At 38.9% G+C, this 63,586-nt stretch overlaps 3 protein-coding genes across 8 annotated transcripts; all 3 read left to right on the plus strand.

Moving 5' to 3' along the window:
• The first annotated feature begins 22,682 nt into the window (after window positions 1-22,682).
• LOC114143018 (deleted in malignant brain tumors 1 protein-like) lies at window positions 22,683-33,126 on the plus strand. 4 transcript variants are annotated; one of them, XM_028014713.1, is made up of 12 exons: window positions 22,684-22,821; window positions 22,948-22,983; window positions 23,075-23,386; window positions 24,353-24,661; window positions 24,935-25,246; window positions 25,405-25,713; window positions 25,961-26,239; window positions 27,915-28,202; window positions 28,367-28,648; window positions 30,610-30,933; window positions 31,768-31,902; window positions 31,999-33,126. In XM_028014713.1, the coding sequence occupies exons 1-12, from the start codon at window positions 22,770-22,772 to the stop codon at window positions 32,061-32,063; spliced, it is 2,703 nt and encodes a 900-aa protein (XP_027870514.1). In that variant the 5' UTR covers window positions 22,684-22,769; the 3' UTR covers window positions 32,064-33,126. The 4 variants fall into 4 exon arrangements, with proteins under 4 accessions (XP_027870539.1, XP_027870514.1, XP_027870521.1 ...); XM_028014738.1 differs by lacking the exons at window positions 24,935-25,246; window positions 25,405-25,713 and having other exon boundaries at window positions 22,683-22,821; XM_028014720.1 differs by lacking the exons at window positions 24,353-24,661; window positions 24,935-25,246.
• Window positions 33,127-34,806: 1,680 nt separating this feature from the next.
• LOC114143038 (deleted in malignant brain tumors 1 protein-like) lies at window positions 34,807-40,833 on the plus strand. The gene is made up of 7 exons (XM_028014751.1): window positions 34,807-35,035; window positions 35,162-35,197; window positions 35,289-35,603; window positions 37,375-37,659; window positions 37,798-38,121; window positions 40,186-40,320; window positions 40,406-40,833. The coding sequence occupies exons 1-7, from the start codon at window positions 34,984-34,986 to the stop codon at window positions 40,705-40,707; spliced, it is 1,449 nt and encodes a 482-aa protein (XP_027870552.1). The 5' UTR covers window positions 34,807-34,983; the 3' UTR covers window positions 40,708-40,833.
• Window positions 40,834-49,115: 8,282 nt separating this feature from the next.
• LOC114143044 (serine/threonine-protein kinase SBK1) lies at window positions 49,116-60,293 on the plus strand. 3 transcript variants are annotated; one of them, XM_028014770.1, is made up of 5 exons: window positions 49,945-50,027; window positions 50,695-50,732; window positions 52,669-52,834; window positions 56,128-56,330; window positions 57,904-60,293. In XM_028014770.1, the coding sequence occupies exons 3-5, from the start codon at window positions 52,672-52,674 to the stop codon at window positions 58,495-58,497; spliced, it is 960 nt and encodes a 319-aa protein (XP_027870571.1). In that variant the 5' UTR covers window positions 49,945-50,027; window positions 50,695-50,732; window positions 52,669-52,671; the 3' UTR covers window positions 58,498-60,293. The 3 variants fall into 3 exon arrangements, with proteins under 3 accessions (XP_027870582.1, XP_027870571.1, XP_027870564.1); XM_028014781.1 differs by lacking the exons at window positions 49,945-50,027; window positions 50,695-50,732 and adding an exon at window positions 49,116-49,249; XM_028014763.1 differs by lacking the exon at window positions 49,945-50,027 and having other exon boundaries at window positions 50,427-50,732.
• Window positions 60,294-63,586: the final 3,293 nt, after the last annotated feature.

Raw genomic sequence — 63,586 nt, forward strand, 5'->3', positions numbered from 1 at the left:
GCCATTTCTCCCACTGGCGCTAGACTTTCAGGTTAGTTTTGGTAGTATTTACCCAGAAGGCCCTGCGTAGAGGTCCGCTTCCTGCTTTTGGGGTCTCTGGTCTGCTTGGCGTTCAAAAATTCACTCAAACTGCACCAGAGTTCACTTCAACCAAACAGAAAGTGAGGTTTTTATACAGACCACAGTTTGCTTTTTTGGTCAGATCTTGATTGCACATTGACACTTTCCTAAGGGAATCAGACTTTCTAGGGAAAGAAACTACAGTTTGATTAAAGTTGACTAAACAAGGCTGGTGTGAAGACACCCTTAGATTTAGTGTATATTTATATATATATATCCCTTCTCACCCACCGCGGGTGGTTCTTATCCTCTGAGCTCGGGTCCTCTACCAGAGGCCTGGGAGCTTGAGGGTTCTGCGCAGTATCTTGGCTGTGCCAAGGACTGCACATTTCTGGACTGAGATGTCTGATGTTGTTCCTGGGATCTGTTGTAGCCATTGGTCCAGTTTGGGGGTGACTGCCCCGAGGGCCCCGATGACCACAGGCACCACTGTGGTCTTCACCTTCCAGGCCCTCTCCAGTTCCTCCCTGAGGCCCTGGTATTTCTCTAGTTTCTCGTGCTCCTTTTTCCTATATATATATATATATATATATATATATATATATATATATATATATACTGCCTCCATGTGCTAGGGCAGATTTGTCTAAAACAGTAAGTCTAAAGTTGATTGACTTTATTAAATCAAGACAGTATCAAAGTAGGGAGATCACACTGATGCAATAATAACCTGTGCTTGTGTGGCCTTTATCCAGTTGGATTATATGCATGCGTGTGTGGGGGTGTGTGTGTGGAAGCTATGTATTTATTAATATGTGATAATTCCTTGCTGTTCTTTGCAGTTATTCAACATGTAACAATCATGTTTAGACCAGTTTCATGCACAGTGAAAGAAGACACAGGGTGACAGATGCTGTAGTATTATCCTTTGGGTAAAAACCTGTGGAATAAGTTTGTTCACACGATGAAACATTAAAAATCATGATCCTCCAACTACCTGCTGACATCTCTGTCTTTTTCACCAGTAGGAACATCCGCCTGCTGACCACATGACTAGTGTGAAGGAAAAAACAGAGTTTCCATTTTTTATCAAAAACTTTGGGTTTTATCAAAATTGGCATGTTTCCATTGAGCAAATTTATTGTCATAATTCCAATTTGCATACTTTTTTAGCAAATGGAAACACAGCTGCTGTTTATATGATGATAGGTTGAGAAAGAAAAAAGCAATAATACTCAGCTAAAGGCATATTGATAGGAAGAATTTAAAGCTTGCAGTTTGTATGAAGCCAAGCAGTGGTTCTAAGTGTCCCCTGACCTCCACAACCCCCTGTTAAACTTGTCGTCCTGCATGCCTGGCCTAAGCTATGACCAAACAGCCTTGGTCTGAGTCTTGACAAGCATTCAAGCACTGGAGCCTTTGAAGTATTGAAAAGAAAGCAGCATTAGGCAGAAAGGGGCTGGAAAAAGAGAACCATCCACCTCACTTTCCCTCCTTTTTCCAGCCTCTTTGTCATCGGGCTGTCTTAGGACGGGACATAAAGGCTCCTGAGGAGAAAGGGCCCAGAACAGCAGCGACCGCCACACACAGATCTTTTCACCAGAGTCGGTTGCAGGAGCCTCAGACCCCGCCCCCTGCGCTCTGATGTGTGTGTGTGGTGTGTCTGCACCCCCCTGCCCCTGATCCCCTCCTTCTTGTGCACCCATTGCTTTGTCCTCCCACATTAAATGGAAAAAAAAAGGAGTATGACGACCAAACGAAGCAGAAACTGATTGATCTGGAACCCAATACAAATGCCATCATATCTGAAGGAAAGCAATTACCATTAGGCTTAATTACCCTCAAATTACCATTAATTTAGCATGTGTAACATGGCCAATTTAAGGTTAAACACAAAGCCCATTAGGCAAATTGATGTTTAACGGTTAATGTTGTGCAAGTAAAATAAGAACTAAAATAGGATTTTAGGAAAGTACACTGTGAGAAAGTTTAGCATTTGTGGAAAAAAAAGTATATTTTGGAATCTCAAAAAAAAAAAATTGCAACAATATTTAATTTGAGCTAAGAAAAAGAAAACATGAAAAAACGTGATTTTTGACTTTGCGATTGAAGAAAAGAAAAATGTTATTACAGTATAACTTTAATTTATTCCTGGTATTAAATGTGACTCTAACCTAAATCTATAGGTTATAGATAGTTACCAGAACTATAGTTACCAGTAGTAACAAAAACAGTCACTTATTAAATAATACCATAAAATCAAGATCATTTTGACCAAAACACGGTTTTACAAAACTTCTACAACATGTAATTGTCAAAGAGAAAACTTTTTAAATAAACTTTTTAAGCAGAGAAGAAGAGCTTTGACCTGAATGAATTCCTGCACAGCATTTAGGTTGCAATGTGGAAGATGTAAAACTCTTGTTAAACTTCCGAGTTCACTTCCTTGGCTGTGACCCCGGCTGATCGGCTCCCCCCTACAATGACCCAGCATGGGAATGTGATAGGAGGGGCAGGCGGGACGGGGGCCGGGGGCTGACAGCAGCATTCCACGCCTCGGACTCCAGCAGATCTGAGAAACAAAAGTGCTGCAAAGACAAGAGGAGGTTAGAGGTAGAAAGGAACGAGCTGGAGGGGGTTGGGGGAACTTTGGAATTGTGTTCACCTAATCTAAATGGGTTAAGGCAAGAGAATTACTTCAAAATATGCATGAAGATAAGGTGGAGAGGATGAGGTATGCAGGGGTGTGTGGGTGTATGCGTGTGTGTGTGTGAGGAGGGGGGGGAGGCGGGAGCAGTCTGGTGGGCTTGTAAGCTGGACGTCGCTCCTTTTCCCATGGTGTGTGCAAACACTGGACCACACCAGGCCCCGTTCTCCCACAGCACCGCTCTCAAACATCCGTCACAACCCATTACTGCTGACGCACGGCTCCCAAAGAGAGCTGGAAGGGCATGATGGAATTGAGGTCAAAGTGAATTTGAAGGCATGTGATGAGGGCCATTAAGTTATTGGATGTCTTGTGGGGAGCAGACTTTTGTCTCTCCATCTGAGTGGCATCTCAAATCCAAGCCTATAGAGAAGGGAAGCCATCGAAAGCTTCCCAAGACATTGCTTTAATCTTGTCCACCCATATGCACTGGAAAATGTATATAATGTAGGAAATGGTGTGAAATAATGCTGCTCTGTGATAGATGAGAGTTCTTACACAAAACTGTCTTGAGCAGATTCAGGTGTTCAAAGTGTTCAGACACTTAAAGTTGTGTAAACTTAAGTTCACACAGATTGGAAGCTGACTGAACTTCATAAAGCAGGACAAGGATGCAAAAGACATTCAATAAATTGAAAATGTCAATCAGCAACGTTCAAACTTCCTGTTCACACCAACAGAAATCTCAACCACATCTGCCAAGAAAATAGATTAGAATGCATGAAAATACCATGAAAAACTTTGTCAGATATAAAGGGATGTAGGAAAAGCAGTGCAGTGGAGTAAAGGCTAACATTTTCTTTGGGGTTTCACTAGAGGGACACTGTAGTGTCACGTTAGTGTTCCTCTAGTGTGTGAATGGTTCTAGACCTCATTTACACTGTGTTGTGCCCTGTTCAGTTTAACTCAACTTCTGATAAGGAATATACAGTATGTGTTCCATCGTCTGAGTCTGGGTTACAAATGAGGTGGAAGCTAAGGGTCAAAAGTGGATGCGCGTTTCGACGCCATGCTAAGGCCACAGCGCTATCTCTTGGACAACTATGTTGGATTCAAGGCATCTTTGCGGTGTCATCTAAACTTTGAACTTTTTCCCCAATCAGCATCTGAAAATACTAACAGTTTTCAGAAGGCGATATCATTTAAACGTAGCATGACACATTAGCTTTTAACATGCCTGATTAAAATAGATTTCATAACAGCCTGGGATAAACCTTTTGTATTTAGCTTAAATACAAGGCATATTAGGGAAAAGGATGCTAGCTTTCAACTAGTTTATGAAACCTAGCCTACTTAGAAAGACATTTAACTAGGTGATGGTAAGATATAAGCAGGAGACAAATCTTATTTTCCTAATGCTGTGGTGGGAATACTGCTGCAATAAAAATATCAAGTCAAGACAGGAATGTGTTCCCTTACTTATTGAACCAGACTCAGACGGTTCCCATCAGAACTTTCTCTTCACCAATCATGCTAAGCAATCCATGTAGAAAACTCCTATTGATCTTTAAAGGCTTTTCCACACTGAGGTGAAATTTTGGCTGTTGGTATATTTATGTGAGATGTGTAACGAACTTAAAAAAGTGACTAGGGCGTGCTGTGGTGGCGTAGTGGTTAGTGCGACCCATATTTGGAGGCCTTGAGTCCTCGATGTGGCTGTCGCGAGTTCGACTCCCGGACCCAACGATATTTGCTGCATGTCTTCCCCCCTCTCCTTCCCAGTTTCCTGTCAGCCCACTGTCATATTAGGGACACTAGAGCCCACAAAAGACCCCCTGGAGGGGTAAAAAAAAAAAAGAAGTAACTAACCCACATAACCCATTGGATTTATTTCTTGCCCTACCAATCAGAAAATACAAAAAAATATGTAAGATTTGGAAAAACAAAAACCCATAAATGTCACATTGTTTATGATGAAGTTATAGACAACATGAATGCCACAACAGCTACTGAATTAAATGAGTTATTTACAACTTTGACGAGGCTTAAGTGAAATAACTAACTAGCATTCTTTAGTTTCTGGTTTACAAACATATTAGCAACTGAGACAGAAATATTAAGCAATGCTAATTTACAGTTATTTACAAATTTACCAACGTTATAGTGATTTAGGTAACATAGACTAACTTAAAACAAAAAATGTAGGCGGCCTTGTCTAGGTTTAGTCTTCAGACTGACATATGAAGAATTGTTTCATATTCATATGCTCCTATACATGGTTAAGGCAACCCTTCTGATTATTCTGTCCTTTTAAGATTTTATCAGAAAATATGAAATGAAGATGTTTGCATAAAGATGCAACTTTTTATGTGTTATGTGAAGACCACGGTTCCTCTTTAGTTGGTACTCTGTGGTTAGCCGTCTCACTTGCTTCCCCTCTTTTTAAAGGTCATTTGTGACTGCGCCTGACCAATAGTGAAACATTTTAACACAAACATGCGTTTGCCAACACCATGACAGAGGAAATTCTCAAATGTGGAAAAGATTTAGCTCAGTCACTGTGTGGAGTCCTAGCACTGAGCCGGAGCATTTTCTCAAATTACTTAGTGATTTTATTTAAAAAAAAACATTTTTAACTTTATGTGAGAACTCTTGGTGTTTCATTCTCAGATCATGGTTACAGTCATGGCCAGCTCTTGGAACGGGACATTTAGGCAGCTATTGCTGCTGCAACAACTCCAAAGAAAAAAAAAAAATCAACTGCAATGAATTGAATAATAGCAACAATGTCCAGTCCTGACCGGTGACCTTTATCAGGCGCTGGAAAGGAAGATTGAACCTCCTGACATTGGCGCCAACATCATTCGAGCCAGAGTAAGTTGGTGAAGAAATGTCTACATTCATTTATTTCAGCTCATACTTGATAAGTCATGTATGTCATAAAATGACAGTATGTAGCTGGAAAACACATGGTACTGCTCCTTTAAATGCAGCTTTGCTTTTTACCTCCTCTACCATTTGCCGCTCAGAACATATGGACATCTGCAAGCTTTTCTTGCAGATGGAAGTGTTGTCATGGTGCCGTAACTATGACACACCCAGAGACCCACAAACACATAAATCCTCACTTATTTTACACGATTCACCAGGATGAAAAGCGCAGATGAGGTTAGACTGACTGAATGGCAGAGACAGATGAAGAGCCAGGATGCACACACTCTCCTGATGTCTGTCTCTAGACGGCACTTTATATATTTGCGTGTAAGTGTGTGTGTGTGTGTGTGTGGTATGCGTGCGTTTTGCATGCTGCAGTTGTGATTTCACAGCCGTATGTGGTCACGCCCTTGTAGTAAATGATAACTGCAGTTGAGTGGGTACTGAAGCGATCGCTGTGACAGAAATTGTGTGTATATTTAGGCTGGCTTTGATGCAGTGGGACTCCACAATGCAGGGTCTGGCTGGCAGCCAAACTCCTCTGTTACCAAGGAAACAAGCTGCAGCCGCGCATCCAAAGGGGGAGCAGCCCAAAATGTAACCATTTTTTGGCCTTTCTCTTGTCACATAGGGCAAGCTCTCTGTGACACAACTGCAGACACAAGGCATAAAGGAGCCACAAATACACAACCAAACATGTATTATACAATATATGACAGGAGCTTCACTTTTGCCAAGGAGCAAATTGCTTGTCAAACCCGCGATACTTGATTTGATCATAAAAGCCATCATCAAATGCAGTTATAGTCAAAGTGTTACATAAGATAAAAACTCAGGTGTTCCTTCCATATTCCAGTTGCAGTTGTTTGCTGCATGCAGGTTTTGCACTGTATTGTAAAACTTTACACTACAATAGAAGTCGTGCAACAGAACCAATTTTTTTTTTCCAAAGATAAACCAACAACTTTTCCTCATTATTACAGAAAACATGGCTCTGTGGAAATCTGTAGGACTCAAAGTGAAACATGTTTCATTACTTCTACCCTTCAAATTGTGTGTTATGGAAGCAGTTCTCTGCAGAACCCATACACGCTGACTTTCTGCTCTGTGCTTCAGGAAACGTGACGACTGTTGGAACTCTGAGAATTTACCCCGCTAAGCTCGCCACATGTCAAACGGAAGCCGTGGCGAGACGACTTCAAACGCACTTTTTCAAAACCCCCAAAAACGAACACATTCACAGGCGCCCAAATAAGGAAGGAGAATCACGTGACCAAAATGAACCCTCTGACTCTCCCGCAATCGCGAGAAACAAAAGCACACAAAAAATGAGTTATTGCTTCAAATCCCGATTTCGAACCATAAGTTTGTTTTTTTCAACTTTATTTTATTGGGGGGGAAAAAAAGAAGATTAAAAACTTCAGAAATTTGTTTTACATGTGAGTAGCCGTTTTTTGTTTTTCTCACTGTGATCTTTGGTTGAAGAAGAGCCTGTACAGGTGCAGCTGGGAGCTTCTGCAGAGGAAACCAGAGCCTCATGCATTTCTTTTTTCAAACTGAACATGATTTATGTGAAGCTGGCCGTACTTTGACCGCTCTGGAAACCGCCAAAAGCTACTGGGTAGTGTCCTGTTGAGCTATACGACAGCGCCCTCTGCTGGTGGGATTATCGCTGGGCTGAAGCTGTTCACCTTTGACTCTTATTTTCAGAGCTTTGGTTTTATACAGAAAAAAAAACGGGTTGCCACAATAGATAATGTAAGGTCACACTCCTTCTCTGCCACACACTCTCTCTGCCTTTTTTTGGACCACAACCTTCTCTATTTCTCCTTCCTCTCAGCAACCTATGTTCATTCAAAAGATCCCATAGATCTAAATCCAGCTTGTGCTCCTGGACTGTCTTGAATCTACTGAGTTTTGTTGCTCTTCTCACCAGGGAATAGCTCCTCCCCCAAATACTTCCGTTCCACCTTCCCTCTACTCTCTATAGAGAAAATGTAATCTGCCTGGATTATAACCTCCTCTGTCAACCTGTCAGTTATCTGGAAGAACAAGAGCTGAAGTTTGTCCACCCTAACCTTCAACCTGTGTGTGGTTCCTGCACCTCACACTAGCTGCGTCTCCATTAGAAATGTGCGCAAAACTTTATCGACATTCCCGCTAATGTTGAAAAAAAAACACAAGTCTCACAACTGCAGTGTTTCTATTAAATAAGAAACACAATTAAAATCACACGTGAATCATTCAAGTCTTTATCCTTCAACGTGACTCTCCGACTTCTTCCTGTCTTCTTCTTCTTTGTGGTTTGTGGCAGCGGCAACATCTGGTTGTTGATCGTGTTTGATTCGACAAGTGCTTCCTTTGCAGTTTCGCAAAAATAAACCAACTTTATACGGACACAAAAAAAAAAAAGCCTGATTTCAGTGCCAAAACTTTTCATCAAACGTTTTTCTTTTTCATTATTCTTTTCAAATGGGCATGTTTTTGTTAAGCTAATTTATTTTCTAGATGTCAAATTGCGCAGTCATATGTTCAATGAAAACGCAGTTACAGTCACCGTACCACAGTTCCTCCTTTGGCACCCAATCATCAAGAAGGACATCTGTCCATCATCCTATCATCTATATCCACTTGTTCTCTTTGTCCGTTCAGGGTTACAGGGTCTGGTTCATATCTTCAGCAGTGAGAGGCAGAGCACAACCTGCGGTCAATTGTGCTATTAGGAAAATTCACTCTTGCACACTGTAGACTATATTTGTGACCTGAATGTATAGTATTTCAGGCAGAGGTCGCGTTAACGGAATATTTTCTGTATTTGAAGGGTTATTTTTTTAACAGAGAAAATGTTAAGCCCGTCGGTCATTTGACAGGTTATAATTAACGCCTTTGACTGGTGCACATGCGCAGACATTACAGAATTTATGCAAAGAGTTAATCGCAGAGGCAACTAAGATCAATCAATAAAAAAATCCTTTCTGAATATCATCTCACGGACACTGAACTAAATGAGTCTTTCTGACCGGAAGCTGACAGCGTGCTGAAGAGTTATGGACCGGACGCTTTGGAGCGTCTGGTTCGGAAGCGCATTCCAAACCTTTGGTAGAAATGGCGCGTTTAATTCAAGTCTCCATTACATACAGAAGAGAGAAAATTAAAGAGTTTTCAATGTTGTGTTAATCTATTTAAAGTCTAAACAGAGGAGCCGGCAGTTTATCTTGAGGAAATAAATAAAAGCACAGAAGTTAATTAAGACATGTGCGCTGCGCAGTGCGCTGCGGTTGCACAACCAATGCGGACGCGGCTCCGCCGCTGCGAAGATTTAAACTTAACTCACTCTGCGTTTTAACAAATGGAGCTGGAGGACATTAACCAGACGTAACATCTATCCGGAGAAGCGAAACCACGCAAAAAAAAAAAAAAAAAAAAAAAAAAAAAAAACTGGTAAAAGCGCAGGCCCCGGACCACACAGAGTAAAAAACTTACAGAGTTCAATTGATCGGTCTGGATCCGACAGATTCAACTGACCGATGAACCAGCGCAGATTTCTCTGCCGATGCGACCAGGAGGAATTTGTGAAGCTGTGCGTTCAGACCGCAGCGGGTGAAGTGACCGTAATTAATTTAATTTATTGTAAGTTATTGGAGCCACAGTCAGTGGTTTTTTGTCACAGAGAAAAAGTTAGATGTATTCATCTGCTTCCTGTGTGATGGGATCTGGATTCACGGTTCAACGAGGTGAATATGAACTAAACCGCATAAAAACGCGGCTAAATAACTGATGTTAATATGATTATAATTTGGTAAAAATAGTACATGACCGATTTTTTTTTATGGTGTCGGTCAAAATGATGGGGAACAAAAAGGTTTTGCGCGACCTCTGATTTCAGGGTATCATAGTAAAGGAGTTTGATCCCAAATGCAAGACAAACGTTTCCAATCCAAGTTTTTGAAAACGTTGGTTAATTTTCCTTTCACTTCACAATTATGTGTTACTTTGGGTTAGTTAGTGTATGACGAGAGGAGACACTGTGTTGGTTTTATATAGATTCTCAAGCATCTCCAGTTCAGTGACTGGCTCTGGGGAAGTTTTTTTTTCCATTGACTGAAAATGTCCAAAGACAGAGTGGCCAATCAGTGCTTTAATCAATGAACTTGGCTGACTGATTTATTAATAATTCACTGACCTTTTTCCATTTCCATTTTCAGTGGAGTTGTGAAACCAGCCAACGCATGTGCTTTTAGGTTTCTGCTTCCGACCAGATATAGACGTTTCTTTCACTTTTAGGGACAAATCTCTTTCCACTGGCCTGGCGAAGATATTTACGAGCCGCATTGACTCGCCATCCAAGACTCCCTCACCAAAGCATGCTCACTTGTTTGCCCTCGCCGAGTGAAACAAGAGTAAGGAGAGAAATGTGCCTCTAAATGTGAAAAAGCGGGGTTTTTTTCAAATGATGCAGCTGTTATTCCCGCTAAAGATGTTTTCTCTAAAGTATTGCCTCATGAGGGCTGAATATATATGCATGGCACAGTTTTCAGATATTTATTTTAAACCATACATGTTCTTTCCAACTCACGTTTTAGTAGATAAAGTGTGAAAACCCTTCAGTTCACATTACTTTTCAGAATCAAGCTGCTGGTCCTGCTGTATTCTCTAACTGTACCAGGCTTGCAAATTGTAGACTGTAGCAATAGGAAATAGCAGGGCTTTTTAAAGAGCACAAACACTGTCTGGAGTTTATATATAACCAGTTTTCACTTTGAGTAACTGTGCATAAAACAAGCTACTTTGCAAAACTGACATATCTTTTACATGAAAAGTGAAGTGGACATCTTCAAAACAACCCAGCGAGGCCGATAGTGACTGCTGATACCAGACTGAAAAGGGGAAGATGTGTGAGAAAGGGGCGAAGCCTTTCCAGTAACCCCAAATGGTTCCTCTTTCTTTTTATGTCAAACTTGTTATGTTTTACTTTCAGACACTGCTCTTCCTGTTTTTTTTGTTGTTTTTTGTATTCCACTCTACAGGCCAGTTCAACATTTCCTGTACATGCAAACCAACAGGAACAAGCAGCACTGCAACATCAACCCCTGTGACAGAAGTGACTGACGCTGACCTCTGCTCGCGCTCCGCTGACACATCCAGCTTCGGTGGAGCTGGAAGCTGCGACATGTGCTGGGTGTGACAGCGCTGCCTGTGCTCTGTTTCTGCACAGCTGTCACTCAGACCTTCACCTTCCTCTGCACCTTTTGAAAAAGCTGACACTCGTGCGCTCTATTGCCTCTCCAGCAACGTGCCAACGTCAAGAAATCTTTCCATTAACCTCCGGGAAGAGATTTCTCTGACATTTTATAGAGCTGAGCTATAGATTGTATTATCTGCTAAGAGTAAAGGGGAGAAATGGAGCTGTTGTGAGTCCTGGATTCCCACGTCTTGTTTTTCTGAGCTTTGTTGCTTCTGCAAATATTTGTTTGGCTGCTGCTGATTTCATCCGCAGCAGCAGCATCACTGAGCTGGCTGGTTCAGTTCTCAAACTGAAACGACACACCAGTGACGTGCGGTCAGGGGAGGCAGGTGAGGCAGTGCCTCACCTGCCATCATGGAAAGAAAGAAAATATATAATCATAAAGTAATTTAAATTGTTATATTCATCCGGTGGTTTGTACTAAAAAATATTTATTTTTCATGTAGCTTCACCAATTTCGATTTTTATTTGTTCAAAATCGCTGAATTTTCTTATTTTCCCATTCAAATGCTTGGAAGCGATGCCGGTGAGGCAGCAGCGAGCTCTGCCTCACCTTGGATTGCGCAACCCCTGGCTCTGCGCTGGCTGCTAAGCGGAGAGAGCATGTTGCTGTACGGCGTCAATAAAATGGTTTAAACAAATTTAATATGTGAACTTATTTCCAATAATTTAGCTTATGTATATAATGTACAGTGCTTTTTGTCACCAACTGTGTTTGTGTAACGTGTTTCGTGTAATGAGCGATTATAAACGGCAGAGAACAGGTTCGAGGTGAGGCAGGCAGTTCTCTTGCCTCATGGCAGGGGGCGCTCAAGATCCCAGACGTTCGTCTTGTTCACTCCTCAACTGCCGAGTAAGTGACAGCGAGCTAGGCTAAACGATTCGGGAAGCAAGTCAAGTGCAGCGATAGATTATAATAGAGATAGTGATTTTTTTCCTCTCGCTTATCCCGACTTTCGACATGGATGACTACATTACAACACTAAAAAAGTTTTCTCAAGTGGACTTTCAATCGAAGCAGGTAAGACAGTAATGTTATTAATGTTAATGTTATTACTGTCTTACCTTAGGTAAGACAGTAATAACATTTATTTTGTTTTGTTTTTTAAGGAAATGTGTGTTTTGTGAGCTACAGTTTGTATGTGTAAGGATGCAGAAGTGAAACATAACCTGTAAACTGCTGTCAATCTATGCATCTATTTGCAAATCTGATTCTGATGACGTCAGTGCCTCACCAGCTATGAACCTCACCGCACGTCACTGCGACACACAGATCGCATAATAACAGTAAACCAATCCATTTGAAACCGGATAGTTACGTACACAGAATAATAAGAAGACATGAACACATTTTTTTCCCCCTCACTGTCTGGAGTTAAATCAGACCAAACTTTTCTAGATTTAGCTTAGCTGAAATTGACAAAATTACTTCTATTTGTTAAATGCCAGAAAAACTGGCGAGGATATTTTTTTTTTTACAAATGATTTTTTAACTCTGTGCCAGTCAGTTTGACACAACAGAACTGCATAACAGCAGTTTGGTTTGATTTGATTATTAATTTCTGACTGTGTTTTTCTTTTCAATATGCAGATATTAGTTTACTTCTTTAGACTGTATTACCTAATGTTCCTGTCCACAATAGAGAGCAACATGGAGACACTACTGGGCCAGAACCGATCCAGACATTAACCAGCTAGACTGAAGTTTCACAATAAAGAAGCAGCTGATGTCAAGCCCCAGCTAGCATCTGAGATAACATTCTAAGATTTTTTACCATTTCTCCAAGCGTAATATTTTGGGCCTCAAGGTGAATTTGCAGGAAGATTTGTGACTATTTTAAATGTCTTCCACTTAAAATTGTTCAGAAACCCATTGACTATGGGAAATAATAGCTGTTTTTCTAAGGTATTTGCTGTTGTCTTGTCTTGTGTCCTTGGTATTGTGATAAAGCACAAATGGATTTTTTTAAGGTATTTAATTTTCATGTTGGCTTCAATTTTATTTATGAAATAATGTGAAATCTGTTTATTTTGGGATTAAATTTAAATAATTCTAAAGAGCTTGATTTTGTTCTATTAAGTAAAACCACTGAATTGAATTACAATGTATGAAGAAAGGCTTGGTATCATAAAAAAAACAATGCTACGAGCGCCCTCTGGTGGTCACTTAAGGGTATGTTCTTAAATAGTGAAAACCTACAAAATCCACATTAAATATTCTGTGTATTATTCTGTTTTTATGAATTAAGACTGTTTAATGTAGCTCATTGTAAAGTTTTCTAATAGGTTCAGTTTAACATTCTATATATTTAAATTGTAATGGGGAGCCTGTGTCTGTTTTCATGAGTGGTACGATGTAATATAGGAAGAAATGAACTGATCAGATTAAACAGAGATAACATGCTTTATTAGTTCCACACTAATAAAGAACAAGCAGAACATGCATGTTCTGTTTGTTCTTTATTTCATTACCGCAGACAAGATGCCAATCTGTAAATGTGTCACGTGGCTTTTGATCCCTGGTGATCAAAATACCAAAATAATTGAAATCTGCTCAACCAAACCCAAACTGACAGTGTTTCTGGAGATTTTGTTTTTAATATTTTCCCCACCATTTGTTCCATGAATCAATAAATATCCGTAAATAAAAAAACACGATTAAATGCCGTTACTGTGGGCAGCTTAGTGATATAAGTGACCCTTCTGGTGTCCAGAAGCAGCTTATTTGAAGTTTGTCCAATTACGTTTGCAGTCAGACATACAGTAACTACAAGGGCAGTTCATAGGGCAGAGACTGTAAGATACCATGGAGGAAAATTTTATTTTCTGTTCTGGCTTCAAATTTTTTGGAATACACAACCATTACAACTAATAAACATTACACCATTGAACTGTTTCAGAAAATCACTCAGTCAGTGGATCCCAGATGATCAAAACGGTTACTCATGTTTTGAATCATTTATAAATGAACTGTTTTTACATGTTCTTTTCAAATGGATGTGATATTTATAAAACATTTTTAAATGTTTTATAAATATTTTATAACATTTATAAAACATTTTTTGTTTTATAAATGTTTACTACCTTTAGCTAAACTTTGAAATTTGTCATATATCATAGGTCATGTATGTTGTTATGCACATTAATTGAAATTCTGTTTAAATCCCTTCCATCAAACTACTAGGGGGCTTTTTTGACTAAATCTGGCATATGGACAGTCATGTTGATTAATATGCATTTTACCCTTTATAAAATAAATAAATTCAAATTGGACACCAGTGACTTGTGAGTTTTACAGTTCTGTAAATATTACACCATTGAACAGTTTCAGTTGAATGGTGTACTGAAACACCATTTCAGTACATTTTAATCCTCTTACTATTTTAATCCTCCTACCACCAGAGCTGAAGTTTACATTTAGAACCACTAGATGACACTCTTTCATTTTCTTTGTTGCACCACCTTACCCACGCTTGGACTAAAAAGGCAGTTGGAGCAAAATAACACCGTGTTTGACGTTGTCGGATCAACAGTCAACAACATATTTGACCAGTTGTAGCCGAGCGCTTGTCGGATCACAGATGACTCACAGATGCTCGATCACGGATGACTGAGAGTTTCCATCATTGTGTTCCAGAGGTGAACAGGTCACCCAGGCTTTGACAAAGAGAAGATGCCCAGATGAATCACGTCTGAATGAAAGACGGTTCATTCCAGAGCTTCCAGCATGACATAACATGGGTCAGTGGTCTTTACACTTCATTATCAGAGCTCGTAAACCAGACACCCTTTACTATAAATATTCAGGGCAGCTATACTCTCACCTTCTCTGAGGATGAGAATAACGTGCAACATAGGACTGCAGCCCTAAGAGTGAGAAGAAATATTTTCACAATATATTGAGAATGTTATTATTTAAATAAAAAGAATTGAAAAAAGAAAAAAAACAAACTTTATTTAGTTATTCATTTTTGTTTAGGACATGTCATGTCAATTCCATCTTAAACAACTTCCCCTTTTTTCATCTGTGAAATATGTAGAAATATTCTGTCCAGGAATGATGCTGAAAAACTAGCATGCATTTGTTACTTCCAGGCTGGTCTACTGTTGTTCCTTATCATCAGAAAGTCCACAAAACGCAGTCAAAAGCCTTCAGCTGATCCATAATGCTGCAGCAAGAGTTCAGATGAAAATGAAAAAGGTGGATCATATTTCTCCTATTTCAGCTTCCCTTCATTATCCCCCTCTTAAATCCACAGAGGAATTTAAAGTGGCAGTATTATGTAAAACTGACTTTTTGGAGCTTTACATACTGTAATGTTATCTTACTCCCCAATGTTCATCTTTTGTTACAAAGGGTTAGAACACTATCGCATCTGATTTGACAATTTCAGCACTTCCCTGTGCTGACCAATAAAATAGTTTTTTTATTATTGGTCTGGTGTAATATTCTAATCTGAATTGTCATGTTTGTATGTAGCAGATAGCAGAAAATCTTCCTGAGAGGAATAAAGGAGTTAAAACATCAATCTTGGTCCAATGAATCGATGTGTCTCACTTGGTGACAGAGTTACTGAAATAAAGGAACTTTTCAATAATAGTTTTCATTTACCGAATGTGTCTGTATGCTGTTAGATGTGCTGGAACAGGAAGGGGAGCCCAAATCAGTTTCTGCTGGAAGCCCCATACAGCGTTGGGTCCAGTCCTGCTTGTGCCAGGCTATAAATAGTAAAATGACCAAAAGATATGGCATCCTGCACGATAAACACAGAGAACACTGCCTCAATCAGCAGTATCAGAAAACATCAGAAAACCTTTTGCTGCTTTTCATGATCCTCTTAAGATCAAAAACTCACAAAGACCTCTGCTTACATCGCCGCCTCCCTCCGAGTATTTCCACACCTCTGTGAGCCAGCCTCACATAGCATCAGCTACTAGCGAGCTATTCTTAGAGATCCAGCACACCGGGAAAGGCGGCGCTCTAATCTTACAGTAGTTGTTGACAAAGCAAAACACACCGTAACCAGCAACACGGAAGTCCTTCGGGGATCTGTGGCATCCGCTGTGAGCAGGGATACATTTCCGAACCTCTGCTGCCTGTAAAGTCTCCATGGAATCTCTGAGCCGCCCTGTTACACCCAGAACAGGAACAAGTGGACATGAGGCTCATACCGCACAATTATTTCAATTACCACAAACTGCAAGGCATGCTTGTAAGCATAAGAACATCATTGTGTGGGTGTTGAGTTTGGACTCAAGAAATGACAAATAGCCAAATGCTGGAGAGAGAAAAGTCCCTCCTCTTTGCTTTTCAATTCAATTTTAATATTTATTGCGCAGCAATAGAAATACAGTATATGGCATAGAAATATCAATAGGAATATCAAGAAAACACATCATTTCTAACTCAGTGCCACTTGGCATAATGTCAGCCTCTGTCAGTTCTGATTATTATTATTATTATTATTATTATTATTATTATTATTATTTTCTTTTGCCGCCAAATTAAGTCGGTCATCTGTCGTGTATGAAATGTGCATTTTAAGGGTTCTGCAAAACAGAGACAACTCAACAGCAGATTTCAAAAGCCCATGAAGACCTTACCTCATCATACAGCTATGAAATTTGGGACCGTTGTACAACTTCCCAAGGCCTACAGAAATACAGAAAGTTGGCTATCTTGGCTTCCTACGTTGACCTCATTTTTAGCTGTTTACAGCCTCTGCATTTGATCAAACTCCTACAAGAGACTTCCATCAATCGGCCTGACATTTGGTTAGTTGACTCCGAGATCACGGCACAACACTGTTGCGGAAAACATTGAATTGCCGAGCAGTGTTGGATGAAGTCACTCAATCGAGTTTATTTATCTTTTACACAGAAAGATGCAGACGGAGGTTGCAAGATCTGTCTATGTTTAACCCAGACAGGTTGATCTGATGAGAGTTCATGAGCTCTTAGAATAAAGACAACATAACACAGCTTATGAAAGTTATAAAGTCTTACCATATATGAAAATTACCTACCAGTGTTTTCCTTTGATGACTTTGTTAATGTGGTTAAGTGTTCTGTTTGTAATTAGTTTATTTCCGGTAAAGTGTTAGAAAAGCAGTATATGAATAAAATGTATTATTATTATTATTATTATTATTATTATTATTAACTTTACCCTGTAAAATAACAGTTTCTAAGCTTGACAGCAATGGCTGAACTAAATTTTAAAAATCAATTTTTCTCATACTTTTAGGCAGTTTTTCTGGACCCCCATTACTATTTATGTGGCCTTTTATAGGTCCCCATAAATAGAACTTTAGGATAGCAGTTTTTTTTTTTTTTAAGTTATCTCAAAAATCGAATATAATTAGTTTTTATTTGCCAAAATACATCAATGTGACAAGATGTGACAAGAGCAGACCTTGAGCAAGGTCCTCTGGTTTCCAACGCCTTCATCAAATCTCTGTTTCTCCAGAGACGTCAAACACTAATCTAAATCCAAACAGAGCGTTCAAACGTCAAGGCAAAATCACACACAGGACAACAAAAAGATAAATCAGGATTAAAAACTTGTGTGAGCATAACATTTCAGTCACCAATGTAGTGATTGCTGAACTTTCAAATATTAATAAAGTTTTATTTACTCCTGTGTGTCATTTAACTCTGTAGTGTAGAAGACACCAAGAGCAACATGTTTTTCACTGACTCTTTTTCATACTATACTGTTGTGACATAATTATAGTTCCTCCTGCAGCAACACCTACCACCACCATCCTTCACTGTTGGTGTTTCCAGGCTGATAAGCATCTGTACTCTGTTTTTTTTTTTGGAGTAATTTTTCCTTTTCCTTTAAGAAAGTAATCATTCTCTATGTAAACTGCTGATTTTGAAGATAATAAATAAATCCCTGACCTATCTTCTCTCCTAATATTGTGCAGTTTAGCAAGTAGAATTGTTTTTGGTAATTCTAACTGCCCTAAAAAGAGAGACGTTTGGCTTGATTTGCCTCTAGACAGTTAAAAAAGGCATATGTGTCTTACCATGTTGTGTATGTAAACTTGTGGTTTCAACTGTATGTCTCAGCTTTAAAAATCTATTGTTAGCTCCATGCAGTCTGTTGAAAACTCGTTGTTTCAGGCTGCTGTACCTTGGGTTGTGGAATTCTCTTCCATTGTTTTTTTACGTTGACAATCCCATTGATTATTTGAAAATGCAGCTAAAATCCTATTTCTACCGACAGGCTTTTAGTTAATGTGATGCTTATCTTTGATGGGCTTTTCTTGTGTGTTTTACGAAGCACTTTGTGATTTTTGTCTGTGAAAGGCTCTGCACAAGATTTCAGTTACTTACCAAAACACAGCACACACACTAGATTCAAGAGAAGGCATTAGAGCAGTTTTCTCTGTTTTATTCATGACCTCCTATCAGAAAAATCTTGGATCTAAAAAGCACAACTCTGTGCTGTGTTCACGGCATGTACAGATACATTCTGACCAGAGAACATCAGATTAACACTGTGGTATTTCTTTATTTCACCACCTGGTGACGAGCTGTGGTAGACTGAAAACGTTGTTTGCTACATTGAAGCACCAATGACAGCAACTGACGTTATGCATAATTCTACAGTATGTTTATTTCTAGATGCATATTTATTTACTCACCTGGTCCGGTTTACGTGTGTCTTATCTGGCTAATTGTAGAGCAGATTTGTAAATCTTGCAGCTTAACACGCTCCTGGGCCTTCACATTGAAGTTTCTTAAACTCCAGCAAATTTTCTTTTTATCAAAAGCTAGCAGCTTGAGTGAGCTGGGTGAAACTTAGACGCATGTTTGAGGAATGATCCCAAACAGAAATCTTATTTTGCATCAAGCTTTGTGAATGATCTCCACACACAACAAGACCCTTCATAGAGGGGTGGTGAGGTGTCATATGAAATTTACTTCTTCAAGCTTTAGTTCATTTTGTAATATTATTATCTCATCAAAAATGGCAACATGCGCATGAAAGATACATAATACCACGCCTTTAAAAAAGTTGTTTTAAAGAGAGTCAGTGCTCAGCAACCAATCAGTTCAAATTAATTCCGGTAGAATTATACCAGAAACCTGTTATGATAAATGTATAACTTGTTAGGGGACATTTTCTAAATATCAAAGGGGAGTGACTGTGCCTGTATGTTTCATTTTGAGCCCTTGTAAATAAAATCACATGATATTTATGTCCAGCTGTGAGTCTAACCTCTAAGCAAAGCTGTAAATAAATAATCATCTCTTTATCTGCAGGGTTATTGGCAAATAGTGATAAACCTTCTTTGTTTTTCATTATGTATTTTGTGTTTTTCTTTTGTATTTTTCTTAGTACTTGAGCAATTGTAAAAATGTCAGCTGACTGGCGCTGTCTTGCTTACAAAGCATCTATACTTTGCAGAAGTGGTTTTGAGGATTCTTCTCCTCTTGTGAGGCTGAGTGAAATTCTCAGAAGTTGCACTCACATTTTACACAGTGATTGTGAGAAGAACGTTTTAGACATATTTCGTAATCCAACATCAGTTGTGACCAAAACACTTTGCCCCACAGGTCAAAATTGGCAAGTTAAAAGTACTCAGAAGTATTTTTTTCCCTCCAAAATTAAAGCACATAATGTGAATTCTTCTAGTTTCATAACAATAACTTAAACGTGTCACATTTTAGTGAAAGGAAGGTTTAAAAAAATGTACATCTGAACGACAAGCCGCAGATGTCTGAATTAATAATTAAAAGTGTATAATTTAATTTCTTTTTTGATCAATTATTGCCTATTTTGTTGGCCTATATATATATTTTTATTATTCTGGATGATTAAATGCATATAGGCTCATTGGGTGAACTCCCATACCTAACGAGTCTACTTACAGTTGGCTCAACACAGAGCTTTTGCTTTTTTGTAATAGTTTCTCCACTAGTTAAATCTTAACTGGTGGGAAGTTTGCTGAACACATCTGAGACACTGTCCCCTGGATTAACACCATCAGCAGTATTTCAACTCTCTCATAAATGTTCCAAATCTGAACTATTTAGCAAGAACTTACAGGTTTATGCAAAACCTATAAAAAAGTATTCACTCTCTTGGATGTTTTATCCTTCTACAAATCAATCATAATCAATAACATTTGTCTATTTTGGCAAAAGAAAAACATACATACCCCTTAAGTGAAATTACACTTTTTGACTTCTACAATACTTGTGTCTGTTGTCAGTATGGAGAATGGTGGAATGACTTTGACCACATGTCCCACATATCAAGTGCTTAGCTCCATCTTTACTAATGTGCCCAGCACTCAAGCGGTCCTTTCTCCTTAAAAAAGTATTTTGTGTCTGTTTTTCTCCCTCTTATGACACTAAACTATGTATGTTGTTGAGTACAGTGAAAACAAGATGGCTTTACTGCACAATTCAGGTTTGTTGGGACGCTCAACTTTCCCACCTCGTAGTTCCCCCTCCTCCTGTGTATTTGTTGCTTTTTCAGGAACAAATTGTTCATTGTAAATTTGATGGGATTCATCCCAAAAGGTGGCAGAACAGAACAAGGTGTGAGGATTTGAGTTTTTCTGTGTGTTTATTTTAGGTTTCTGTGTCTATCGAGTCTCCGTGTTGTCCTGTCTACCCCTTGATTATTCCCAGCTGTGCCTCGTTTCCCTGATACACCTCTGTATTTAATCCCACTTGTGTTCCTTGTTCCTCGTCGGGTCCTTGTCTAACCTGTCTCGTCTTGTCGTCTTGTCCACCGTCTAGTCCAGGGGTGGGCAATCCTGGTCCTCGAGGGCCGGTGTCCTGCAACTCTTAGATGTCTCCCTGGTCCAACACACTTGAATCCAATAGCTGAATCACCTCCTAAGTGCAGTCAAGTTCTCCAGAGTCCTGCTAATGACCTCATTATTTGACTCAGGTGTGTTGAAGTAGAGATGCATCTAAAAGGTGCAGGAGACCGGCCCTCGAGGCCTGGAGTTGCCCACCCCTGGTCTAGTCTGTCTATTGTCATGCCAGTTGCTACCAGTATGAGAACTGTTGCTGGTACTCATCTGTGCTGCCTGGATTGTTTGCCTTATTCATCATTAAAATCATCACTCTTTCACTCCGACGCTGGGTCCTCAGCGTCATCTTCACCACCTGTCATCTGCACTTCTTGACAAGGGTGACTATTTAGCAGCAGTCAAAAGTTTCCCTCTCCTGTTGTTGTAATCCATGTTCATGGGAAATTGACGTGCTTGGTCGGCTGTAACTTCAGTCTGCCGTTAGCCTCTGAGGAAGGGATTGTTGATGCTGCTTTCTGGATGTCTCCAAATCAGGGATCTGAAACCATTTTTTACATGCTTCTTCTTAAATGCAAGGAAATTGTGAAACCGAGATCTGATTTCCCATATGTTGTAAGGATCTCTGTTTCGATCATGTTCGTGTTTATTGGCACATCAAGTATTTCCCGAAAATTACAAAATCCACAGAAAAAAAGAGATACTTGCATCTTCATTGCAATGGAAGTCTGGGCTAATGCCTTTTCAGTGAAAGCAGCTGGGCCGTTTCATCCAAGGTGTTCTTTGAACAACTGTTTTGCTTTTACATAGCCTTGTCCTGCAGCTACATGTTAGCATTGTGCACCAGGTCTCTCGGCCAGCCAAGTAGTGCAGACAGTCACTTGTGTTAATCTTTTTATCGACTTCTTGTTTAAACACTCCGATGAGGGAGATGCACTGAGGAGAGTTTTGTCTTTGCAAAACACTCAAAAAATCTCCAGAGTCTTTCTTGAATTGTGTGGTGAAGGATCCAGAAGTTGTGTTTTTGTGGAGCCAGACTTTGAATCTCTAGTTGAGACAGGACCACTATTAGTACTTTACTTGATGGCACCGTTCACTATTTGTTCTGTAATATTGGCTCAGCAGGGTTTTTTTTCTTTGACTGTTTTATTGAGCTGAAATGCAACTGCAGCTTTTCAGCTTTCCTTTTGATCAAACGATTTTGGTAGTACTTTTAGATATACTTTGAAACTCAGAAGCTTGTCGAATTGCTAAATTTGCAGTCGTGGCAGAAAGCAAGACTTCAAGCTCAATTCATTCTTCCTCGCTGATGTTTGTTCATGAAACAGAGGAAACATGGTTTCTCCAGCTCTGTTAGAGCTGCTACAGAGGGAAATAATGCAGCTTCTTCTGCTTTTGCCTTTCTGAGCGATTAACAATTCCAAGAAATTGGACTACTGAGAAGAAAATATCATCTCTTAAACACAAAAATTCATAACCAGATAACCATTCTCTCTATAAAAAACTCATCATAGCACATTTTTGATTTAAACCATACTTTATGCTTTTATTTTGAATGATCATCATGTGTAACAGCAGCACACACATGTAGGTTCACATAAAAGGTCAACAATTGTTAAAAATATTTTTAAAAACAACAATAACACTGTCCAGCACTGTTAGTTATCAGAAATAGAAATATAGTACTCACAATCTGAGATGTGCAACATACTTTTTTATGTAGATATTTCTGCATGTTTATTGAACATACATGTGGAATCCATTGTCCAACAGTGATATTATTTTAACTGGAGTCCTTCTGCCTCCAGGGACAGATCTGCTGGCTGTGCAGATTACTAAAGTAATTATAAAATAATCTTTAAATGAAATCTTAAAGGCTGCTCCAAAATGAGGCAGGGGGATCAGGTTAATCTGCTTTCATGACAACATGGACAGTGTTACTGTTTAAAGAAGTTTTTTTGTGTTTTTTTTCTGAGCTGAGTAACTTTTAAAAAAACCACATATGTAAAGAGGAAGTGTCTCAGGGATGAACTTAGTGAGAAGCCAAATGTGTTTCTGACCACCAGTTGGAGAACACAGTGAAGCTACAGTATCTGCAGCTATGAGAAACAGAAAGCAGGAGGAGACCCTTCAATTTTTTACAGGCTTTGTCTGTAAGTTCAAGTTTTCATTATTATCAATAGTATTTGTTTTATCACTTTCATGATATAAACACAAGCAATGTCATATTTTACATAAATTCTGTTAACAAAATTACAGTCCACGTGTTTATCTTACAGTTAGTCTTGTTTTGACCTCATCAGCATTCACTACAGGTCAGTTTTTCTTTCCTGTTTCCATAGTATATAAAAGTCTTTAACTCTTATCAGAACATTAAAATAATCATATTAAATTTTGTTCTTATAGGTCAGATCAGGTTGACAGGGCGAGGATCAACTCAGTGCTCTGGAAGGGTTGAAGTTTTCTATATCTATTCCTGGGGAACAGTCTGTGATGATGAGTGGGACATAACTGATGCTAATGTGGTTTGTCGACAGCTGGACTGTGGTCCAGCTCTCAGTGTAGTTGGTTCTGCTCACTTTGGTCAAGGACTTGGACCAATCTTGCTTGATGATGTTCGGTGCTCAGGAGATGAAAGCTCTCTAACCAGCTGTGCACACAAAGGTTATGGGAAACACAACTGTGGTCATGGTGAGGATGCTGGTGTGATCTGTTCAGGTAAAGGAAAAATGCTTTACAAATATTAAAATGTTCAATTTTAAATGTTCAGATATATTAGTCAGTGTAGATTTTTGGCTGAAAGCATTTGAACACAAAATGAAAGGTAGCGCTTACGTGTGGTGTGTTCATTGATTCTCATAATCAGCAGCTTCCTCTGTGTACCTCTGGATTCTGTGGCTACTGACATTTTCTTGAAGTGCTGGGTTTGTTTCCATGAGTTTGATTATTTCTTCCATAGCAGCCACTATGTTTAGTTCTTTATTAGATGCTTGTGCTCTGTACCCTGTAACATGTTCAAAATAGCAGAATAAATCCATACATCCATCTAATCATTCATTAATAAATATTGCAGAATTATTGGCTTCTTCATATCTTCCAGATTGATGTGTAACACCTGTTGATTCTCCAAAGTTGTGTCGGCATGCACCTGTATGGTTAAGCCTTTATGATAGCCATCACATTTGTTGATGCTCAGCTATTCAAATGGATTTAATTCGTATTTCTTAGCTTCTCCATCTCCTCTTCCATTCTATGAAAGCAGCAATTTTGAACTTAGTCTTTCAAACAAAGCTGTTGTGTGTTGATGACATCTTTATTTATTAAAGGTAGTCACATTAAATCTCTGCTTTGTTTTCTTTGTTTTTATTATCGAGATGTTAGATCTAAACCAGCTAAGCAACTGGTACAAGATGCACAACAGGAAGATTGTATAGCAGACTGTGTAACACAGATATAAATTCCATTTGACTAAATATTTGGCTTGAATATCAGTGTAATTGTCCATGTACTGTGTTTCAGTACATGTCAGGGTTAATAGTTTCTGTGCTCCAGATTTGAATAAATGTTCATAACTAAGGTAAAGCAAAGCAGGTTACAAAGAGAAGACAGCAAAAGTAATGTCTTTCATTTGCTATTTTTCTTTCTAAAGAATAATTCTATAGCTTATCTCTTTCCTGTTACCAGAATCTGCGATCAGACTGACTGGATCAACTTTCTGCTCTGGAAGAGTTGAGATCAAACACGACGGCCAATGGGGAACAGTCTGTGACAACGGCTGGGATCTATCTGATGCTCAGGTGGTCTGCACACAGTTATCCTGTGGTTCAGCATTAAATGCCACTTCATCAGCAGTTTTTGGTGAAGGAACTGGCCAAATCTGGCTTGATAAAGTGAATTGTATAGGAAGTGAAAGCGCTCTAATTAACTGTCAGCATTCAGGGTTTGGGACACACACGTGTAATCACACTGAGGACGCTGGTGTGGTCTGCTCAGGTGAGAAAATAATTGAATTAACACATTTTTAAAGTTCACACACATTAGCCAGCATTGGTTTTATCAGAAAGCATTTAAACACAAAACAAAAGGTAAGGCTTCTGTATAGTGTGTTCACTGATCAGAAAATGACTTGAATCACCAATCAAGACTATTTGGAAAGCATTCTCAGTATAGGCCAATTTCTCTGTGTTTCCTAGTCCCGTATTGTATAAAAGTATTTTATTCTCATTGGAACATTGACATAAATATGGTGAATTTTATTTCTTGAAGGTCCGGTCAGGTTGGCAGGTCCTGGATCAACTCGGTGCTCTGGAAGGGTTGAAGTTTTATTTAGATATACCTGGGGAACGGTCTGTGATGACGAGTGGGGCATAGATGATGCTAATGTGGTTTGTAGACAGCTGGGCTGTGGTACAGCACTCAATACAACGCGTTCTGCATACTTTGGTCAAGGAGATGGACCAATCTGGCTTGATGATGTTCGGTGCTCAGGAAATGAAAGCTCTCTAACCAGCTGTGGACACAAAGGTCAAGGGAAACACAACTGTGGTCATGGTGAGGATGCTGGTGTGATCTGTTCAGGTAAAGACAAAATGCTTTACTGATAGCATTTAAATGTTGAGTTTTAAATGTTTAGACATATTAGCCAGTTTTATTTTTGGCTGAAAGCATTTAAACACACAGTGAAAGGCAGTACTTCTGTATGGTGTGTTCACTGATCAGAAAATGATTGTTAACAGACTCTGTTATCAGATTGGTTGGATCAACTTCCTGCTCTGGAAGAGTTGAGATCAACCACGACGGCCAATGGGGAACAGTCTGTGACAACGGCTGGGATCTATCTGATGCTCAGGTGGTCTGCAGACAATTGAACTGTGATGCAGCATTAAGTGCCACTTCATCAGCTGCTTCTGGTCCAGGAACAGGTCAAATCTGGCTTGACCATGTGAACTGTACAGGAAGTGAAAGCGCTCTAACCAACTGTCAGCATCCAGGGTTTGGGACACACAAGTGTAACCACAATCAGGACGCTGGCGTGGTCTGCTCAGGTGAGAAAAGCTTAATATCACTGACTCCTGAAACAAAAAAATGCTGAAATAGTCATAGGTGAAGGGAAAACTCTCAGGACTTTGATTCAAAATCAACTAAAAGCACATCTGACAGTTTCTCGGCATAGATTTGTCTCTTAGTATGGATTTGTTTGATAACAATTTACACACAAAAGCATTTTTAAAGGTTCATTTTTCAAAGATTTTGAGAAATTAAATCTCATTCTAACTACTTTCTTTTTTCCAGCGAATTTTCCACAGCCCAGGATCTCTATTAGCCCTGCTGGTTTGGTCACCTGGGGTCAGCAAGTCAACATCACTTGTTCTACTGCAGCTGCACCTTTAAGTGGAACATTTATACTCCTACGGACATCAGGATCATTCAGAATGACTCAGTCATCAGATTCCAACTCTGTTACCTTCAACATCCCTAAAGTGACCAGCGATCATCATGGAGAATTTTGTTGTCGGTATGAGACAAAGATGTCAAACCAAACCTTCCTCAGTAGCTCTGTTAATCTTAGAGGTAAGACTAAATAAATTGCATATATAGTGAAAGTTCAGCAGTACAACCAATTGTTTGAAATGTATTCTCTATTTTTGGGGGGCGAACAGAATCAAGTCATTCATTAATCTCCCCAAAGCTCTGGGGACATTCATGACGGCTACATTTCACAAAATATTATCAATCTTTAATGAATTACTTTGCAACCTTCACCATCAACAGACATTTTTACTCTCTGTCTGGGTAAATAAAACATTTTTTAGACTCACCAACATTGTCTGACCTTTTAAATAAAAGACAACTTATATTTTTGGACAAATATGTACTCAAGCAAGTTTATCACTTTTATAGAAATACAATTTCATTGCTATAGTTAGATTTTAAAATGAAGAGAAACGTAACACTTTTGACAAACCAGTTTGGAAACATTTTCTTTCATGAGATGTTGATAATTTTGGGAAGTTATGTAAGAGAAACCCCATATCATTTCCTACCTAATGCTAAGAAAATTAGATCAAACAATTATTGATTTTAGTTTCATTCTTTTGTGGATACGCAATGCAATTATTTGAAGGAAACGCTAAAATATGCTAAAAACTTCCATTTGTTATTATATTCATCTGTAAAAACACTAGTTGTTTTTTTTTTATCATTTATACTCAGTTACTCAGAATCAATGTGGGATTTCCAAATTGACACTTGGGGCCCGAGGTTGCATGCTCTTGCTTAATAAACTCTGATTCTAACATCTTACCTGGTTTATTTCAGATTTTATTCATTTCTTTTTCCACATGTTTTGAATAGGGTTTGGTCCCATATGATTGGGAAAAATCTATAATTAAACCAATCCCAAATTCTCAAACTGCTGATCCTCGAATACCAAAAATGGCATTACATGGAGATGTGGGTTGGGAACCTTGTGAAGTTAGATATATTGCAGATATGGTTAGATTATGGAATAGGTTTATTAATATGCCAGACTATAGATTAACAAAAGATATTTTTCTTTGGGATTTCACAAATGTGAAAAGGTATGCTTAGGCCAGACAAATGGAGAAGATATTTGAGGAGGCGGATTTTCAGTACATTTATAGGAATAAATTAAGATGTAATATTTGACACCTTAAACAGTTGCATTTTGAAGTTTATAGACGTTATTGGCCAGTAAATATCTTACATAAACCAAAATTACGCACTTAAATTTTGCTAAAGGATGCTGATGGTCTTGAGCCGCATGCATCATGGAACTTTTCTAAAAAGCAAAGTTCAGATCTGGCACTTTGCCTTTGGCTTTTCAGACGGGACATTTTCCTTCAGTCCCAGAGGAAGACCGAAGACGTTTTTTGTGTGATCTGGGTGAAATTGAGAGTGAAGCGCACTACTTGTTTTATTGTCCCTTGTACTTAACGTTGAGAAATGATTTATTTACTAAAAGACTTGATGTTTATCCAGATTTCTTTTATTTAACGGATGAGGATGAAATGTGTTATTTATTGAAGTATTTTTTGTTTCAGTTAGCATGGTTTATTTTGAAGGCCTGGCATCTTAGAAAGAGGATGCTTTTTGTTTAAAGAATATTTATGTCTGTCCGCATGTTTGTGTATGTTTTATTGTATATTGTAAGCCCGTGTGGACTGGGCACCTGTAAAGGTGTATGACACATAAAATAAAGACTACTACTACTGCTGTCTTTCAGTGAACCTTCCAAAGCCCAACATCTCTATAAGCTCTGCTGCTGAGGTCATCTGGGGTCAACAACTCATCATCACTTGTTCTGTTGAAGCTGCACCTTTAAGTGGAACATTTATCCTCCAAAAGACTTCAGGATCACAGCAAATGATTCAGCCATCAGTTTCCTCCTCTGCTACCTTCAACATCTCTAAAGTGACTCTGGATCATGATGGAGAATTCAAGTGTCAGTATCAGAAAAGGATGTTAAGCCAAACATTGACCTCTCCATACAGTGACTTTGTTCGAGTTACTGGTAAGATGAATTAATTCATTTGAAAATGCAATGAAATCAAGAGTTTTTTGTTCTGTTTTGAGAAAAGAAAAATTCAAGTCAATAAATCCCATTATCCATGGGTCCCAAAATATCTGGCAATATTCAGGAAAGATACATTTCAGTAACAAAATACTCTTTTTCAGTGAACCTTCCCAAGCCCCTCATCTCTTTTAGCCCTGCTGCTGAGGTCACCTGGGGTCAGCAAGTCACCATCACTTGTTCTGTTACAACTACACAAGTTCATTCTGGAATATTTACGCTCCAAAAGACTTCAGGCTCGTTCAGAATGACTCAGTCAACATATTACGGCCTTTCTTCCTTCTTCATCAAAACTGTGACCCTGGATCATGATGGAGAATTCCTGTGTCATTATCTGTCAAGGGAAAGATACTCCTCAGTCCGTGGTGACTCTGTTCGTTTTACTGGTAAGATTAAATAAACTGAGTAAACAATGAAAAGTCAGAAGTGTAAAAATCAGTTTTTTCAAGATTTACTCTATGAGAAAAGCATGTCAGGTCATTGAGTTTAATCACCGTCCTGTCTGTCCTAAAAATTACTGAAACATTCAGAAAAGCTAAACTTGATTTGAAATCAGTTTTTAATAGATTCCAAGCCCAATTCAGCAAGTCCACCCCGGCGCCCTGATCCTCTATATGGCATCAGGGGTGTCATATAGAGGACAACTCCAAGGGCCCCTGACCGACAGGGGGCCCCTCCCACAAAGCATTGTTTTGTTTTTTTTTTCTCTTATAGAAATAGAAGAAAATTGGTGGCCCTGTCAATTACAAAATTAATCAAATAGTGTTTTTAAAATTGTTTTTTCCATATTTGCACTGAACACCCCCCTGGATCCGCATGAAATGGTTCGTTCCTGCTTAGCGCACTTGACGGTGTTCAGCAGCAGTCAGTGCAAGACAAGAACAACTGTGGCAGCAACTATAGGGATATGTCCATATACCTAGATCATTTTATTTTTATTAAAAATAGTTATCGACCATTTAAAAGCCCAAATAACAATAGTTGTACATTGAAATTATAAAAATTAATTTCTAATCAATATTCCATCAAAATATTCTAAAAATGTTTGCATATGTCCTTGTCTACAAAAAGAAGAATATGAATTATGTCTCTTTGCACAAACTGTATGTAAAGATGTTTAAATAATAATAATAAGAAATGTTTACCTATGCTTTTAACAATTCTGACATAAAAACAAAAGTAAAAAATTCAGAAATCATCCAGACATTACCAGATTATTCCCAGATTGTCTGAACCACATATAGAATAGTATGGGTGTTTTATATATTCAATGGTTTTTCAAAGAAAAGGTAACGTCCGTTTTAAAAAATAAAGACCCAAATCAGTAAATTATTGAAAAAAAATACAACCGACGGTGTTGGATTTTTGATCAAGACTGTATAAAACTGAACATATTGTGACAAAGTCTCATCCCATCTTTTTCATCATTCTACTTTTCATTGGCATTTTCCAAATAAAACATACATGAGCAATTCACATCCAACATTATAATTGGGAGCAAAAGTAAAACTTTTGCTTGGGAGCTATTCTACTATTAGACCTTTATCCTATCTAATTTTTCCAGGTTCTTTCCGTATTTTTGGTCTCTGTCTTGATGTGGTCTCAGGAGATATGTCCATTTTTCCATGATGTAGAGTTCTTCTATCATCCCAATCCAATGTTCATGACAAGGGGGTCCACCTTTCTCCATTTCCTCCAAACAGCTTTCTTAGTAGAAATTAACTTTATCTTTATCAGTTATCTATCCTTTACTCTCACATTTTCTTTAATATTGCTATAATTACACAGGAGTAGTATCATGCTGCTCATAGGAGTATCACATCCCAGAATCTTCTTTACAGCTGGCGAACAGCCAAGCCTTGCATTGGCTTCCCTAGACTTGGAAATCTAATTATATGAAATGTTACAAAAATCTAAGGCAGGGGTCTGTCTTCGAGAATCTAATTACTGTGCATTGAAGTCAAATGTGTGTCCCCTTATGTTTTGGGGTTTTTTTTACTGCATGACCATTAACTCTCCAAATTCCCAGAATTCATTCAAGCCAGCAAGTTCTTAACTCTGTGCCCTTTGCGTTCATAAAGGAGGACAACAGCTCCTTTGTTTGTGACACGGTTATTGACAAAATCCCCATCGGAAATTAAAGCTGTTTCTTTTTTTGTTGTTGATACAGAATCTCAATTGAAAACTAAACTGTAATATTTTCAAGCAAGCCTTATTCAGATCTGTCATCACAACATTTACATCCTAACTGGAAAGTTTAAATTCAGTAGCAAAACCATAAAATGTATATATTTTTTTCTTTTTTAATAGTTTATATTCACAAGATTTTATTTTCCTTTACCCACAGTGAATCTGGAGAGGCCCAACATTTCCCTGACATCCCCAGATGGAGGGTTGGTCTGGGGTCCAGGAGGAGCAGAGGTTACCAAGGGTTACGGCCTCTCCTTCACTTGCTCCATTGACCCCAGATATCCTCAGGGAGATTTCTCTCTCATCTTCTCTGGCTCCAACATCAGAGAAACCAGGCCAGCAGTCAAACACTCAGCCTCCTTTAACTTCCCAGCTGCTAAGTTTGAACACCAGGGCAGCTACAGCTGTGTGTATGAGGTTACCATGGCTACACAGACGTTCAGTTCTGCTCAGGCAGAACCCATTAGTCTGGCTCTTAAACGTAAGCAACAATATAATTTGTGAAAAGTACATTTAAATCAAAAACAAAATTGAGTAAAATTACATACTGTGTATTCGGTAAACATGCCAAACCAGAAACAATATAAAACTCTGTTTCCAAATGATAATTTCAATTATAAAAAGAAATATACAAACCATGTATCCTCCTTGTAGAAAAAAAAGTAATTTCTCCCACAACCTGAGAACTGCTTGTTTCATGAAATTTGGAACTTTGGTCTTGTGTTTTTGCTTTATTTGAGATTTTGTCAGTCTTTTCGAATTTCACTCTTTGTTTCAAGTTAAGATTCCTTACAACTTATTCCAGTAGTTGCAGGGTTTTCCCCCAGAAAACCTGCTAAGCCCGGTGGCACACCGTGTTTTTGTATTAAAAGATGTTAAGTTGTCAGGAAATGTAAAAATATTACTGGGTAATTACGTATATGTTACTGGAAAAAATCGCCAGTGAAACACTATTTAAACCCACAACTAGTCTTAAAAACATAAAATCAAAAAATACAATTAAAATGAATATCAGTTATTTGCACTTCTGTCTGATTCCATAAGGCCCCCCAGGGCTTCAGGGGCCCCATATTTTAACGCAGTGTTTTAACAAGGAAGGTGGTGCCGGTCGGTTTGGCTAGTTTTCTCTAGTATTTTTTGTTTGAAAACTACTTTAACTCAAGTTATCATTTCTTTGATATGAAATTGTATTGCTCAGAGAACAGATAAGCAGCTCAGCAGATTATCGGCTCGCTTCAGTAGAACATGTCTGGTTTTAGGAGTTGGAATGTTTACAGCAATCTAAAACATTTTGACCAAGTGTTTTCTCTCCTAGCCTCTTCACGGGTGCTGGTTTCCTCAGTCATCTGTGGAATCCTGCTGCTGGTCCTGCTGGTGTCTCTAGCAGTCTGCCTGGGCGTCAGGGGGAAACTTTGCTCTGAACGGTTCATACCGTCTGGCCAAAACCAAAGTCTGTAATCAAAGAGATACAAGTTTTTGGATTTAAAAGTAACCAATTGCTATTCTGCAGTTTATTCATAAGTTATTTTGTTTCTCTTTGTTTCAGTGTCTTTCCAGCACTTAATCACACAAGACCACGAGAATGATTGTGATGACTTTAATCAACAATAATGTCAAGCAGACCCTGATCTGAGACGATTCAGTGGTGTAGAGGATAACTGAGAAGCAGAACAAAGATCTGAAGAAGACGAAGAAAGCATGGAGGATGAAGACGATGACTATGTGAATGTTGATATGAATTCTAAAAGAGCTATTTAGTAAAAAAAAAAATTGACAATTTGTAATAGATTACATGTTTGATCTGCAGTGAAGTACATTATGGCATGTTTACTTATGTATTTGCAGCAAAGGCCTGCAAGGTCTAAACGCTATCAGAATCGCTAACATATATCTGCAACCTAAAGTAATACTTTACACAAAATTGCTTGATTAAATTTTAGTAATTCACATCCAATAGTCTATTGCCATTTTTTAAATAACGTTTCTCTTGGCTATGCGTTTGGTAATATTCATATTTCATATGAATTCTAACATACAGTATATTAATATGAATATGAATATTTTAAATGCACAATGACAGGAGCAGACTGAGTTGAGCTCTCCACGCTAGTCCAGTAGAAGCAAATAGGTTTTGTCTTCTGCTGTGATTTGTCTGGAGGATTTGTGGGCAGTAAAGTGGCTCTCATGTCGACTCTTTATTTACGCACTTTCTGCATTCGAGAGCAAAGTCGTTGATCTGATTGCTTAAACCCGGCCACCACATTGTCTGACGGGCATGTCGGCTGCATGTAACCTATCTTGGAAACATTTGTGCATCTTTTCCAAAACTGAGTTTCTTAAGTTAGCAGGAACCACTAACCTCCAAGTATTAAACCCAGTACAGCTCTATCAGGCCAGTAGCGCTTCGCTGCTCCCTCAAACTGGTTCCGATCCGGCCAGCCTTCCACACTGGACATCACTTGAGAGGTCATGATGTACAGCTTTCTGCTTGTAGGGAGACCTTTTAGTAGAGATTCTTCATAAATATTAGTGTCTTCCATAAGATCTGTGTCTGTGTGGGAAATAGATTCTTTTTTTCAACTTTTAAAATGTATTGATATACTCCACCTACTTGTGTGCATTTCATTTAGTTCATATCTTTTACCATTTCCATTAAAATCCCTCTTCAGCTTCATGGTTGCATTGTGCTCATAATTCATCTTTGCAGTGGCTTTCAATGAAGGAATTCTGCTACTGCTAGTGTGTGCCACTCAATTTTCACTCTGTTAATTAATCAATCAAGTTCATTTGTATAGCACATTTCAGCAACAAGGCAATTCAAAGTGCTTTACATCATAAAACCCCCAAAATACAGTCATACAAGACACTACATGGTAAACCAGTAAACATTACATTTTGTCAAGTGCCATCGTTGCGCATCAAAATGTTGGTCAATGTTTCATTTATTATGGTTCAAAAGCAACTTTTAACAGGTGGGTTTTTAGTCTGGATTCAAATGAACTCAGTGTTGCAGCTGTTTAGCAGAGTTTTGGAGTTCGTTCCAGATTTGTGGTGGATAGAAGCTGGATGCTACGCAGGCCCTGCGGCAAGGGGGGGTTGGGGAGGGGGGGGTGTCTCCCGACCACAGAGTCAGCCGGCTTCAATATAAGCATGAAGTCCCCTCTGCTTATATTTGCGTCTTTAATAATTGGTATATTAAAGATGCAAATATATTTAGTATTTGCTATGTTGAAGACATATCATATCTGACCTGCTATGTGTAATTCAGCAGGGCACAGGTTTATGCTAATTCAGGGAGAGCCAGAATCACATCATTAAAAAATACAAAGTTTGCACTGACAAGGAGTCATTTGGTTTACACAGACGTTACTTATTCTGTTTTTGGCATTTTTAATAACCTTTTGATTGTTACAGGATCTGATGTTGTCGATGTTTTTGAGAACTTGATAAGATCAGACAATAAAAGTCGACTGTGATAATTCTTCACAAATAATATTTCTAAATGGTGAAACTGTTCTCAACTGTATGCAAGCATTGAGCAAATTACTGACTCATTCCATAAATCATAATATGACTGAAAAGTTCCTTTGTTAGCAATTCCATCACCAAGTGAAATACATTATATATTTATATACTGTATATATAATGTATAACATCAGCATACACATGTAATCGAATTACATACGTTTTAACATATTTATATTTTGTAGTATGCTTAATACCTGCTTAAAGGTTATTTTCAAAACATACTATTAATCTGACAAGCTTCATCAGGATGCAAATCCTAATTTAAGAATACAGTCTTATTTATTGAATAAGACTGTATGGCATAATTCATATTTACGTTTTGGCCGTATTCTTAGCACAAAAAAAGGAAAAGGCCTTCGGGTAACTGGGTGCATCAGCGCCCCCTGCTTCTCGCTGTCCCCAACAACTTGCAACACAAAGTTACACCCATATCCCCTCGACACATGCTTTTCTTTTAGAGCTGACAGAAGACGCTGCTTCTTTTGGTTTTGCTTTTTTGCTGAGGAAGCAGTGCTTTTGTCACTTCTTGAATGTCAGTAAATGCTAGGTAGGATTTGGTGAATCTTACCGATCATGTTGGAGACAAAGTCTTCTAGGTTAACACCATCACAGCGTTCACACCCTACAGTTCCTTGAGCCAGTGCAAGGCACTGCATGGGAGGCACTTATTATTCTACTTATTATTCTCTAAATTTCCCTTAGGTACTGTGTGAGGTTGTTTGTCTTAAAGCCCACTTCAGTGCTGCCACATCTGCTGAGGCTGTGATTGATTTCAGTTATAAAACAAATGTCATATAACAGGATCAGGTTAATCTGCTTTCATGACAACATGGACAGTGTTACTGTTTAAAGAAGTTTTTTTGTGTTTTTTTTCTGAGCTGAGTAACTTTTAAAAAAACCACATATGTAAAGAGGAAGTGTCTCAGGGATGAACTTAGTGAGAAGCCAAATGTGTTTCTGACCACCAGTTGGAGAACACAGTGAAGCTACAGTATCTGCAGCTATGAGAAACAGAAAGCAGGAGGAGACCCTTCAATTTTTTACAGGCTTTGTCTGTAAGTTCAAGTTTTCATTATTATCAATAGTATTTGTTTTATCACTTTCATGATATAAACACAAGCAATGTCATATTTTACATAAATTCTGTTAACAAAATTACAGTCCACGTGTTTATCTTACAGTTAGTCTTGTTTTGACCTCATCAGCATTCACTACAGGTCAGTTTTTCTTTCCTGTTTCCATAGTATATAAAAGTCTTTAACTCTTATCAGAACATTAAAATAATCATATTAAATTTTGTTCTTATAGGTCAGATCAGGTTGACAGGGCGAGGATCAACTCAGTGCTCTGGAAGGGTTGAAGTTTTCTATATCTATTCCTGGGGAACAGTCTGTGATGATGAGTGGGACATAACTGATGCTAATGTGGTTTGTCGACAGCTGGGCTGTGGTCCGGCTATCAGTGCAGTAGTTGGTTCTGCTCTCTTTGGTCAAGGAGTTGGAAAAATCTGGCTTGATGATGTTCGGTGCTCAGGAAATGAAAACTCTCTAACCAGCTGTGCACACAAAGGTTATGGGAGACATGACTGTGGTCATGGTGAGGATGCTGGTGTGATCTGTTCAGGTAAAGGAAAAATGCTTTACAAATATTAAAATGTTCAATTTTAAATGTTCAGACATATTAGTTAGTGTAGATTTTTGGCTGAAAGCATTTAAACGCACATTGAAAGGCAGAGCTTGTGTATTGTGTGTTCACTGATCAGAATGTGATTCACATGATTTGTGACACTTATTACAAGTTACTTATTTTGCCAACAAGATTTAGCTTATGTGTTAGATGCAGAACAGAAAGTACCTGATATGCCAGGATCTAAAAATTCATATATCTGATTGACATGATTACATTTATTGGACTTTATCTAAATGGAAGCTTTTTCTTTTCTCCCCATTGTTTGACCACAAATGTCTCTAGGAGACATATTTCTTTGAGAACAAGATTCTGTAGAGGACTTAAACCACCAGTGTTTCTGTTGTCAATGTACAGAATCATGTGATGTCTTTGAATACATGTCCCATAAATCAGATATTTAGCTCCGTCTTTACTGATGGGCCCAGCACACAAACAGCCTTTCATCCTTTCAAAAAAACCCATTTTGTCTCACTGTTTCTTCTGCTTGAACTGATGACACTCCACTAATGTGTGTTGTTCACTACAGGAAACACAAGACGACTTTACTGAAGGGTTAAGGCTTGTTGGGTTGCTCAACTTTCCCGCCCTGTAGTTTGTTCCTCCCTCTACATTCATTGCTGTGCAGAAACAAATAATTAACAATAAAAAACAGTGACAACACAACATGCTGTCAGACGTGTTGCTGTTCTAGTCAGATTAATATTCTTGAAAGTCCATAGTTCATTTTTCATTGTAGATCTGGATTTACACAACCAAATCCTGATCCCTCCACCCAATTCTCTATCATACATCAGTAAGCCTCTATACAATACAATAGCATTTAAAATGGCATTTAAATGTTCACTTTTAAATGTTCAGATGTAATGACCAGTACATTTTTTTTGTTTGAAAGCAGCTAAACACAAAATGAAAGGTATTCTTATGTGTGATGTATTTACTGATCAGAAATTGACTGAATCTCCAATCACTGCTGTTTAAAAAATACCTGATTCTCATCATCGGCACATTTCTCTCTGTCAAGGCTTGGAGTTTTCTTGAATATGGTGATGGGTTTGTTTATATGATTTTGATTATTTCTTTCATAGTAGCCACTGTGTTTAGTTTTTCATTTGAACAGTGAATCACTCCAGTTTATTTGTATGGCACATTTCAGCAACAAGGCAGTTCAAAGTGCTTTACATTGTGAAACCACAAGAAGAAGTCATGAAAAGAAAATACAGTCAACAATTGAGAAACCAGTAACAAACATTACATTTTGCCCACCATCAAGATCACCAATACACACATCATACACACTTAGAGATCTGGAAGGTTGATACAACTACAGCAGATCTTTAATGTATTGTGGTGTTAAGTCGTTCAGTGTTTTATAAACTAACAGGATTTTAAAGTCCATTCTCTGAGCTACATGGAGCCAGTGGAAGGATTTTAGAATTGGGGTGATTTCTTTTTACATAGAGTGTAATTCAGATATAAATTGCTTATGAATGAATCTTTCCCCTGTGAGAGTCAGAGTGTGTAGTTTCCTCTCTCCAGATTTAAATATTTTTTATAACATTTTATCATGTGGTCAGTCTGACAGAGGTGAAGCTGTCATGCCCTGTCTCCACTGGGCCGTCTGACCACAAAAAAATAAATAAACTGACAGTAAAAGATTATTATTTTTAGTTGTGGAAATGAATAAACTTTTATTCTCACTTTTCAGTGAACCTTCCCAAGCCCAGCATCTCTACAGGCTCTGCTAAGGTCACCTGGGGTCAACAAGTCAGCATCACTTGTTCTATTGCTGCTTCACCTTTAAGTGGAACATTTATCCTCCGACAGACTTCAGGATCATTTAGAGTGACTCAGTATTCAGTTTCCTCCTCTGCTAAATTCAACATCGATAAAGTGACTCTGGATCATGATGGAGAATTCCAGTGTCAGTATGAGACAATGATGTCAAGCCAAACATTCACCTCCCCCTTCAGTAACTCTGTTCGTCTTAGAGGTAAGATTAAATAAATTGTGTTAACAGTGAATATTAGGCCAAATAATCATTTATGGAAAATCCATAATCCATCTTCTCAAATGGCCATGCCTTTATGTGGAATAATATTCTTCTATTCCATGTCCATGTTTACTACAGTGAGTCTAAAGAGGCCCAACATTTCCCTGACATCCCCAAATGCAGGGTTGGTCTGGGGTCCAGGAGGAGCAGAGGTTACCAAGGGTTACGGCCTCTCCTTCACTTGCTCCATTGACCCCAGATATCCTCAGGGAGATTTCTCTCTCATCTTCTCCAACTCCAACATCACAGAAACCAGGCCAGCAGTCAAACACTCAGCCTCCTTTAACTTCCCAGCTGCTGAGTTTGAACACCAGGGCAGCTACAGCTGTGTGTATGAGGTTACCATGGCTACACAGAGGTTCAGTTCTGATGAGGCAGAACCCATTAGTCTCATCATCAAATGTAAGTAACTATATATATTTGAGAAAAGATTATTTAAATTTCAAACTTTGAGTAAAATACCTTACTGTGTATTCCTCTAATCTCCTAAAGGCAATATTATTATTATTATTATTATTATTATTATTATTATTATTATTATTATTAGTTAAACATGTCAAATCATGAAAAACACAAAATTTGTTTTTCAAATGATGATTTCAATAATAAAACAAACAAACAAAACATATGCCCCCTCATGATGAAATAATTTTCCAAGATCTGGTTTGTCTCTGATTTGTTTACATCTGTTCCCATGTTCCCTCTGTATTTTCAGCCATTTCCTCATTTCTATTTAAGCTTCTTGCTCTTCCTCTCAGCTGCATCTTGTTTCTAATCTATCACCTGATGTACGTTCAGCAATCAATTCCCTACTGAAATACAGTTGAATGCAGATATTTACATACACCAAGTATTATTGAAACAGCTTCCAGAGGAAGTGAACGAATGTGTTCGGTCCATGTTGGTCGCACTCCTAAATATTGAATTAATTTCTCTCTTCGCAGTGGAGGATGGTCGTTTACAGTGCAGACAGTTTCTAACTAGCTTCTTAGCGTGGAACTGGCACATTACATGCGTCACTGGCAAATGTTAGTGATTGGGTGAAACTCAAAGCCTCGACAGGAGCATTCGTTTCTCAGCAGCTGTAATAGAAAATTTCATCTTTTGCCGTATTTCATCTTTGATGGAACTGATGATACTTTTAACCATTTACTTACTGATTATAGCTGCTGCGTTTTTGAAATTTTTGCAAGATGTGTTTTTCCATTAAAGAAGTTTCCAGATAGTGTTTAGATGTTTCCACAGCTGCGATAGCAGGAGAGACCTGAAGACGTCTTGGGTAAAATGCTTAACCTGGAAATTGTCTTAAAGGACTGAGGTGTGTGAAATGTAGTCGTACCCTTGTTTGACCCTGTGCCCATGACTAATTGACAAAGAAAAATTTGAAGAATTAGAAGTTTCTCCTGCTCTCTTTCCTGTTATAAAATCATCCCCATCCAAGAGGTGAGGGATAGTTCATGAGGTGGGGGTCAGGATTGTCTTGTGGTCCATCTGGCAATAGAGATAAGATCAGACTTTGGGTGGGTCTTTGCCATGCTGTGACTATATAACCATGTGATGTGAGTCGTTCAGGGCTCGTCTCCTGACTGCGTTCAGTGAGACGGGTCTTCGAACGCTTTTGCCTTCAAATAAAGAAACTTAAAGACAAAGATTAATCTTTCTCTTATTGTTGAAACAGCTTCTCATTCTTTGATAAATGAAATTTCCATAACAGCAGCTGAGAGCCCAGACTCTCTGGATGAAACCAGCTGTACTATAAGGAGCTGGTTTTCAGCAGGCTAGTTTCCTTCCACAAGCCTCTCACATTAGCTTGATGGAGTTCTGGCCCATTACTCCTGACAGAACTGGTAGAACTGAGTCCTTTTTGGTAGGCGCCCTCAGATCTCAGAGCTTCCCACAACTTCTCCGTAGGACGCAGATCAGGGCTCTGCGATGGCCACTCCAAAACACTGACTTTGTTGTCCGTTAGCCACGTTGTAACCACAGACTGCATGCTTCAGGTCATTGTCCATTTGGAAGACCAATCTGTGCCCAATCTTTTACTTCCCGGCTGATATCTTTAGATGTTGCATCAATATTTCTACATAATGTTATTTCCTCATGATGCCATCTAGTTTAGGGATTCCACCAGTTCCTCCTGCAGAAAACCGACCCACAATATGATGCTGCCACACCCGTACTTCACAGTTAGAAAACGACTCAAAATGCCCCTGTAGACTTGACCATGGCTTTGTTGTGGCCATTCCCATTTACTAAACCGAAGGGATAAACAAAGAAAACAAAAACAAGTGTAAGGGTCTAATATTTTCACTTCAAGTTGTATATATAAAGATGTATTACTGCTGGGTCATTTCAAGTTAGGTGGTCTGTGACTGTTTGTTAAATAGGTTAAGTGTTCCTCAGCCTGAAAACGTTTGTAAAATGCAGGTTTAGAGCCATAAACTGACCAAATGTTTTCTCTCCTAGCCTCTTCACTGCTGCTGGTTTCCTCAGTCTCCAGTGGAATCCTGCTGCTGGTCCTGCTGGTGTCTCTAGCAGTCTGTCTGGGCTGCAGGAGGAAACTTTGCTCTAAACGGCCCATACCGTCTGACCAAAACCAAAGTCTGTGATCAAGAGATACAAGCTCATGCATTTAAAATCATTTCTACATTTTATTCATAAATTCATTTGTTTCTTTTTTTTTCAGTGACTGTCCAGCAGTTAAACACAGGAGACCTTGAGAATGATTGCAACGACTATGAAAATATTGATGCATTTCACTCAGTAAAGAAGCTGGAGATGGACGAAGAGTCAACAAGTGATGATGATTATGAGGAAGCAGAGCCTCATTTAAGACAAATCATTGTTGGTGTCAAGAATTACGCATCATCAGAACAAACATTTGAAGAAGACGAAGAAAGCACTGATGAAGATGTCTACGTGAATGTTGATGCAACCTGGAAAAATAATGTAGTGCAAGCTAAAAAATGTGTAAATGAGTATCAATAGATGAAAGCTGAGAATTACCAAGACCAAATTAGGTACAAAACAAATATTTAGCTTCAAAAAATCTAGCTTATATATAAGAAAATGGCTGTGCCTGGGTCATAGAGCAATACACAGTACATGATATATATATATATATATATATATATATATATATATATATATATGTATATATATATATGTATATATATATATATATATATATATATATATATATATATATATATATATATATATATATATATATATATGTTTATAAATTGTATACATCATTTTAGTGTTTTTTCTCTGTTAAATAACATCACCTTTTCTAGCTGCCTGTCGCTTTTAATATTAGCACTTAGCAGGATTACCATTAACTTCAAAGTCATCCCTGTTGCATAGCTCTTTCCTATCACAATACGTTATCCAGAAGAGTACCTGATTCAATAGTCTGTAGAAAATATTGTCTCCTTCATAGAATCTTTGCACATTTTGTTTGTTTATTTCCAAACTTCATTTTTAAAGTGCTGAAAACATAAATAGCTACCTAAAGTCTTCTTCCCACAGTGGAACCTTCCACACTGAAGAGTTTTGTGGTTTGGGTGACCTGATTGTGTTTGGTTTGACATGAATACTTGATTAGATCAAAGAAACCTATCTGAAAATAAAATGGCCGCCATGTAGTCGTGTGTCGAGTTGTGGGAGGATAATAATATGAATAAGATCATCTCATTATAGGTGATTTATTAAATGAGAAAAACTAACAAGAGAGGAGACAGGAAGGACTGAGTGACATTTCAGCTGAAGAGGTGATTCCTTAAAAAAGGAGGTGGTAGATTAGGAACTGGTGCAACTTTAAAAGAAAGCAAGTAACTGAAGCTGAGCTAGAAGAAAATGGCTGACCAAAAAAACCACAGAAAGAAAACAGAAACAGAAACCAAACATCAGGCTTTATCAGAAATAACTAACATTCAAAACAAAAGAAAAAAAGTCTAATACAGGAAGTAAAACACCGATTACAGGGAAATACACGTTTTTAAAGAAAACAAGAAATAAGATTGACAGAGAGAGTGAGTCGGAGTGTCGTTCCCTTTTTTGTTGGTAAATTTGAAAAAGACCTAAAAAAAGAAGTAGTTTTTCCTTTTATTAAACATCAGAACATTTTTGCAGTTTTCTTAATATATTATGATAGATGGTTAATTCATTTAGTTTTGCTAAAGTTATTAATTTATGTTATTCTTTGCATAAGCTTAGACTGCCCTTATTACTATTTTTACTTTTTTTTTTGGTTATTACATTGTAATTATTAAAGTAGAAATGCTGCCATAATGTTTCATGTGTTTAACTGTAAAAAGCTTGAATTTAGTTAACTTCATGCCAAAATAACTAGTTGAATCCTAAAGACAAATTAAATACTGATGTAGCCCATCCTCTCTACATTTCTTTAAAAGTCATGTGTATGGTCTTAGCTGTGAGAAGGGAGGGTATCCTGTAGTGATCTGTCATACAGCAAAGCTTTCATAGCTTTTTTCAAAAATTACTTTTCAAAATGGTGATAAAAACTATCATATGGTCTTAGCTGATTAGTACTTGACTGGTACAGTTTTTGCAAAGTTTTTTTGACATTTGAAAGCTGAAATTAAGCTCTAGAATAACCAAAGACATTGATATGTAGGTACAATAAAGAGCTTCTATCCTCACAGACAGATATTTAAATGTAATATATCCTAAATGTAGGAATTTGGTTTTTCTGTGTGTTAATTTAGTTTCTGTGTCGTCTTGTCTGTCCTGGTTGCTCCCAGCTGGTTGCTCCCTGATTACCTCTTGTGTATTTAATTCCATCTGTGTTTGTGTTTCCCCGTCATGTCGTTGTCTTCGCTGTTGTTTGTCCTGTTGTTCTGTTGTAATGTTTTCCAGGGTCTAAGCTTCTAGCTTCAGTGCTCACCTGTGCTGCCTGGGCTTTTGTGCTCACTGGTTATCTTCATTAAATCATCAAACTCAGTTGTCGCCTCTGTCTCTCTGCATGTGGGTCCACACCTCCACAACCACAAACCATGACACTAAAGGATTTTAGAGAGTAAATGATAGTTTCATTTGAAAAGATTCACAATAATTTAAAGCTTTTTTTTGCTGATGAGAAATTTTAAAATGCTTAACGGAAATATTTGCACGTGTAAGAATTACTAATACTTTGGATTTATGCAGGTGTCTAGAAAATCAATAAACATAAAATGTGAAGACCAAGAATGGAGCCTTGTGGGACCCTCAAAAGAAAGTCAGTCTGACAGGATTTGATCCCATCAACACACAACCTTGATCAGTTTGGTAAAAAAGTACTTTTCTCAAGGGACTGATTATACAAAACGATGAAAGATTAAATAGATCAGGATAAATAGATTACCCTAACCCTAACCCTAATCATTATAGTAGACAATTAGCGCCAAATGTCTCCTTTAAATCTAAAAAGTTTTCACCTGTAGAACTTTGCTTGTCAAGTAATGTTTATTTATTTATATATATATGTATATATCTAAAACCCTGCCTGAGAAGAATAATACCTGAATAAAATGGAGGAAGAGTCAAAAGCAATTCCAAATGCCAGAAATCTAGAGAAGGTGCATGTGAATGTGATGTCAGCGTCGTCGTTGGCCCTGGGTACAGTCATTGGCAGGTCGATATCACAGTTGTTTGTTGGTCTTTTCTATTTCTGTATTTAGAACAGATTCAATGAGTCAGATGTCAAATTGCTTCCTTCTTTTAGCTGTGTCCAAGTTCCAGAGCATCCCAACAGTCTGGATCAATGACCAAGAGAATCACAGACTTGCTATACATCACTGAGGAGAGGACAGGTCCCAGAAATCCTTCTGGGCGTCAGTCACAGCGCGAGCACAGTCATCTATTTAAAGAACTACAACAACAAGTGATGCTAGAAGGATATTAAGTCTGGAATTACATATTAATAGGTTTCATCATTTATTGTTATTATTATTATTATTATTAGTGCAATTTAGCTTTAAATATGTAAGAGTTGCGAAATCTTTTTTTGTGACATAAACTAAGAGTCTGAAAGCTTTATGTGCCTCTGAACTACAAATCTCTGAAAACAAATCCTAATCGCAGCTCAGTAAGGGATGTTGTCCATTTGCTGAAAATATAAAGCTTTAGTAAGCAAATGGTTATGAGTTCATGTGTTTACGTCTCCATTAGACTGACAGATCCAACCACATTGGGATGCCAATCTGTAACCGATCCCGGACAGGCTGTCCTCACCTTCTCTATCAACACGCATGCTGTTGTAAACTCCATTCCTTCTTTCCACCCACTTACTAACATTTCTATATTAAGGTACAGTGCACCCCCCCAGCCACCCACCATGACTATTACAGTGCTTCACATACACATCAGAGGTATGCAGTACTAGACTCATATAGGCTTCATGAACTTATGATGTCCTTCGTTATGACTTCAGTTTTCAGTAAAGTATTTAGATCAAGCACCGAAATGTTTAGAAAGTAATTCCTAAGGAAGCCTGCTGACAACTCACACAGTAATAGAGCAGAGGCGCGCTTTGTGTGAAACAAAATTTTAAAGGAAGCACGAGATCTTCAAACTTTCAAACATGTCGTTTCAGGTTTTATGGAATGAAAAATGATCAAACTCTCTGTTTTCGAAGAGAGTTTGATCACCAGATACAAGCTACAACAGACTCAGACATCTCCCAGGTAACTTGCGTCAGCGTAAGCGCTGCAGTTCTCACACACTTTGCACATAGATTCAAAACTTTTCTGTTAGGATATTACATATTTGCTATTTTCGGTTTGTAGTGTTACTAAATAATAAAATATACTAACGTAAAAACCAGTAAATATCCGTACCCACAATTTTACATAGCGTGTGTGCCATCACACCAAGCTAACAGAGTTCTGACCTTTGAAGCTGTCAGTCCCACAGGGACTCATTGGACCTTTGCAGACATCTAAAGATGACCCTCATGGTTGAACAGACGGTCAAGGAAATTGTGAATGGTGAATTGGACCCTCCGTTTCACACATCAGGAATACCTGAGGTCAAAGTTCAAAAGTTTTCACGTTTGGACATGACACGATGTTAGATGAAACATGTTTTTCAGTACATCCTTCATGTTACAAATGGTAATCTTGGTTATTCTCAGGTGAATAATGATCAGTTATTTTATCCTCATGTTTATAAAAACTGACAATTTAGTCGTCATGGAAACATCTACATAATGACAGACTGTTGGTGGATGATTAGGTGTTTGTTAAAACTTGAGAGCTCAAAAGCAGCAGCTGGAGAATTTGTTAAAGCTGTGAGGGAAAATTGAAACTGTTCATTTGTTTATGTGGAATATATAAATGACCAAAGTACGAGGCGTTCAGCCTGTCACCAAAAGTTTGACTAGAACTATGCAGAACTTTATGTCCAAGATTTCTATTACAGTCATAACGACTCCTGATGACGAGTCTATCAATCAGTCAGCTTTGTTTATACCATTAGGTAGATTTGGTTACATTGAGGTGAGTCAACTTTGTTGCCAATTAAGAAAGTTGGTAGGAAATGACAATAAATATAAATATAATATGATCAAAAGTAGTCTGGTGCTCCATACTTTGAAATATTAAAAATCATAAAAGATATAGGCTAAAACAAAAGTGCGGCCTAAATCACAGTATTCTAAATAGAATAAGATTTTAAAAATAAAAAAAAAACAATATTAAAACTATACTGATTTTGGAAACTTATGGCAACAGGAACAAAACGAGTCAGTGTTGCATTTGGTGATCAAATATCTGCATACAGATAGGAGAAGTCTCAATTCACCATGCACAGGATGAGACACATTTCTTAAAGCTGCAGTAATTTTATTTTAAAAAAAACATGCTTTCTTCATATTTGTTAGAATTATCACTATGGCCTGACAGTATAACCTAATCTGTGAAATAAATCAGACTCCTCTGCCTTTCCCCGATGGTCCTGCTGTCATCTAATCAAATTCAGTGCTCCTGCAGAAACAACCAATCAGAGCCAAGGAGAACTCTGATTGTCAGACCCTCTTGTCTACACACCACTCTCATCCTCCCCTTTGCTCTCTGCGATGCTACAGCTTCTTCTTGACAACTGCCCTTTTGTCAGGAAGGCTGGTTGCCATAGACACAATAAACTGTCTATGTTGTTTTTCTGTCATTAGCACATTGAGGAGCGCATTCACAAGATTGATTGACAGCAATTAGACCCTCCTTTGGTCTCTGATTGGTTGTTTCTGACTGCATTTTTGCAGACAGTAGCAATGGAAGAGGCAGAGGAGCTTATTTTTTAATTATTTATCTGTCTCGTAGCATACTTTCACAGCCCAGTGACAGTTTAAACAAATGTTTAAAATTATGTTTTTGTAAAAGTTACATCCTGCAGCTTTGAGATGGTTGCAGGTAACCTCTGCAAGAAGTACAGAGATTTAGCCTCACCCCACCTGTCGGCTCACTGGGCCATTTTACTACTAGGTTCAAGCCGTTCTTGTTGTTAAGAGATAGAATACCAAACTGGGACACTGAGCAGGACGATAAAACCGAGTCAATAATAATCGGTTTTATCCACAACAGCTGGTAATGCTTGGAGTCTGACGCCATGCTTATATTTGAACTTGCAGCAGGTTCAAGAACAATCAAAGCCAAAATAATAATAAGTGTGTAATGTAGGCAAAATTCCAAAACACTGCTGCCCCTTTTTTTTATAAAACAGAAAAAAAATCAAAGTCTTGTATCAAAACTATCTTTCATCAGAAGAGAAAGTACAATAACCATCCATTCATTGTCAATACTCACTTATCCTTGTGGGTGATGGGGGCTGGTGTCTACCTCCAGTAGTGATTGAACAGGTGGGGTACACCCTACATGGGTCGCCAATCCACCACAAGGAACAAAATGATATGCTGTCATTATTTCACATCAGTCTGTGTTTATTATATCATATTTAGCTACACTATATCCGTTTGCGCTTCCCAACTGTCCTGAGGAACATCATGACCTTTCCAACAAGGCTAGATTGAGATAACTTAAGTGATCAGGCGGTTTTTGACTACAGTACTATAGATGAAGTACTCTCCAAACAGACTTTTCCCTCATGTTATTCTTGTCTTTGCACCACAACACAGCTGCCCTCCAATATTGCAGGATTACCCTGTAAATAATAAGCAACAGGAACTTCATTCGCAAATTAGTGGCAGGAAGAGGAAAGTTACAAAACATTTCAACATGAAACTTGACTTGGAGAGAGATTTTGAAATGATATTTCCCTTTTTTTTGTACATGGTTATTAATTCACTGCTTAATTTCTGCTTTTGTCTGCTGCTACAGTTTTACTCTTTTTGCATATTGATTGATCATCTTGAAACTGTTCCTCTTTCCTGTTCCTCTTTGGTAATTAAGAGAAAACCAAAGCTAATCAGTCTGGCTATGCAACGTATCCTTACAAGCAATAAACTGCTGTTTAGGAATGAGCTGAGTCACAACAGTACTGTTTGGACCATGAGTGATGTGGTCGTCTCACTGCCTCACGAACTTGACTGACTACAGAGGCCAGAGGAATGTCACGGATCAGACAAGTGCATCGCAACTTCCTGCATAGGGTCTAATTCTTTACATGAAAACTAATTCCAAAACGTTACCAAAATAAATTGTCTCGACCAATACACTGAGCTGCGACGTCAGTTCTCACACCTCTGTAACTGAATTCTTCCAGGACATGGAGGACAGAAGCGGGAACGTCTGGAGGCTGGACGTTTGGACTCTGGCGCCTTGAGGACTACTCAGCACTGTCCTAGAAGGAAAAGATGTCAAGTATGACATTAACCCGTCTATGTGGTGACAGCGTAACATGATGATCACAAATTTCAGAACACACTCCACTACATAACTACAATTACTCACTCTGGCTGTAAACTCATCCAGCAGTAGCTGGGAGCTTTCATTAGGAGGTTTCGGACATTCTACATATAGCTTCGTGTTACCTGCCTCAGAATGTTAAAGCTGTATGGTTATGTCGAGTAGATAATTAAATTTAGGTGTCTTGTCAAATAACACACAGACATTCTGGCTGTTATTTCCAATAAAATGACCTCTGTAGTTTGAAGCTAAGCTATGAGTTCTTCACACCTCATTAAACTCCAGCAGGATTAACAAAGTATCTGTTTCTCGGGATCATTTGTTTAGTTTGGGAGCTTGGTTCCCCCAAAAATACCCACTATGACATGAAGACAGTGTTGAGTGAGTTACCAGCAATTGAAGCATAGATTAACGCACACGTTTACTCTCACACTGGTACAACAACACCCTCATTAAGTCTTCCTGGGATGAAGGTGACATACTGAGGGATTTATTTCACATGAGTGGCACTACTTGAGTGCATTCCCAATTCAGAGCCTTGATGAAAGTACTAGGCTCCTTGGGAAAATTGGGAATGTCAGTCATTATCGAACGAATGAAGGCACAGTCAGTGAAAACATTTGTAATTCTGGATGGAGTTTGCACTTTAGGAGGGTATAAAATGCTAAGATATGTCGCACCGCAAGGCGGAGTGAAACAGGAGCAGTATCTGTAGCTGTCACTGCTAAACCTTGGTCATGGTTTGTTTTGTTTGGCTGAAGCACTGGTCAAAAGATCAAGTGAAGATACTAAGACAGTAGAAAAAGAAAAACCAAAAGAACTTTTTAAATTTAAGAATGTCAGGATGTGTGAGTTTTTAAAAAACAAAAAAGACAAATAGACACATTTTACCTTCCACAGAAAATCAGTGAATAGATAAATCTGCAAAAACTGAATCACCAAAAATTGGGGTTCCACTGTACTTAACCAAATAACACATTTGTCTTGTAAAGAACCTTTGCTGTGTATTATAGCTATATGAATAAAGTTAACTGATTTGATTTATCCTCTATTAATGTCAATTTGTTTCTATGGCACAAAAACAACAGATGTTGACCAACATACAGTACAATTTGATTAAATAAAGCAAGATAACAACAATAATAACAAGATACTTAAAAGTAAGGTTAATCTAAAATACAAATGTACTCCATAACTGTCATTATATAATAAACTCTAACTGTTTGAATCAAATACCAAAGAATAAAAATAGGTCTTGAAAAAAGATACAAATGTCAAGAAAGTCCTGATAAATACTGACAATCCTCTGCAAAATTGTATGAATGTTCTATGAATGTTCTATGATAAAAACTCATGAACCATAGGAAGGAAGATAAAACCTATGGTGTTACCCTCAGAACCTTTAACAATCCCTGTCTGTGCATCCAGATTTTTTAAGTTCCCACATGACTGGAACTGAGATCTATAAAATCCTTCGCTGTCCTGTTATTTTAGAAGTACGCTCATGTCGCCGAGCAGTTGCCATGTGGTCATTAAACCTAGCAACAGTACCACTGGGTCTTTCTGAGAGCCTCCAGTTGGCCATCCAGCTCACCTGGTCTGTTGGACCAGTCCCTCCCTGGACATCATTTTCAATCTGACTTTCAGACTGATCATCTCACAGTAAGGTTGGATCTTCTTTTCATTGTCTGCACTTAGATAAGTTAGTTACATAAAACAATTTAGACGTTTTTATATGTTGCTTTAATGGTCTCTGAGGAGTTACTAGGTCTGACCACATATTACATTTTCTGGTTCTTTGTTCTAGAGTGGGGGGTGTTGCTGAGGTCAGGGCATCATGTCTGACTATTGTCATAGTAGTAATATCATTGTATAATTTGTTCTGCTGATCTTACGTTTTATTTTACTAATTAGTAGATTAGTGTTGAAATTATTTTTCAGTTTTTCATTCCCTTTTCCTACCTTCATTATTAGTTGATTTGGTTCTTGATTACTCATTGCTTTTAGACCAGTAGATTCCATTATTGGTAGTTTAGGCAAAGAAGTTAATTGGCAAAATATATGACTGTTTTGAGCTATTTTCTTAATAAATTCTCAGACTGTATTAGAAAACATTCAAGTGAAATGTAGCTTCTGTCCAGTAACGTTGAATTCATTCTTTCATGAGAAGCTGAAAGTGTTTGACTAGTTATTCCAGGTACTCTGGTGGTGCTCCTGCTGTTCTTCTATTAGTTAAACGAAACTTCAACTACTATATGTTAATAACTTCCTTAATAATAAATTATTAATCACAATAATATGCTAGCTAAGCCAGACATTTCTGCAATTTTTGTCATCCAACACTAAATAGGACCATTTTCGCCATGTTTACCAACCTCCTGAAGACCAATGGGCCTTATGTGGACCAAAACCCAGTCATTATACATTGGACAGCCTTTGTTTTAGGTGAGCGGTTAGGTTTAGAGGTAAGGCATGAATTACATCTGGTTAAGGTTAGGAAAATACTGCTACTGGTTAGGATGAGTGAAAATGTCTGGACTGCGCATAAAGTCCTAATATGCATAGACATTCTAAATAGTTGGGGTGTGCGTGTGTGTGTGTGCGCGTTTGTTTGTAATACCTTATGGGGACCATTTTCGTGACACATACTAAGTTGTGGGGACCCACTGCTCCTTGTGGGGACAGAAGCCTGGTCCCCACAAAGGGGAAACACTGTTTTTGGGTCAAGGGTTAGATTTAGGACTAAGGTGTGAATTGAGTATTGGTTAGGGTTAGGATAAGGGTGAGGTATAAGCTGTAGAAATGAATGGAAGTCAATGGAAAGTCCCCACAAAGATAGCCATGCGTGTGTGTGGGCATGTGCAGGGGTGTATTTGTGTGTGTGTGTCTTTTGCAGAGCCAGCTTGTAATCAGCTGTTAAAGTTGGCTCTGATGTTTCACAGCATTTGAACACACCGCAGTGAGCGGGACAGTGCAGAGCTTCCAGAGCTACTCTTGCTGCAGCAGCTCTAGTGAAATTGGAAGAGGGAATAAGGAAGATATTGATTCAGCATTTGCAGAGTATATTTACCAGCTGTAGACATTCTGTTCATTTGCACTGCTTGCTATTCAAATTCCAGTGACTGTGTTTGGGAGCAGCCGTGAAAAAAGGTAAGCATAAAGAGGTTTAAAGATATTATCAGTATCTACTCATTGTTAACATCAATGTAACAACAGCAGCTCAGAGTTTAATAACTTATCATTGACATATGTGGAAAAAATCTCAGTCTTCCAGGTACATGCTGGATAGTTTACTGTATGTGTCATTAAACCCATATAAGTAATGATGACAACATTGTTAAAAAAAAGAGTGAATTTTCAGAAATTAACTGAAGAAACTAAAACAATAGTAGTCGATAAATATACATTTAAACAGTATAGGTTTAAACCAATACATTGACATCATTATGTGCTACTATAATTATTAGTTATCTTGACTTTTGGTTATTTTTGTAAATTACACATGTAAAAAAAAGTTACATCTTTTAGTAGATTATGTGATAAGGATCCTAACCAAGAATAGGACAACACATGCTGTGTACATGACAGCGACAAGACCACATGATTACCCATCACCACCTAATATATATATATATATATATATGTGTGTGTGTGTGTGTATATATTGTGTAGAGGTTCGACTGAAAGCTGGAAAAAAAAAAGAGGAAAAAAGGTTGTTGTGTAATATTTACCTAGTTCCATTTTGTGTATATATATATATATATATATATATATATATATATATATATATATATATATATATATATATATATATATACTTATAAATACTTATATATACTTATATATACTTATAAATCATCTTTACTGTCATCTAGGCTCAATAAAGGGAAAAACAATTTTGGCAAGAAAGAATTGTTACTTTCTGTACTTCACTCTGGTTCATGTATGTTTTGTGGTTTGGCTTTAGCTTGTTGGTCTGTTAAAGAACATTTGAAGCAATTGAAAATGTGACCGGCACTGCCCTGACAACCTTACATGTACTTTAAAGAAGTGAGCTTGGCACTTCCCCTTATCTTGGTTTGATGAGGTCAAGTGACTTAATCTTGTGTGAAACTAATTCTCAGAATTTGTGTTCAAGTACCACATTTGAGACACCATAGATCATGACACCATGCTCTGAATTACAGAAGCAACAAATTAGAGGCTTCTGTCTGTTTTATAGCTGTTCAGGTTAACAAAGTTAAAATGGTTAGAAGGGAGTCACTGTCGATGCTTTTGGACTCAGGATTGTACATTGCAGCAAGAAGGTCCTGGGTTCGATTCCCGGCCCGGGGTCTTTCTGCATGGAGTTTGTTTGTTCTCCCTGTCCATGCGTGAGTTCTCTCCAGGTACTCCAGCTTCCTACCAGAGTCCAAAAACATGACTGTTAGGTCAATTGGTCTTTCTAAATTCTCCCTAGGTGTGAGTGTGTGTGTGCATGGTTGTTTGTCCTGTCTGTTTCTGTGACAGACTGGTGACCTGTCCAGGGTGACCCCGCCTCTCGCCCAGAACGTTAGCTGGAGATAGACACCAGCACCCCTCCTGACCCCATTAGGGACAAGGGTGTAAGAAAATGGATGGATGGAGATATATACATATATATATATATATATATATATATATATATACTGCTCAAAAAAATAAAGGGAACACTTTAAGTGTTAAACACCTGTTTAAGTGTTCCCTTTATTTTTTTGAGCAGTGTATAAACAAACTTCAGTTATGAAGAGATTTTGTTCAAACAGGCATTACATCAAACAACATAGAAAGAATCTTTTCTTTAACGCAGATCAGCATAATGGAAATAAAAGCTTTAAATTGTTAGGAGATAGAGAAAATGTATCTTTTGTTTCAGTAAAAAGCTTTTTTTGAATCAAAGTTACTTTCCATTAAATTTGGATTAAGTTAGATATTTACTTGATGCTAGAACTCAGGTAAATGCATGCACAAACAGGCAAATTAGATATTTTTTAAAGCTGAGCCCTGTCTTTTACATCTTATGCAAGCAAAGAAAAAAACTAATTTATTCATGTTATGTTTTCGGAAGGAGATGATTGAGCTGGGTCTCGCTGAAGGGTGCCTCATCGATGAGCTGATGGAGCTGACGTCTCAGAGCATCGGTCAGCTGGAGATCCAGGAACATTTCAACATCATCAAGGAGATCGGACGGGGAAAATATGGCAAAGTGTTGCTGGTCACCCATCGTTTTAGGGGTATGCGTTATTACTATTGTAGCCTCTGGGGGCAGTTTATTTAAATCAAAGTGGAAAGATATTACAAAATGTACATTCATGTAAAGCATTATTCATCAAGTCTTTTTATTCTTTTTATTCATAAATTACCAAATATTATTTGTCTAAATTTCTGTAGAAACATTACTGGATAGCTATGAATTTTCCAATCTCAAAACAGTCCTATTTAGGAAACATCGTTGAACTATTGAGCTATATTATGGAATTCTGCAAAAGATAACTCTGTTAAAATTGTCATGATCTGTGTTTTTCCTTGTTTATTTAGAGTTTTCTGTGTCGTTAAGTCTCTTCGTTGTCCTGTCCTCCCCTTGATTGTTCCCAGGTGTGTCTCGTCTCTGTGATTACCCTCCCGTGTATTTAACTCCACCTGTGTTCCTTGTTCCTCGTCGGGTCCTCGTCTATGTCTAGTCAGTTCGTCGTCAGTGTTTCCTTGTGCCTGCTGTTCGTTGTTTTGACTGGCTTTCCGTAATTAAAACACCATATTCATCATACCTGCCTCCGCTGCATCTGCCTCACCACCCTTCACCACACCGCTTCATGACAGTAGGACCCGACCATACCGATGGTGAGAATGCAGCACGACCAAGAGGCATGGTTCCAGCAGCAGTTGGAGTTGGCTCAGCGGGATCTCTACAGGGACGTAGAGATCCTGCCATCTCCGCTGCTGCTGGAAGAGATGGGACTGGAATCAGACTACACCCTGGCGATTAACCAGTGTCTGATGCGACCAGTCACCACCCCAGAGCCCACCGGATGCCGCCCCCGCCGTTACTCACGCCGGGGAAGACAGCGACGTGAGCCGCCGGTGAACCCGGCCCCTCGTCGCCTTCCGGTTCCGTCACCTCCGCGTTCAGCCCGGAGACGGCGACGTGAGCCGCCGGTGGACCCGGCCCCTCGTCGCCTTCCGGATGCGCCACCTCCGCGACCAGCTCGGAGACAGCGACGTGCGCCGCCGGTGGATCCGGCCCCTCATCGCTTTCCGGAGCTAACCCCGCCGCAGCCGGTCCCGAGGCTTCGCTCCGGCCCGCCTCCGCAGCCGGTTCCCAGGCTTCGTCCCGGCTCGCCGCCGCAGCCAATTCCCAGGCTTCGTCCCGGCTCGCCGCCGCGGCCGGCCCCGAGGCTCCGCCCCGGCTCGCCCCCGCAGCCGGCCCCGAGGCTCCGCCCCGGCTCGCCCCCGCAGCCGGCCCCGAGGCTCCGCCCCGGCGTTCCTCCAGAGACTCCCTGCGTTCCTCCTGAGACCCTGACCTTCTGCGTTCCTCCTGAGACCCTGACCTTCTGCGTTCCTCCTGAGACCCTGACCTCCTGCGTTCCTCCTGAGACCCTGACCTCCTGCGTTCCTCCTGAGACCCTGACCTCCTGCGTTCCTCCTGAGACCCTGACCTCCTGCGTTCCTCCTGAGACCCTGACCTTCTGCGTTCCTCCTGAGACCCCGACCTTCTGCGTTCCCTCCGAGACCCCGACCTTCTGTGTTCCCACTGAGACCCCCTGTGCTCCACCAGAGACCCTGCCTCGGGGGGCTCGTCGTCGCCGTCTGTGGGCGGCCCCCGGGACTCCCCGTTGCCACCTCCGGCGCCGCGGACGGCCGCTAGACCGCCTCCGGGGTTCCCGCCTCCAGCGCCGCGGGCGACCGCCGGACCGCCTCTGTGGTTCCCGCCTCCAGCGCCGCGGGCGACCGCCGGACCGCCTCCGGGGTTCCCGCCTCCAGCGCCGCGGACGACCGCCGGACCGCCTCCGTGGTTCCCGGCTCCAGCGCCGCGGACGACCGCCGGACCGCCTCCGTGGTTCCCGCCTCCAGCGCCGCGGACGACCGCCGGACCACCTCCGTGGTTCCCGCCGCCGCGGACGACCGCCGGACCACTTCAGTGGTTCCCGCCTCCTTTGCCTCCGCCCACCCTGTGGGTAGTTTTTTTTTTTGTTGTTTATGGACTCTTGGCCCTTCTTGTTTTTCCGCCCACGATGGTGGGTTGTTTTTTGTTAGTTTGGACTCTGGCCCACCGTCCGGCACCCCTCCACCCACCCTTGTTGGGTTTTTTGGTTTTTTTTTTCCTTGGGCGTCTGGTAGCCGCCCTTGAGGGGGGGGGGTACTGTCATGATCTGTGTTTTTCCTTGTTTATTTAGAGTTTTCTGTGTCGTTAAGTCTCTTCGTTGTCCTGTCCTCCCCTTGATTGTTCCCAGGTGTGTCTCGTCTCTGTGATTACCCTCCCGTGTATTTAACTCCACCTGTGTTCCTTGTTCCTCGTCGGGTCCTCGTCTATGTCTAGTCAGTTCGTCGTCAGTGTTTCCTTGTGCCTGCTGTTCGTTGTTTTGACTGGCTTTCCGTAATTAAAACACCATATTCATCATACCTGCCTCCGCTGCATCTGCCTCACCACCCTTCACCACACCGCTTCATGACAAAAATATGATGTTCCTGGTTTTTCCTCTATGTCCTAGGAAGTCCCACAAGGTTCTGTAATTGGCCATTACACAACTATAGTCAAACCAACAACTATTCTGTATTCTTGTGTAGAATCTGTTATTTTTCTCTTTAAAAAAATCTACAGCTAATGGCCCTGTAAAGACATGTTAATCATTTCAAACTGGTTCTGAACTGTTTCACAACTAAACTGGTGTTGATCCACAAACCTCGCTGTGAAAGTGTGAAACTCTTTTCTTCTGATCATACTTCAACTGTTAGTTTCAAACTTCAGTTATTTGCTAATCTGGGTCTATGTACATGGAATTAACCAATAAAATCAATATTTATTTGCTATTTATTTACTCTATGAACGGAGCCTGAAAGTTGTTTTTTTGAAGTACTGTTCATTATTTCTCTCAAAAAGAAAAATTCAAGGTGTGTTTTTATTTTGTGTTTCGAAACCACACGGTGTAGAAAAAAATCTCTCTCTAAAAGTTAGCAAAGCTAGTTATGATATCTTTGAAGACTCATAAAGTCAAAAATCCTGTACAGGGGAACCGCGATTATCAAACGGCAGCTGAAAAACTTTAACATTTTGATCAGAGATACTCAGCTGAACTCTTTTAGCTGTATGGTGCCTTATGAGTCAGTGAGTAAAGCAGTTAACTGGTAAAGCTAGACGAAGTATACAGATTAACGCAGATCACAGAACTGAAAAACCAGCAGGGGTCAGTATATGGAAATAAACTGGAAGAGATCTCAATGTTCCTCTGTGGCAAAACAAGTACGAAACCTGAAGGAAGCAGTAACGGTGTTTGTTTCCGTCGGTGATGACTGCACTGTGGTTGGTCTGCAGGGACTCCAATGGCCCTGAAAGTGATGCCTAAAGCCTCCACTAAACTGCAGGGCTTTCTACGAGAGTACTGCATCTCCTTACACCTGTCCTGCCACCCCTGCATTGTGGGCCTGTTTGGCATCGCCTTCCAGTCTAAAGAGCACTACTGCTTCGCCCAGGAGCTGGTCATTGGGAGGGATCTGTTTGCCGTCATCAAGCCAAAGGTGAGAAGTCATTCATTGTTTAAGCGAGACTTATGACAGAGCTGATGCTATATTTAGAAACATTTTGGGGTGAATGTTGACTGTGGGTCAAAATGCTTCTAATGCAGCTGAAGTTAAAACTTTCAGAATGTCAGCTATATGAATATATATACCGGGCGATAGATGAAAATGTTTAGAATTACTGACACAAACCAGAGTTTTGAAAATCAACAGAAATGATGAGAAATAGATCTCCTTATGATTAAAACAGATAATTCCTACACACACCTCTTGCATGTTACACTGAATCTATTCAAAATAGTCAACATCTCTGAAACGCAGGCCTACATCAACACACACCAGAGAATAATTAACATGATCTCAAGTTCTAATACTGTCCATAATTCAATAAAAGGTTTCCTGTCTTAGCAATATGTTTCAATACAGAGTTTGTAAATATTTAGTATCAATTAGTAGCATTAGAGGAGGAAGCACCATAAAAAGCCCCTTCAGAGTCCAATGCTTTCTAAATAGCTGGTTTGGTTTCACTGCTACACCTGGGCTGAAAGCATTAGTGCTGAAAGCATTAGTCGCCCCCTTGTGGTGGCTGAAGTTTGTGGCGCCCTAACAAAATAAAATGGTCAGAAAAATTATAATATAAATACAAAATGGCATTTTTGCTTATTTATCTTAACATACAAATAGTGTAATAAAGCAGCACAGCTACCTGTAAGTTAAATAGCAGCACCCTGACATTCCTGAGCCATTGTTGTAAAGGAAATGCAAAGATTTGAAGGATTGTTTATGTTCCTTTTGTCATGTAGTAAACATTTAAACAGATAATCCTTATTTGAAAAAAATGCCTTCAGTAAGGTCTGTAATCTAACAGTCACTTAAATGACAGATTTTTACTACTAAGCCATATCACTCAATCAATCAATCAAATCCATTTGCAACATGATAGTCCAGAGCGTGTTACATTATAAAAACACAAAAATAAAAACATCATAAAAACAATGCCCAGTCACCATTTAAGAAACCAGTAAAGCTGTATTTTGTGGAGTGCCATCATCAAAGTTTATATAAAGTATGTTTATCAATGCTCCATTTTTGGAGGTGGGGTTCTAGTCTTTATTTAAAGGAACATGTGGTGCATGTTTTTGTTTGTACCATTAATAAAGATTAGTGTAGTGATATGGAATTTTCATGTATGACCTTGAACATCTCATTATTTGTGAACCCTATAGAGAGTTACAGGTAACCAATATAAACCCATCGGTATTTAAATGACATACAGTACATACGATTTCATAAAATGTAATGGCTCAGGTTTTCCACCAGGTGGAACTGATACTCTGCTTTAAACCAATGACTTGTAGATTGTTCCAACACATTGACATCTGGTGACAAAAACAAACAGTTGGATAAATCAAATAAAATCAAAGAAACATACAAATATGGAAATGTTCATTGATTTTTGCTGCATGAAACATTCACACTTAAATTGCGTTTTGGATTTCAAATAAAAACAAACTGGAACAAATTTAAATACGTGATGCAACAATAGAAATGTATATTCTCTTTCTTCATCCAGGTGGGAATCCCGGAGTCGTCAGTAAAACGCTGCGTCCTCCAGATCTCCAGTGCGCTGGAGTTCATCCACAGCCACGGTCTGGTCCACCGGGATGTCAAGCCTGAAAACATCCTGCTGCTGGACACTCACTGCCGTCAGGTCAAGCTGGCAGACTTTGGCCTCGCCCAGAAGAGAGGAACCCTCATTCGCTTCATCACAGGGACTTTGCCGTACATGGCCCCGGAACTTTGCAGCGTGGCTCTGTTGGACAACCAGAAAGAGGTGACAGTGCCTCCTCTGAGCGTGGAGCCCAGCTTGGACACCTGGGCCTTTGCAGTGGTCATCTACTGCATCCTGACCGGTTACTTTCCATGGGAGCGTTGCATGGACTCGGACAGCTTCTATCAGGAGTTTGCCGACTGGTGCGAGACGAAGAAGAAAGTTTATGTGGAGGATGACGTCCCTCCTCTGTGGAGGAGGTTCACCCCAGAGGCTATGGAGATGTTCAGTCTGCTTCTGGCTCCAGACGCTTCACAGAGGAGTTCAGCAGGAGCAGTGAGAGCGTACGTGGAAAAAGACTGGCTGAGAAAAGACCATGGCAACGAGCTGCTCTAGATAAATGTACAGAGTGTGCCCTTATTTGGAGGCATGTTGTGTAGGAAAATATGTTGATTAATATTAAACCAAAAGAATGGAGGTAGTTTGTGTTTACTCGCGTCGTAATTAAAAGAAAAAAAATTTTATTCGGTTCGATTAAAAGTTTCAATGTGGCATACCAAAGGTAGACATCATTTAAATATAAATCATTGGGTTTTTTTAATTTCCATTATTATTTTAGATAATGGAAGACAATGACAGCGATTTCCTGCCTTCAGCTGTCACTATCTACAATAACTCTGAAGAATTTAATTAATATGAGTTACAGCTACATTTAATTTCCCTTTGAGATGAATAAAGTATTTTTGAATTAAATTTGAATTGAATTAAGTATATGTATCACAGAACAACATTTCTGATTCAAAAGGATGAATCAGAAACCTTTGGAAGAAAGATTTTTCTTTTTTTTTTTACATAAGAACAATGTACAAAATAAAAAAAGAAAATACATTTCAAATTCTCTGAAATACAAATGATTTGATCCAAAACATTAGCTAGTCATGTAAAAATCTTCTCCTGAATAGCTCATGTATAGCTACTGTATTTTTTACAAAATAATATTGTTTGAAATTAATATTTCAAATCTAATAGGTGCAGTTTTGTTATATGTTATGTGAAACATGTGATTTTAGTTTGAGCAATTTTTTCACCTGGACAACCTGGATGCTGACGTTGCCAGCAGTAAACTAAAATGACCACAGGACATTTTCCAATCTTCTGACATTTATGGACAACTCTGATGGACAGTAACCTTTAGTCCTGGAGCTCTTTGTATTGTTTTTTTTAAAGACCCTAAAAGATCATTTTTATCTTCTGTCTGACAAAACGTGGCTCTGAACTTTAGGAGCCTTTGAAGATCTGTGACCCTAGTCGGGTCGAGGACGGCAGGTGTGTGGCTGTTGGAAATCCTTATGGAGAAACCTTTCATAAATAAGGACACACACACACACGCCCACCCACGCACACACACAAGCACAAATGTGTTTAGATTGAAGTGTTTTCAGATACACTATGTTGGGCTGTGGTTACATCCTGTGTTAGCTAGTACTGTGTACCTTTTTGTTGAACAGTTACTATTTAGTAATATAATACAAACATCAGTTTATGATAGACTGTGTGGGTGTAGCTCTGTGTTTTCATGTGTGCTTGTTCACGAAAAACATTTATGTTCTTTGTTTTAAGAAGCAAATTAAAGAACATTCTTGCTTTATTTTGCTTCAATATTTTAAAGAACATATTGTTCTTTAAAATATTATTAGTTCAGCGTTTTTCTACGTTTCTGAAGTGAATGTAACAGTAAATCTAAGTAATTAATGAGAACTCTTGATGTCTTGTTGCAAACTTTAAACAGGGCTTCATATGACATCTCAATATTGGATTTCTACTTGCCATTTTTCTGTGAAGCTCAGATTGATAGAATGGATGTTAAGCTGTCAGCATTCTATCAAGTCAGAGTTCTTCGTTCAGATACCTCGTGTTTCTTGGTTGCTTTTTTCATTAATGCTCTTTTTGCCCAACCTGTCAGATTAAGTAAGACAGAATGTTGTGCTTGCTAATCTTGTTTCCCTTTCTCTAGTTCAGCTCTCAGTGTGTTATCTTCGGTCTACTGTTAAATATTCCCCTGATTAGACTCACCTGGTTCCCATGCCATTGATCACTTCTTTTCTGTGTTTAAGCTCCTTGGCCAATTTGTGAGAGAACTTTATTTGTCTTAATTTGTTCCATCATTAAATCTCTTCACCTCTCTGCCTCCAGTCTGCCTACATTTGGGTCAATGCATTTCTAGTCAAAACCTAGAAAAGACTTTTGACTAGACTGGTTTTCTGGTCTGTTCGCCGTGTATTTTTGCATAAAGCAGCTTTACAGGAAACACGTCACACAAGACATATTTTGTTTGATAAAATCTTATGTTAATCACTGTCTATTTTTCAGCAAACCTTCCAAAGCTTGCCAGCATCACGTTTCACTGCAATTCAACTTTTAGGTGGAACATTTATTCTCCGAAAGACTTCAGTATCATTCAGAATGAATCAACCATCAGATTCATGCTCTGATACCTTCAACGTCCCAAAAGAGTCCCTTGATCATTTTGGGAAATTACAGTGCCAGTGTGCGAAAAGAATATCAAGCCAAACATTCACCTTCGTCCTCAATGACTGTTGGTCTTTCTGAGAAAATGCCTTCTGTAAATTATGAAAAGTCAACAGTATGAAGAATTGTTCAAAATTTTGTACTTTTCTTTTCTTTTCTTTTTTTTTTTAGAAAAGCATCTCTGAATGGATCCCATCATACATCAGGCCCTCAAATTCTGGGAACAGTCAGAATAGCAAAGTTACACTCAGTCTCATAAAGATTTAATAGGAGGGTCTGCTAACGTTGCTATCCTAAGAGCCATTTTTATGCTCAGTAAAGCTAAATAGAACCTTTTTATAACCACAAATGTTACATGTCTGTAGAAGCCTAAATTCAGTTTTGTTCATTCAGACCTTTAGGATAAATTATGTTTATATTTTGTAAAAAAGAGGATAATTTAACGTTAACTTTGGACAAAACGTTTGGCTCTTTCCTCTTTAATTTTCCCGGGATCCTCGACGAGTGGCAGCGTCGTGCTAAAGTGAAACAACAACAAAGCGCGTTGACGTCACAGATCACAGAGTTTAATCCCATACAAAGCAACGCATGTATCAATTAACAAAACTGCAGAGGTACAGAGATATACATTTTTCTCATAAAAATAAAGACAGACACGGGGAAGACAGACAAACACAAAACAAAGACAAAGAAAAAAGGCAAAAATAGTGGCCGCTCTCTCTGAATTTTATACTGAGTGGGTGTTTCTTCAATTTAATATATGCAGTCAAGGCGTTCCGTTCTTTGACCAATTAGAAACTCCGTAGGGACTCAGAGAAACTTAAGAACCTCCCTGATTTACGGCAAAGATTGAAGGCCGTCTGGTTTTTTTCTGAGCAAAAGGGCGGACCACTTAGTGCTAATCCCTGTCTGGTACGGGTGCCGAAAAGTCCTGAGATGAGATTTCGCAGATACCTCTGAAGTCTCTTCCCCCAAACTCCCTTACTTCTACCCCATCGGAATGTTAATTTTATTGCTCTGTGTGACAGCGGGGGGGGGGGACCCTGCTTGTCTGAATGCCTGCTATTCGGCTCCATTCCCAAATGCTCAACAGAAAACTGTTCCAAATAAGAGTGCTGAATATAACTTTTAAGATTAACTGTATCAAGCATTAAAAATAATCATTTTTCCTTAACAATTTCTTATGATCATTTTGTATTTGGATAAAAATGATTACTAGTTAAATCTGAATTTGTTATATTGGACTATACTAAAGTCTTCTTTTAAATTTGCATATCTAATTGCAGTTAAGGATTTTAGGATGTGGCTAGTTGGGCAGTTGGATTGGAGCCACACAGTTTTTTGACCTCTCTCTTTAGTCTCTCTTGTATACTCTTTATTATTTTGTGGAAAAGTAACATTTGTTCCGTTTTTATTTCTGAAGTAAACCGTTTAACTTTATCAAGAGGATCCAGTCTGTTTTTTGTTTTTTTTCTCCTTTCGTCATCAAGTGGACCGAATGGGAAAGACGGAGAGCGTCAAGCTTATGACTTCATTATTTAGGAAATTACATTAGTCAAAAAACCTGCTCTAGGTGGACCTTATCGACTTGGAACAACACAACTTAGAAGTAATTATCTCAGGAAAACAGCACGGAGACTTTGGAAAAGGAGTAAATTGTATAACAAGCGACACGTCGAGCAGGAGACGGTTTGTTAATAGATTCGGGGTAAAGTGGACAACTGCAGCTGAAGTACATGAGTAAAAAAAAGGAAAGCTTGTCGTGACTTGGTGGAACTAGGAAGTTTAACAGTACGTGCTGTTGACATTATTATTCATAAGACGTAGGAGTTTAGCTGGTTATGGACGAACGAGACAGTGAAAAATGAACGGTAAAAATGACCAAGAAAGCTCCAGAAGAACATAAGTCTAAGCTAATCCAGGCCCGCAGGTCCACGCTAGCCCAAGGTGTCGAGCTTGAAGAAGCAAATTGAACAGTTAATGGAAAATGACGCAAACGTTGATGCTGTAAAAAATAAGCTTGGTGTGGATTTTAGTGACTTGCGAGAAGAGTTTAAAGATCTCAACTCTGCTCTGCAGAAAGTTATGGATGATGAAGAATACACGAAATATCAAAAAAACTGGTTCAAACCGAAGCATGATTTATGAATGACTTCTTTTGGCATTGTGAAGGTTGGATGAAAGACGTTTTGAATCGAGCTGAGCAGGCTGAGGAGTGTGAAAAACAGATAACACCCGCAGATAGTTTATAACATCTAGGCGGACACGCAGACATAAAAGTAGTTCCTCATCACAATGTGGAAGCTCAGTCTCATCATCTTCATCAGTGAGATTAAAAGCAGAATTAGAGCAGGCTGCTTTAAAGGCAAAGGCTGCTGCTTTACAGGACAAGCTAGAACTTGAAAAAGAGGAAGCAGAGTGGTATGCAGAGCAACATTTCAAGAAGATTCAACTAGAGGCTGAAGAAAAGGCAGAGTTTGAAACTCAGAAAAAGATTTTTGAAGCTGCTTTAAGAGCAAGGAAAGAAATGCATGCAATGCAAACAGCGTTGGCAGAATCTAATACTAAAATGGAGAATTTACAGAAATATGAAAATGTCCAGGAAGACAACAGCATTTTTCAAGCTGAGTATAAAGACAGTAAAGAAGATATAAAGCCTACATTGCAGCTACCATCACAGAACACATTAAAATCAGCCAACTTTAAACGCACTGCTCTAGCTGGACATGTTTAAATGGCTACATCTGCGTCAGAAGTTGAACCTAGAGATCAGTGCTGGACGGGCTGCTCAAGCTGACACCCCACCCATGTCAAAAAATTCAGCAAATAGTCTGAGTGGTTAGTGCTCCGTTAGTGCAAGTTTGTGCCGTTAAAATTTTCGTTTGTGCAGCTTTCGTTTCTGAAATATTAAAAATTATATTTTAGGTCATCCAGAGTTCACCATCCCCCATGTTGC

Source organism: Xiphophorus couchianus, chromosome 1, assembly GCF_001444195.1.
Source record: "Xiphophorus couchianus chromosome 1, X_couchianus-1.0, whole genome shotgun sequence".
NCBI lineage: Eukaryota > Metazoa > Chordata > Actinopteri > Cyprinodontiformes > Poeciliidae > Xiphophorus > Xiphophorus couchianus.

Excerpts from the sequence above, each read along its gene's own strand:
- LOC114143018 (XM_028014713.1), top strand. The coding sequence starts at position 22,770 with ATGAGAAACAGAAAGCAGGAGGAGACCCTTCAATTTTTTACAGGCTTT. Across the intron at positions 22,984-23,074 it reads CTCATCAGCATTCACTACAG|GTCAGATCAGGTTGACAGGG; the intron begins GTCAGTTTTTCT and ends TTGTTCTTATAG. Across the intron at positions 28,649-30,609 it reads TGACTCTGTTCGTTTTACTG|TGAATCTGGAGAGGCCCAAC; the intron begins GTAAGATTAAAT and ends CTTTACCCACAG.
- LOC114143044 (XM_028014781.1), top strand. The coding sequence starts at position 52,672 with ATGATTGAGCTGGGTCTCGCTGAAGGGTGCCTCATCGATGAGCTGATG. Across the intron at positions 52,835-56,127 it reads GGTCACCCATCGTTTTAGGG|GGACTCCAATGGCCCTGAAA; the intron begins GTATGCGTTATT and ends GTTGGTCTGCAG. Across the intron at positions 56,331-57,903 it reads TTGCCGTCATCAAGCCAAAG|GTGGGAATCCCGGAGTCGTC; the intron begins GTGAGAAGTCAT and ends TTCTTCATCCAG.
- LOC114143038 (XM_028014751.1), top strand. The coding sequence starts at position 34,984 with ATGAGAAACAGAAAGCAGGAGGAGACCCTTCAATTTTTTACAGGCTTT. Across the intron at positions 35,604-37,374 it reads TGCTGGTGTGATCTGTTCAG|TGAACCTTCCCAAGCCCAGC; the intron begins GTAAAGGAAAAA and ends CTCACTTTTCAG. Across the intron at positions 40,321-40,405 it reads ACCGTCTGACCAAAACCAAA|TGACTGTCCAGCAGTTAAAC; the intron begins GTCTGTGATCAA and ends TTTTTTTTTCAG.